The sequence below is a fragment of the Vigna angularis genome, chromosome 1 (assembly GCF_016808095.1).
Source record: "Vigna angularis cultivar LongXiaoDou No.4 chromosome 1, ASM1680809v1, whole genome shotgun sequence".
Taxonomy (NCBI): domain Eukaryota; kingdom Viridiplantae; phylum Streptophyta; class Magnoliopsida; order Fabales; family Fabaceae; genus Vigna; species Vigna angularis.
The window spans coordinates 56,411,834-56,473,260 of record NC_068970.1 but is presented as its reverse complement, the minus strand read 5'-3'; the positions used below and the strand labels follow the sequence as shown (position 1 = coordinate 56,473,260).

The 61,427-nt window shown below is 31.5% G+C and overlaps 6 protein-coding genes, 2 non-coding genes and 1 pseudogene across 13 annotated transcripts; 5 read left to right on the top strand and 4 right to left on the bottom strand.

Moving 5' to 3' along the window:
- The first annotated feature begins 700 nt into the window (after positions 1 to 700).
- Positions 701 to 773, top strand: TRNAF-GAA (transfer RNA phenylalanine (anticodon GAA)). Its single transcript has one exon. It is a non-coding gene; the product is annotated as a tRNA-Phe (tRNA).
- Positions 774 to 5,599: 4,826 nt separating this feature from the next.
- On the top strand, positions 5,600 to 9,272 carry LOC108325090 (beta-amyrin 28-monooxygenase). Of its 2 annotated transcripts, XM_052871616.1 has the most exons (4): positions 5,600 to 6,323; positions 7,397 to 7,852; positions 8,057 to 8,244; positions 8,809 to 9,272. In XM_052871616.1, exons 1-4 carry the CDS (start codon positions 5,831 to 5,833, stop codon positions 9,106 to 9,108), a joined length of 1,437 nt encoding a protein of 478 aa, XP_052727576.1. In that variant the 5' UTR covers positions 5,600 to 5,830; the 3' UTR covers positions 9,109 to 9,272. The 2 variants fall into 2 exon arrangements, with proteins under 2 accessions (XP_052727576.1, XP_052727577.1); XM_052871617.1 differs by lacking the exon at positions 5,600 to 6,323 and having other exon boundaries at positions 7,712 to 7,852; positions 8,013 to 8,244.
- Positions 9,273 to 10,191: 919 nt separating this feature from the next.
- LOC108333254 (protein MET1, chloroplastic) lies at positions 10,192 to 12,732 on the bottom strand. The gene is made up of 7 exons (XM_017568649.2): positions 12,156 to 12,732; positions 11,733 to 11,839; positions 11,532 to 11,629; positions 11,302 to 11,378; positions 10,890 to 11,010; positions 10,619 to 10,678; positions 10,192 to 10,546 (listed from the first exon to the last, which is right to left on the bottom strand). The coding sequence occupies exons 1-7, from the start codon at positions 12,575 to 12,577 to the stop codon at positions 10,406 to 10,408; spliced, it is 1,026 nt and encodes a 341-aa protein (XP_017424138.1). The 5' UTR covers positions 12,578 to 12,732; the 3' UTR covers positions 10,192 to 10,405.
- A 1,029-nt stretch (positions 12,733 to 13,761) lies between these two features.
- On the bottom strand, positions 13,762 to 19,111 carry LOC108330913 (probable serine/threonine-protein kinase PBL16). Its single transcript, XM_017565512.2, has 6 exons — positions 18,609 to 19,111; positions 17,468 to 17,766; positions 16,692 to 16,827; positions 15,158 to 15,294; positions 14,478 to 14,601; positions 13,762 to 14,276 (listed from the first exon to the last, which is right to left on the bottom strand). The coding sequence occupies exons 1-6, from the start codon at positions 18,670 to 18,672 to the stop codon at positions 13,891 to 13,893; spliced, it is 1,146 nt and encodes a 381-aa protein (XP_017421001.1). The 5' UTR covers positions 18,673 to 19,111; the 3' UTR covers positions 13,762 to 13,890.
- A 5,475-nt stretch (positions 19,112 to 24,586) lies between these two features.
- On the top strand, positions 24,587 to 24,658 carry TRNAQ-CUG (transfer RNA glutamine (anticodon CUG)). The gene has a single exon. It is a non-coding gene; the product is annotated as a tRNA-Gln (tRNA).
- A 7,539-nt stretch (positions 24,659 to 32,197) lies between these two features.
- Positions 32,198 to 36,669, top strand: LOC108325823 (soyasapogenol B glucuronide galactosyltransferase-like; annotated as a pseudogene).
- Positions 36,670 to 44,140: 7,471 nt separating this feature from the next.
- LOC108343326 (YTH domain-containing protein ECT4) lies at positions 44,141 to 48,332 on the top strand. Of its 2 annotated transcripts, XM_017581546.2 has the most exons (10): positions 44,141 to 44,440; positions 44,833 to 44,909; positions 45,071 to 45,230; positions 45,339 to 45,412; positions 45,507 to 45,816; positions 45,904 to 46,103; positions 46,272 to 46,865; positions 46,949 to 47,161; positions 47,242 to 47,385; positions 47,467 to 48,332. In XM_017581546.2, exons 1-10 carry the CDS (start codon positions 44,413 to 44,415, stop codon positions 47,701 to 47,703), a joined length of 2,037 nt encoding a protein of 678 aa, XP_017437035.1. In that variant the 5' UTR covers positions 44,141 to 44,412; the 3' UTR covers positions 47,704 to 48,332. The 2 variants fall into 2 exon arrangements, with proteins under 2 accessions (XP_017437035.1, XP_017437026.1); XM_017581537.2 differs by having other exon boundaries at positions 45,507 to 46,103.
- On the bottom strand, positions 47,463 to 54,417 carry LOC108343337 (uncharacterized). 4 transcript variants are annotated; one of them, XM_017581558.2, is made up of 3 exons: positions 54,163 to 54,389; positions 53,909 to 54,061; positions 47,463 to 48,945 (listed from the first exon to the last, which is right to left on the bottom strand). In XM_017581558.2, the coding sequence occupies exons 1-3, from the start codon at positions 54,279 to 54,281 to the stop codon at positions 48,840 to 48,842; spliced, it is 378 nt and encodes a 125-aa protein (XP_017437047.1). In that variant the 5' UTR covers positions 54,282 to 54,389; the 3' UTR covers positions 47,463 to 48,839. The 4 variants fall into 4 exon arrangements, with proteins under 4 accessions (XP_017437047.1, XP_017437065.1, XP_017437056.1 ...); XM_017581576.2 differs by lacking the exon at positions 47,463 to 48,945 and adding an exon at positions 48,952 to 49,822 and having other exon boundaries at positions 54,163 to 54,412; XM_017581567.2 differs by lacking the exon at positions 47,463 to 48,945 and adding an exon at positions 49,829 to 51,722 and having other exon boundaries at positions 54,163 to 54,414.
- A 660-nt stretch (positions 54,418 to 55,077) lies between these two features.
- LOC108347588 (mitogen-activated protein kinase kinase kinase 1) lies at positions 55,078 to 58,568 on the bottom strand. Its single transcript, XM_017586977.2, has 8 exons — positions 57,822 to 58,568; positions 57,144 to 57,228; positions 56,939 to 57,001; positions 56,511 to 56,668; positions 56,173 to 56,245; positions 56,010 to 56,069; positions 55,755 to 55,865; positions 55,078 to 55,604 (listed from the first exon to the last, which is right to left on the bottom strand). The coding sequence occupies exons 1-8, from the start codon at positions 58,508 to 58,510 to the stop codon at positions 55,392 to 55,394; spliced, it is 1,452 nt and encodes a 483-aa protein (XP_017442466.1). The 5' UTR covers positions 58,511 to 58,568; the 3' UTR covers positions 55,078 to 55,391.
- Positions 58,569 to 61,427: the final 2,859 nt, after the last annotated feature.

The window sequence follows — 61,427 nt, the reverse complement described above, 5'->3', positions numbered from 1 at the left end:
ACATTATCTCTAATATTAACATAACTAAGGTTATTAATTATGATAATTATGGTTGAAAAACTTCTACTCCAAAATTATTAATGTTATTATAGTTGTTATAACTATAATCATACAAGGTTGATATAGTAGTAATAGTTGAAATGAAGGGTGAGAGAGATTATAATTTCAATCTTCTCTTTGAAAAATAAAAAATTGGTTTGAAGGGTTTAAAAGAAATTGTAACAAAGTTTGTAAGTTTAATTCTGCCATTAATAAAATTAAAAACTAAGATTTGCTAATTAAAAGAAAAGAAAAAGAAAAACTATAACCATGTGATATAAATTGTTATTCTCAGCAACTACCGTCACATTATATCATCCTAATACTATCATTATCATAACCAAAATCACCATAATAGTTTTTATTTCTATCACTTTCGCCACCATCAATTATACTGTATTCTCATATTTCTTCCATAATATTATATTCTATTATATATAAAATTACCACACCTACCAAACTTTTACTTCTACCAAAAAGCTAAAAGCAAAGAAAAAGTCAATGTTTTGTAATGAGATAAATAGAAGTATGAATAACTCAATTCATTTGTGGTGACGGCGGGGAACGAACGTTTCCCTTTTACGTTTCTATTTGATTATTTATTCATGGAATAACTTCATAGTTGCAAGAAGTAAAAGAAAACGCGTGTAGTTTTCAAGTCGCGGGGATAGCTCAGTTGGGAGAGCGTCAGACTGAAGATCTGAAGGTCACGTGTTCGATCCACGTTCACCGCAGTCTAAATTTTAATTTAATTTTTTTTATTTTACCTGATTCATGATACGATATTATTAGAAAGTGGAGTTTGATTTTTGCACACTGTGGAAAAAGAGGGTCAAAGAATGGATTGCGACCAGAGATATAGAAGGGAAGAGGGTTTGAATTTGTTAGGCAGCGAAGAAGAAAGAGAATGTTTTACAAAATGGTGATATTGGTATTGTTGATGAGATTGGTGGTGATGGATGCAGAAACATGTTCTGAAGGTGGCGGCAAAAACGTTGATAAGGAAAGGGTATCGCCCTCTACGTGTTTGGAAAAATGCATGCCGATATGCATGAAGATTAGAGCTGCAACCTTTTCACAATGCAACCCAGGTTGCCGATTGGGATGCAAACAATTGCAAGGCCAAGGTTCCATATTCTTCAGACCCATGACTTAATATATCATGCTTTCTTTTTCTTCTTCTTTCCATCTTTTACAAATTCCTCTTTCCAATCCTCAAACAATGTTGTTTTTCTTCAAGCTGCTTCACCTTTTCTGTACTTACTCTGCTATATTTCATCTCCGTTTATCATGCAAGTTTTCAATTTATATATTTTATGCTTATTTAATTTCTTCCTCGCACAAAATCTAGTCATGACTATGCATTACTACAATTCTTTGTGTCTACGTATTTTATAATTCTTTATCTATAAAACAAATCATAGATAGTATACAAACAAAATTTTTAAGAATTTTGAAGATTAATGATGTTTGTAGTCTTCAAATTTTAACTTGTAGTCTTCAAATTTTAACGAAAGAAATTAGAATCGTTTCTGTGTCAAATTTTTGACATATTTTAATTTTCAAAATTTTTAAAAATAATATAATAATCTTAATTTAATTATTTTAAATTTATAGTTTTTTTTAAATATTAGAAATGTAGATGTAAAGTAACATTTTGTCATTTTTAAAATTATAAGTGTCACTTTACATTTACATTTTTAATAAAAAAATTATAAGTTTAAAATATAGATTTTTTAGGTATAAAAATTAATTTGAGTATTTAGGTAAAATGATTTTATGTATATATTCTAAAATAATATTTTAAGATGTATATATAAGTTATAATTAAGTTTAATTACTAATTTAATCTCAAATTGAAGAGGGACTAAATTGTTATATTTTAAAAAAGATTGAGACTAAATTGAGTTAAAATATTAGATATAAAGATTAAATTATAAATAAGTATTCCATGACACTGTGACTGTTATGTAGCATTATTATTAACATGTAACATAATAATGACTTGATAATAATATTTTTTATAAGTTAATTTTTTAAAAGAAGAAAAATCATTGACACACAACACTAACATCAATCTAATTGAATTAAAATTTAAAATAACCAAATTAAATCAATTTTAAGAAATTAAAAACTTAATTAAACAATTTTTTTTAAAAAAATAAAATTAAATCAACTTAACCAATACGAGAAACAAATTAAAATTAAACTTTAATTATATTATTTTACTTTATTTTGTTTATAAAATAGTATAGTCTTTTACGAAAATTCCATCACTTTTTCATATTATTCATTAATAAAATATAACTTACTTAGAAAGATAAATTATTGATTTATATATAATAACATCATTTTAAAAAGTCACAATTTTTTTTAAATATATTTTTGTGAGAGATTTATCAATTTCAATAATAACCAATTTTCATCAAACTAACTGGCATATTTAACTAAATATTCTCCTAATTATGTTTACTAAAATAAAAAGCTTTGAATATGGGTTATTTTAGACAATTAAACTCAGATATGATGAACTTTCTTCAAAAATTAGATGTAGAATTTTTTTCTTCTTCTTAAGTTAAAATTTGTTTATCCATAAATTATGTTTTTTTAAAATGTATATAATGTTTGAAGTTTTTAATTTTAATAAAAGTTTTTTTTTTCATATTTAAAATTTAAAATTTTGTTTTTGAAAATCTCTTCTGAACAATAACCAGACACGTATTAGAATTATTCCTTACAGATTGAGAAAAATTAGAACCATACAAATATTATCATGTTGCTAAGCCTTTGTTTGCCACATGTACTTCCATTAGCACTTTTGAAAACATTATCTGATTTTATCTTTTATTTTTCCTCTTCATCACGAAAAATATCACCTTACTTTTTTTTATATTTTTAAAATCTGTAAAAAAATAATAAATATATAATTCTGTTTTACAAACATTATTCTAAAAAATACCCAAAGTCAATGAATAAAATCACAGAGAAAAACATTAATAACTTATAATACACTATGTTCTTAATTTCTTATCCATTAGTCTCGATATAATAATTAAAAACACCTTTGAAGATAGAAGTTGTTAACCATTGTACATGACATAACTTTATTCTCAATGGTAGAGAGCAAAACTCCATCATCACGTGTCTTCGCCAAACCATAAAATTATCTCAAAAAAATAAACCAACAAACCCTACTAAAGTAATTCAAAACCCGCGAGCTAACCTGACTCACCACGGGTTTAAGCCGGGTTGGGATAGAAAAACTTGTATTTTTTTTATACGGGTTAGATTTCAACCCGGCTCGTTTAAACCTGGCTCATGCGGGTTGAACCCGTGGTGGGCCGGGTTGGTCCACCAACCCACCTACCTAATTTTAATTTATTAAAATTTAATTTTAATTTTATAAAAAAATATTTATTATTTTGTTTTTGCTTGAAAAAATTATTTAATTTTTTTTATTTTAAAAAATTGTAATTAAGTGAGCCAATGAACTAACCCGTAGTGAGTCGAGTCGGGTTCGAATTTTTCTGGCTCACTAATAAATGAACCGGGTTAGGTTGGCTCACTAAGTGACCAACCCGTGGTGGGCCGGATCAAGTGGGCCGGGTGACCCGTTTTGAGAGCTCTATTTATAACACCACAAGTCTAGTTTATCACATAACTTTTGTATCATCAAAAATCATAAATATTAATTATCTTAAATAAACAACTAAAATTAATTAATTTACTTAAAAACTAAACCTTCATTCCTTTATCTTTCCTTAAATTAATTAATTTACTTAAAAACTAAATCTTCATTCCTTTATATTTTCTTCCTCTTCCACATTCTTAAACAATATTCCTTTATATTTTCTTCTTCTTTCACATTCTTAAACAATACGAGATTATTGAATATATTAAAATAAAAGTTTTCAAGTCAAGGACAAAAGAACATTTTCATTCCTATAAATGTTTTAATAGTAAATATGATAGCATTGTTAAATCAATCACTACATTCCTAAAATATTATCTCCTTCGAAACATGAAATTTGATTACGATTTTGTTTTTGAAAATTTAAAAACAAATACTAGTGAAATATAAATTCTAAAACAAATAATACCTCACATAAAAATGTAAGATGATTAACCATAACGATATCAATTGACAAACTTGAAATCAACGTATTTCTAAATTCGAGGGTGAAATCAATGAAAAAAAGTTTATTTTTTGAAATAGTCAACAATTTTATGTTTTCAAATTTTAAGTATAAGTTTTAGTATAATGTTTCTCTTTACTCTTAAGTAAAAGTGCTTATATAATCCATTTAAAAAAAATTAAGCACTCTAATACTATATTAAGAATGATTTAGTAAAAGTATTAGCAATTCAATTTTTTTTCAAATATATGCCCGAAGAAAAGAGATGATGGTCTTTGAATCCCACTAAGCCTTTGCACTGTTCTATCCTTAACCCGCATTTTCCTTAGTGCTTTCTTTGCTTTGATTTGTCGGTTTTCCACATGTATACAATTTCTGTAATACAATGTTTACTTATGTTTTATTCTTCATCATTCATTTCCACATCAACAAAATATTAATTAAATATTATATTTGCTCCTTTACACGTATGTTTAACATTAATTTATGGAACACATACTAATCATAGTAATAAAGATTTTATACAACATTTTTTTCTCCTTCTCATAATGACATGTGTCATAATCTCTAGATACCATATTAGGAAAAGTAAACGACTAATTAAATTCATCAATACATGTGAAATCTTACTTATTGATGAATACATTTAAATAGTAAATCATAATACTTTAAAATTAATTCTTCCATTTTACATTTTATTTTTTGTTCTATTCTTGTTATAACTTTTTAATTGTGTTTTAACGTTTTAAAGCTTTTTATTTGATTTACTTTTTCTTTTAAAAATTTTAATAATTCAAATTTAAGTATGATTTCAAGTCTTATATTAGTAAAAATAGAAAAACGTAAACATCATATAATATAAAAAATTTATAAAATCATTATCTTGATGTTTTATGTTAGAAGTGGTCTAATCTCTTATATAAATTGAATTTAAGTAATATGTATCACTGTCTTATAAATTTTAAAAAAAATATATAATTGTTATTTATATTACATGTCATTGTTATAAACTTATTATTAATTTTGCAGGAAAATTTATATTGACTTATTTTTTAAAAAGTGAAACCAAATGCGGAATCTTTGAAAAAGATTGAAAAAATTATTATAATAAGAAAAACCATTAAACCTATATTTATTTTTATTTTTGCAAAAGAATAAGTTAAAATCTTATATAAAAGAATTCTAAATATCTGGTAAACCTAGTTGACCATTCAAAAGAAAAGAAAACTGTTAGCAACAATTATTATATAAATAGCATTTTTTTTAATTTTTTTTTATTTGTAAACCTTAATGGTCGTTATAGTTATGGCATGAAGGACTACTTTTATAATATAATATAGAAATGTCACTTTCGTGTTCTGTAATTGGAGGACCAACGCTTTCTTTCAAGATAATTCAGGATGAACATTAACTGAAATTACAGTTCACAACCTTAAGAAATAATTACAAAGCTTGAAAGTGTAAAAATTTCATGTTATGATTGAATCACATGAGGTAAGTTTTGAAACTTTTTCTTTTATATATGGCTTCTCTGGTTCAGTTCTATTCCAAAGAGCAAGCAAGCTCTCTTTCTCTTTAATCCATCTCACACCTCAGTTTTTCTGCTTCTTCTTTCATACTCTCTTGTGCCCTTCAGTTTAAGGACAGTGACCTTTATGGAGGTGACAAAGCTTGTAGTATTGCCAGCAGTTTTGGCATTCTTTGTCCTTTGCCTACATTTCATGACAAGAATGGCCAGACTGAGAAACCTGAATCTTCCTCCTGGAAGATTAGGGTGGCCTGTTGTTGGAGAAACCTTGGAGTTCATGCATGCAATGGTTGAGGGAAACGTGTTAAGGTTCCTGCAAGAGAGAGTGGAGAAATATGACTCAAGGGTGTTCAAGACATCAATGTTTGGAAATCCTGTTGCTGTGTTTTGCGGACCAGCTGGGAACAAGTTCCTGTTTAGCAATGAGAACAAGAATGTTCAAGTGTGGTGGCCTAGTTCGGTGAGGAAGCTCTTAAGGTTGTCCCTTGTTACCAAGGTTGGTGATGAGGCAAAGATGGTGAGAAAGTTGCTCATGAACTTTCTTAATGCAGAAACACTCAAAAATTACTTGCCAAAAATGGATAGAATTGCTCAGCACCATATAGACACTTATTGGAAAGGTAAGACATGTAACATAATACCTCAATTATTTGTTTGTTTGGTCATACATACGAGAATTGTGCTACCAAAGATTTACCATCAGATAGTTAAATAATACTTTGGTGGTTAAATATTTGTATCAATGATCAAGCAAAAGATTTTGGTGTTGGTGTGATCCTTTTTCAGTTTTGGTGGGGAATACCACGTTCTTGAACCTTATTGGAAACTATCATATCCTCTCTTACCATGCTTATACAGTTACTAGTGAGTGTGTACAAGTACCACAAACAATTTGTAGTGGTACAGCTCAACTTGCCAACTGACAGATGAGAAGTGTCAAATTTATGAACAAAACAAATCTATCCAGCAGGACTTTTCTCCATCAAACGCTTATTTTCATTCTTGTCACCTGGTACAATCATCCTTAAAAATCTTTTCTAGTTTCATTTTACAACAAATCTATGATACATAGATGAGATGTCAAAGTACATACTCATGTCTAGCATGAACTCTATAGAAAAAGAAAAAGCTCTAATAGGAATCTTACATATTTTTAAAATATATCCTATACCTTTTGTATATCTCTCACTTGTATATAAAAAAGTTGAGTAACATATATCAAATAAAACCCATAAACCTATTGTATATGCGAGTTTGACTCAGGTTTCATTAGTGCTGTGTTGATTCTTCCTGCAAATGGAAATATAAAAGTAATCACAATCTTAACCTTTAACTTTTTTTATTAATGTTTACTATTGCAGTTGATCTTTTGAAAGACACTCTTCCAACTTTAAAAAAGCCAAATCCTATAGCAAACTATGGATAACAATCTTCAATGAAATTTGGGTGAAATCCAACACTTGCAATTGCATACGATTAAGCATTATACATAAGGTTATATTCTCATGAATCAGAGCTAGTCTTAAGAGGGTAACCTATTTTAAAGCTTTTCTAATGATTAAAAAGTGTTGATTGAATATATATATTTGTTTCATCAAGAAAAACTGGTTATGCATTAGAAACGAAAGAGAAAATTTATAGTGTGAATCTGTGATCAAAGGTCTGATACTTTTGTTACTCTGAAATTTTGTAGGAAAGGAGCAGGTTTTTGTCCATCCAATTGTAAAGCTATACACGTTTGAATTGGCTTGTTGCTTATTTTTAAGCATTGAAGACTCTGCACAAATATCAAAGTTTTCATTAAAATTTGATGCGTTTCTGAAAGGGATCGTTGGCTTCTCCCTCAACATTCCTGGAACAAGGTTTTATCGTGCAATGAAAGCTGCAGATGAAATAAGGAAAGAGATTAAAATGATTCTGGAGAAAAGGAAAGTGGATTTGGAGGAGAAGAGAGCATCACCTACTCAAGACCTTCTATCACACATGCTTCTTACATCTGACCCAAGTGGAAAGTTTATGACCGAAATGGAGATTCTTGATAACATACTTCTGCTACTTTTTGCAGGCCATGATACTTCTAGATCAGTTTTATCATTGGTCATGAAATATCTTGGACAGTTGCCTCAAGTTTATGAACATGTCTTGAAAGGTTGGTAATAAAATCCTTAACCATGTTTGTTTCCTATAAAGACTTTATTTGGATACTCATGGATCATGGAGAAGTTCATCTTATTTTTTCTTATTTTTCTTGTTCAAACACACCCAAAGAAGATTGTTATAGCAAACTGTTGCTGACAACTATTTTTCAGCCATAACATGATCAGGATAAATGTTGAAGTTATTTTTATGACAGAACAACTTGAAATTATTCGAGGGAAAGAGGTAGGGCAGTTGTTGCAGTGGGAAGATATTCAGAAAATGAAATACTCTTGGAATGTTGTATGTGAAGTCATGAGGTTGTCTCCACCAGTCAGTGGTGCTTATAGAGAAGCTATAAAGGATTTCACCTATGCTGATTATAACATCCCTAAAGGCTGGAAGGTATTTTTCCTTTCTTTTGTAGAACTTTCTTTTCTATTATCATGCTTTCTTCACTCCACAGTCATTGGAATCACTACTAGTTCTCGAGACATGTTCAATTTAACCTTTGTTAAAAATCTCATATTGACTAGTGATAAAACTAGTTTACAGTATATAAATAAGTGCAAATCTCACCTTTAATTGTTTGTAAGATTGAGTTAAACTTAAAGTTTACTTCTTACCATAGTATCATAATAACAGTTTAGAGTCTATCCTAACGAGATCTGTTGTTTGTTCAGCTTATCATGTGTAGGTGGTGCAAACCTCACCTTCCAATATATATATATATATATATATATATATATATATATATATATTATTTTTTTTTTCTTTCTTTTTTTTCTGCTTGTTTCCATGAACTACTTGAGCTGTTTGATGTTAAATTAGACCAAAAGCTTCCTTCATTTTCTGAGACTCAGCAATACTAAGTGTTACCTTTTCAAGACCATTAAAAGAAGTTATTGTATGCTGAAGGGGAGAACCTTGTCTCATGTTGATCATGTTATCTATGATGTTTTATGACAGTTGCATTGGAACACTAATTCATCACACAAGGATCCAACAATCTTCTCGGATCCAGAAACTTTTGATGCTTCAAGGTTTGAAGGAGCAGGGCCTACACCTTTTGCACATGTTCCATTTGGAGGTGGCCCCAGAATGTGTTTGGGCCAAGAATTTGCTAGACTAGAGATACTTGTGTTCATGCATAATATCGTGAAACGGTTCAAGTGGGAATTGGTGATTCCTGATGAAAAGTTGAAGTATGATCCCATGCTAGAACCAGTAAAGGGACTTGAAATTCGACTTCATCCTTCTAGTTCATAGTCAAATAACTTAGCTATAACATAATGCACGGTTTAGAAGCTTTCTAAGTAGTCAGCTTATCGTGCTATATTTGAAGAAAACTTTTTTTCTACTTCGATTAGAAGTTTTTTGTATCTGCTTCCATGATTTCTATGAAGTTTCTATCTATTTTGATTATTCTGTTATTATTCAGTACACATAAGTTCATGTCTAACTTTTGCGATACGAGCGTTTTGAAATTGTTTCTGTATACGAGAAAATGAAGAGATGACACATTGAAGTTCATGTCCAAAACAGTATAAGAAAATTAGATACAGTCTTAAGAACGAGACAAGACTTTCCTCTGTAAACAAGTTGCACCAATAAATTTAGATGTTTTTCTATGTTATTTTTTTCCCTCTTCATGACTATTTAAATTATTATATTATGTAAATACCATTTTTCTCCTGTAAATCAATAAAATATAGTTTAGTTCATGAATGTGTAAAATACAAAATTTCCGCCCTGCTGTTAAGTTTTATAGAATAAATGTCATGTAGTTAACTAATTTCATATTAAAATTATTAAAGTTCAGAGATCAATTTGATGGAAAATTATAAAGTTTAAACATGAATTTAACTTAAGTTGTTCAAAATTGTTATACAATTTTACATAAAGATGAATTTGATGGAAAAGGGAATGAGTGTGGTTTTCTTCTTTGTCATGTTCTTGTTTTTTAAAACAGCCCCTGTCTGAAATAATCCAGTTGCTAAAACCTATAACTTCTCCATGCTAGTTTTTCCTTTGGTATTGCTCTCATTATTTCCAAAAACATTTATAATCTAAATATTTAATAATTTGATTTTTTTGCTCAAATAGAACAGAAATTGCAATATTTATAAAACATGTAAAGTTTTGGAAGCAGATGGAGTTTTGTACAATGAATTAAAAGTTGAAATCAGTAAAAAAATTGACAATCTTAAAGAAAGGTAACTGTTGATGGTTGAAAAACAGCTATGTGAAACATCATAACAAATAGCAACATCATCAAAAAGTAGGGGAAAATCAATGCAACTTCATCAAGTTAGCAGTTAATGAAGGAACAGGCAACAAAGTAGAAGAAGGTAATAGAAATGCACAATTTTATTGATCATAAATAAACTTCTTATAACTTTGCTTGATTATACTAGTAGTACATAAAGCAAGATCCCAGTGCAGGGACAAAAAATGAGGGATCCGTGTAGTTAAACTATAAAGTTATACACACATGGGAAATAATTACCATATTGCTCAACCAACCACTTAGTCAGCCAAACTGTGCCTGTGTTTACAAAACAAGTTATTTCTTACCAAATCCAAATAGAGATTTAATGGCATTGATGGCATTCTCATTGATAAAAGATTCATCAAATCTTTTCAATAAAGAGTCAAATTCCTCTGAAGTCCTGACGTTAGCTAGGTCAGGATCAGTTCTCAGTCTCTGTTAAAATAACAACAATGTTAGATGGCTTAGCCAATATGATAATGGAATAGCTTCAAGTAGGTTCATCACCTTGAAGTCTTCAAAACCTGAATTCAGGGCTTCTTCCAGTGAAGAAAGTGCAGCTTGAATCTGTTAGAAATTTATTACTCTCCATTAGTATACATATATAGAGAAAGAGAGAGATAAATCATAGAACTGTTTGTTGGCAAGACTAATGAATTCACTTAACTACAAAGTATGTTGTTCTTGTTGGTGTCTATTCAGCTATGATAATAAGGAACTAATCCAAGATCAGGTCAAGTTGCATGTTCCAAGAGAGAAAATGGTAGGAAACATATACCTGGTTTAGCTTAGAGTAACAACAAGCAACATTGTAACTTGCAACTGCTGCTTCCTCAGGTTCTGGCTTTGATCCCAAAATAGACTCAAATTTCTCTAGTGCTTCATTATAGCTTCCATTCCTTCAGCATTTAATCCAGGAACAGAGTGCACAATAACATTATCAGTGAGATAGCATCATTTGTTAGACTTTTAACCAAGATATGAAAGACAATATATCAGTTATCAATGGAGACAAGTGTCAGATACTATAATCAGAATGTTTGTCAGTTCTTCCAAAGATGTTGCATTTCATCCCTTTCGAACAATAGACTAACATTCTGAAATGTTAAGGGCTAGAACAAAGAATAGAAAGGAATACTGAATACATCATAAATGTAAAAAAAGAATGATTTTGGATTGCTAATTCTTACTTATATAGTTGCAATCCTTCTCTCAAATCATTTTGTCTGCGTTCTTTCTGTTCTTTTTTCCTCAAAGCATTTAGCATCTGAAATTTTGCAAGTTTGAGAATTGGCAATGAATATTTGTACCCGCATGTAGCAGTGACATGTCTATGTAGAAGTCAAAACATCTCATACAAAATGGTTTGTGAATGTAAGGACTACAAATTTTACAGTTTAATCACAACCATGAAACTTACTTGAATTTCTCTCACTCTGTTGCTGATTACCCCAGAGTTTCTCTCAGCCCTGATAATCTCCTTTTCAGTTAACTCACCACCACTATCAATACTCTTTCCTGTCAAAGTGATAAACCATGGCTGAGATCACAAGAAATATTCACAAGTGATTACTGAATATAGTAGCACTCGAACATAGCAAAATGAACACATTGAACTAACCATATCTCTTCTGCATTTTCATGAGCAATGGGCCAATTCTTTGGCGAATTGTGTACATTGTCCTTCCATATTCCGCAGCTGGCCAAATCTCAGTCCCAAAAACTGCACTGCAGATATTGAACATATTGGTCATATCAGACTCAAACATCATGAGACAAACACAAACACAAACACAAAGAGCACAAGTTTACTACTTCTCAACAGGACTTCGAAGCACATAATATACATATAAACTTTACATCAACAGTGCCTATAAATCAAACTCATCAATTCCACATCCATAAACCAACCAAGAATAAATATAAGACCTCCAATAAAGTCTCTTAAACATGATACTTTAAAACCAACACCTAAATTTTCTACATAGTTCTCCAAATAAAGAAACTTACAGAAGGAGGAAAAACAAAAACATGAAGAGCACACCTGGTGGCAAGTACTTTATCCCCAACATTGAAGACTCCAGCTTTATCAGCTGATCCTCCTGGTGCAATAGCATCAATGTAAGTTCCCCCATCCCTACCCTTTGCAAATTTGAGTCCAAAAGGCTGCTCAATTTCAACCTCGTACTCCTCGTACGGTTCCTCCTCCTGTTCTTCACTCTTGTCACTCTCCTGTTTGGATGCTTCTGACCCAACCCCGGATGAAGCCTTGACAGCAAAAAGCAACGGTCTTGACAAAAGGGTGTTGGAGAAACAAAAGGACACACCCAAGTACGAGGTGCTTCTGCAAGAAAAGAACTTGGGGGAGGAAGAAAACAGGGTTGGGTGAATTTGGGAGGTTCTTGGCAAAGTTAGTGCAGAGTAAAGAGATGAGTGACCACTAGTGGTGGTTGGTAATGATGACATGGTTTATGGTTATGCACAAAACTTTGAAAGTGCCACAGCTAATTTCTATGTTGAGTTTCTTCTACGAGTGGAACATCCTTTGGTGCTTGAAGCTGTGCTTTTTCATAGTTAACAAATGGAGGTTGTGTTGTTGGGGCCACAAAGACAGAGATGAGAGGTTCTGAATGAAGATTGCTGAAGTGGTTATGAAGGCACATCCATTCAGTTCACTACAAGGATGCCACGTGTACCTTTAGATTTTCCAATGTTTGAGACGTGGTTCTGCTACCTCTACTCCTCCAGAAATTTTACTAGAGATGAAAAATTAAAAAATAAAACTAAAAAATCAAGAACCTTCATCGGAATATTAAAATTCTTCTCGAATATATATATATATATATATAAAGTAATATTTGGAGGGAATAAAATACTTAAAATTATAAGTATGAATAAGGCTAATATGATTTTTTGGTGGTGTCATTTTATAGACAACTTTAACATTTAATAATACTATTCAAATATTAATCATTTTATGATACAAAGATATTTTCAACATTATTAATACTTTTTTGGGTATTTTGTAAATTTTTATATTGGCGCCTGCTGCTGCATAAAAGTAGAAAAAATAACTACAACTTTTCTTTAGTTAAAATTATAAAAAATGTTCAGTTTTTTTATGCAACACAAAATATGTTTGAAAATAAAGCTACAAAATTTAAATTATACGAACATATCAATGGAATTGAGAAAATAATAATTTTTTATAAAATTATGGTTGCAAGGAATAACAGAATTATTAAAAAAAATACAGAAAAATAGACAAGAAAAAGTTCAGAAGTTCATTTCATACTGCATAAGTTTTTCCAAAGTAGAAGGAGAATATAAAAATCATTGAAAAATGAAAAAGATAAATGGTTTATATTATGAAAAAACAAACTAATTAAGCAAATGCATACAAAGTGCATTACATTTGTCATAACAACTGATTTCACAAAAAAAAAAAAAAAACTTGAAATACAATATTAACATAATACTGTCAATAAAAATAATAATAGAGAACGTCTTCAATTGATATGGTTCCAACGAGGTTTTAGATTCTGCTAATAATATAATTTTTGCTGCTATGAGTTGTGTTGTTTCTGTTGAAATTAATATCAGTTCATACAGTAATCCAGTTGCACTGATATGAAGACCATGTTGAAAAGCAAAGAAAGGGATAGAACAAAATGAAATTGCCTATATGTCATGTTTATAAACACAAGTTATGGCAAAAACTATCTCCAAAAGAACATGAGAAATGAAACTGAGAACCTACAACAACACCCTCTTTAAAGTCATTTTGCATCTTTCATTTTCAAACCAGATTCAGGAACCTCACTGATTATGGTCACTGTTTTTCCAACAGGAACCTCTGTGTATGCCTGCAATGGCTCCAATGAGTCCACAATATCTCTCATCAGAGGCCTTGCTTTTGGATTGCGGTTCAAGCAATGATATGCAAGCATTGCAGCCTTGTGAACTGCTTTAATCGGATAATCACCATCCAACCTTGGATCTATTATGTTTAGAAATTTCTTCTTTTCCTTCAGCAAAGGAACAGCCCATTCTGTGAGATTCTGCTCTCTAGCAGGTCTTAACTTGTCTAAAGATTTTCTTCCTGTCAGAAGTTCAAGCAGAACAACCCCATAACTGTAAACATCACTTCTAGGAGTCAGATGACCTGCACAACAACATATGATTATGTTGTCAGTTTGTATTATACCAACAAGACTTTAATTTCAACACACTGATAGTATAATATGTGACTGATGAGTTTGTTGAATTCTAGGACAATTATCTTAAAGCTCTTGGTTTATTAGTAGTAAAAATGTGAACTTGGTTTCACTTGAATACAGAATTCTGGGTTCAGAATATACTTTACCTGTCATTATGTATTCAGGTGCTGCATAACCATATGTTCCCATTACTCTAGTAGAAACATGTGATTTGTCTCCAACTGGTCCATCCTTGGCAAGGCCAAAATCAGAAAGTTTTGCATTGTAGTCCTGTTTTTGTAACATAAAAAACCAAGATGGTTAATTCAAACCAATGTTTAAGTTTGTAGCAACTCCAATCTGTGACTAAAGCTTCTTTTCTATAGTTTGCTTGCTAAAGTATTCTGTCTTGGCATAACAGTTTTGTGTTTTGCTACGATAAATGTGTTGGGTTGATTGAGGAGGAGGTTCACTAATATGAATTCAATTACATAAAGGATTAACATTATTTTTTATCCAAAACCTTAAGACAATAGGTTAATGGGACTTTACTTCACTGTGAAACTTGGACACACATGGATTCTTGACAAAATGTATTCTATCTTATGATGGTAGTTTGTAGTCCAACTCATTAGGATGAATAACTATACATCTGAAGTGTTATCTCTTTTGAAGACTGGAGTTTCGTCACCTTTTGTCTTTAAAAAGCGTTTTAGAGGCGAAAGAAAGAATTTAAATTGTGTTTCACCTCAATTCGTAAATGATGTGAAACTATTAATTGTGAGAGAAATAATATGTTTTTTATCTTTTTTTTTTATTTTGAGCTGATATATTTAAAGTTGCTGACCTGGTCCAATAAAATATTTGATGTCTTGAAATCACGATAGATGACAGGTTTCTCTGCTTCATGGAGAAATGCAAGTCCCTTAGCTGCACCAAATGCAATCTTCATTCTTATGGACCATGGCATGGGAAGCAAGATTTCTGGGACAGTTAAGTGAACAAGCATTAGATATACAAACAAAAACACCATAATAAGCATTAAATTGTCTTTTTTTGTTGAATAAAAAACTCAAATAATTTTATTTTTGAACACTAGTGGTGGACTTTATGATTATATAGTTCGTGGTGATAATATGTTTTTGAGAATATTTAGTAAGATCAATAAGTTAGCTATTTGATTAGTTTATAAGTTTATTTAGTCAGTACAAAAGTGTTTTATAAGTATATTAAAGTAGTTTATTTTAAGAGTTTATAAGTTGTAAGTTAAAGTTATAAACTACTTTAACTGGCTTTTAGTTTACATTACTATTCTTTGTATCTGAATATATATTTTTACTATCCTTAATTTAATTCTACCTATTATTACTTATTTTAATTTTACTGAAACAAATAATATTGCATTTCTTTTTTATATTTAGTATAATAATATGTCAAAATTATACATTAAAATTTGTAAAAGCATAAATTTAATGTAGCAGTATTTTAAATAAATGTCCAAATTTAAAATCATATACAAATTTTAAAAAACAAATAGAAGTACTAAAATTTTTACTAAGAAATTAATTATTTAAAAAAAAAAACTAAAATTATAACTACGTAATAATGTATTTTTGTCTCAAAAATGCAAAATTTATTTGTATAATCAAATTTATATAGTTATACTTTTTCCACGTCATCTTACAACTATTTATAAATTTATGTATGGATGTATGTATAAACTAATAATTGAATTATTTAAAAGAAATTGTGATAAACGGTGACGTTTACGAAGTCTTTCGGCTTAAAACTAATATAGTTTGTCACGCACTTGTCTCCTCAAAAGATGTCGTATTTGGAATATTATCACTTAATGGGCTTATTCAAATATAAGTGGGCATTTCTTTCTCACCCCCATAATTTCAGCATACACTCCCATAAATTTGAATATTTCAAATTTATCCTATGGGATGTGAGCAAGGAAATGCCCATACAAGTGATTTCAGCCGACAAGAAAACCCTTGTCTATAGGGCAACCTCAGGAACCCTTTAACTAAAAACAACACTTTATTTCCTTACGTTAATGTCAAACTTATGTCTTTATCAAATCGAACCACATGTCTTAGTGAAGTGACAAAGAACCAACGCCCAAAACTTCCATCACTAGCTGTTTTTCGACGAAGCTACCAAATGGAACCAAAATCACTTCATCTTTAAATTCCTCCCTTTAAATGTCAACATTGTCGGAGAAAACACAAAAGGAAAAGCTAGTAAAAAGTAATGATAAATGATTCTACACAACCAAAGTAACATTTTTTTAGTATACTTATATATTATGATTTGGGGACAGAGAATCTACAACAAATTTTAATATTCAAAGAAAGGTGACATGATATACTTACTTGAGAACAAGTTGTGTTCCACACTTCCCCGAGACATGTACTCATATATCAGTACTCTATGTTCATCCTCGCAGCAGTATCCAACTAATTTCACTAGATTTGAATGTGAAAGCTGTCCCAAAAATATCACTTCTGCCTACAAACCAACCAAAATCTTAATTTAGTTAACCTTACAACAATAACTTTGTCTTGTTACATTAGCAACTAACCTTAATTAGTAATTTGATCCTTACATTTGTTTTTTAATCAATGAAGTCTCTATTTTTGTAAAATTACTAATGTGATCCCTTCTATTAAATTGGTTAAATTAGTGTTAATATCATTTAAAAGTGTTATGTGTTACAATTTGAGTCATTTTCTATCATGAAACTCGTATGATTTTAACACATGGTATTTATTTTTTATGAGTCATCTTCTATCATGAAACTCGTATGATTTTAACACATGGTATTTTCCAAATAAAAGATGATTAAGATTTTAACACATGACACTTTTCAGATGACGGTTAACGGTTAATAGAAAGAGTCACAACATATGAAGTCTTCTTTGTAAAAATAAGAACTCAATTTAATGTTTTTTAAGGAAATAGTAACTTAATTGAGTAAAAGAAAATATAAAGATAAAAATCAATCAAATTAAATTACTAATTAAGTGTTATCAACTTATATTATACTAGTATGTGCTCATAGGAGCATAAACATAGCATGTGAAGCATGATGATTTTGCAGATAGATCATTTGATAGAAAATAATATGCAGAAAGAGAAAAAAGTATACCAGCCATTCTCTGTGGCCTTGATGACTGTTGTCACCATCATGAACCTTAACAGCTACAGCAAGAGTAGGAAGACCCTGCCTTAACTCCTCAGAAATGAACCCTTTGTACACACTTCCAAATCCTCCTCCCCCCAACACACGATCTGGCCTAAAATTTGCAGTGATTATCTTCAACTCATCGTAAGTGAATACAATCAATGGATTTGCAGCTGAGTCACGCCGTAGGTCTTCTACTTCCTCAGGGTTTGATGGCAACTTGCTATCATGATCATTCCTTTGCTTCGTTACCTGGTTTTGTTCTTTTCGTGAATCAACAATAAGAGAAATGAGAACAAACCATGATATGCACTTTTAAACCATGAAAACAGATTACTTTAAGCAGTCACTCTCAGAAAAACCAACCAGATGTTACATTAAGCAGTCAACACAGATCATGCAGAAAGAGAAAAATGAATACTGAAACGTTTTTTGTATCATGCAGAAAGATTAGGAAGTCTGCATAAACTTCTTTTCTTTTATTGGATGAAGAGAAGAAAATTAGTATACTGTTTCAAAAGCAATGGATGCTGGGAATATATTATAATTGTGAAGGAGAGCACTATATTCTGAAAACCCTCATCCAATTTCTTAGAAATTTAGTTAAGATAAGACTGAACACGTAAGAATTACATTTACATGTAGACCCACTTTTTGACACATAAAGAAAAAGTGATTAGGGGTTATGTTAACAGATTCTACAATACAGAAACTTTAGAAAAGTTAAAAAGATTTTGTAAAGACAACATGTAACTCATATATGCAGATTTTTGTTATTTTTTGTTCTCTTTGTCTTCCAATGATTTGCAAAACATCAACTTGCCTACAAGGATGAGATATATGAAACTGAGACAAGATTCAAATGATTTAATAACAGTAACACAGAAAAATTTCAGTGAAAAAGAACCTGATGAAAGGGTGATCAAGGCTCCAAAACATGAAATCCTTGAGAACAACACTTAACAAAAGACAAAATATTGAAAAATAAAGAAAGATTTTTGTCAAGAACTCGGAGAAAACATACTCTAAAAGCATTTATAAACAGCAAAATCATAGAAAATATCCAAAACAGAGAAAGGCAAGGTTTTTTTGTTGGTAAACCAACCTGACTTTACATTGGATGAGACTCTATAATCTGATGACTCCCATCTACACCAGCAGTTACCCATTATACCAAATCCAAACACACCCTTTGTAGCAGCAGCAGCTCCTTTACCAACCCCTCATCACAAAAACCAAACTTTTGTTACCTTTTTCTCTTTTTTGTGTGTTGATATCTCACTCCTGAAGAAACAAGGGTGAGATTTAGGAGGAAACAGAGAGAGAAATGAGAAAAGGAAGGAAGTATAGAGGAGAAAAACAAGATGGTTAAGTGTTGTGATGAAATGTGAAAGGGGACATATCTTTTGGTGACAGAAAGGTAAGAGTGGGGGATAATTCAGAGATGGCAATGATGTTGATGAGGTGGGTGTTGGCTTGGCTATGGGGGAAGATGGAAGGGCCCACATCGACTGGGTTGTAGTGATTCAAAATGTGGGTTTGTGCACTTTGATGGTAGTGCGCACATAGAAGGTGCATGTTTTTGATAATGCAAACCCACCAATCTTTTTCCATCACTCTCTTCCTCTTTCTCTTTGTCTTTCTTCACGCTTCTCTCCAATTACACCTTATTCTCTTCCACACACAAACTTGCAACCACCACACCTAACCATTTTTTTTTATTCTTCTTCCAAAACTCCCACATCGATCATTCAGATAAACTAAAATTACAATGCATAAATGGTAGTAAAATATCATTTTACTGATTGGTTTTAGTTTATAAATGATTTTGTGTGATTAAATTGAAATTAACATAATTTCAAAATCATAATTAAAGTTTATTAAAATTCACTTGATAAATTTTATCTTTTTTTCTTTCTTTTTCTTTTCAATCAAAAGTGTTTCGAGTATAGGATTAAAATCTTTTACTTGTTAAAGACACTTCAATGTTCAAAGTTAGTAATATAACTGAATGATTGACAACAACTTATGCATATATTGTGTATAATTCTCTAAAGTCATACCTGATACATTTCTTTATACTGGTTGTGATGAACCTTTACCTTTCGTGTTTAATGACGATCCAATCACACTAATCTGCATTAAGAACTTAATGAGTCATCACAATTAGACATGACCTGGGTGGACGACCTAGAAGGACGGTTTGGTTGGAGGAACTTAAAAGGACAACCTGAGTGAATAACTTGAAAAAACAGCCTGAATGGACAATTTGAAAGAATATCTTAAAAAAATAATAAACCACCTGAGAAAACAACTATGAACAACTAAAAAATGATAGTAGAGTATCTATTAATATAACTTTCATTAAATCCTTCAAAAGCATATGTCTACAAACGTGTGTTTATATTGTATTTTTTTTTCTTTCCTTTCATTCTTATTAAAATGTTTCTCTTACAAGATGCATGCACTTTCATGGCACATTTAATTATCTTTATGACAAATGTAGGCCAAAAAGAAATATGCCTACTAATTATCATGCTGATATTTGTCTTATTTGTTTATTCAAATGAACATACACTTTAATAGTCCTTCTTAACCAATGATATTTAATAATACATATATATATATATATATATATATATATATATATATATATATATAAATAAATGCACTAAGTAATCAGTCCAAGAAAACCATGTACTATATAATATTAATCTGTACTCTGCTTTATCTACTTGTTTATACTAATGTTTCAACTGGTGTCCGGACGGTGATGTTTGATATGTAAAATAAAAATATTATCTTTCAAATAAATGTAATTATTTAAAAAAAATAACATTTTTACATTAATAGGACAAGCCACATATTAAAGAAATAGGATATACGACTGCAGTGTTTTTAAAGTAAATACTTTAAAAAAAAATTGAGTGTGCTTTTAGTTTTAGGAAGCAACTGTGAGGATAATTTGAATTTGAAGAGTGTATTAGATTAATTGGTTTCATTGAAAAGTGATTCAATTTGTTATGACAGAATTATTTTTGTTTCTCCAAACTAAATTGATGACCCCATTGTTATTAAAACTTGAATAGTTTTATAAAGATATAAAATAATAATAATAAAATCACATATATTTACATTCATTTAATATATATTATAATAGCAAAATGATAATAAAAATATGAATTTTTATATATATTTAAAAAATAATAAAATAAAAAATAAAAAAGTAATATCAAATAAATATAAAAAATTATGTCAAATAAAATTATTTATGTATATATTTTCAGCCCCACAATCAAACAATGTTCATATACATCATCATTTACCAACTTTTGCCTAACAATTTTGTTTTGCCCTAATTGTCACTTTATTACTCAATATATATATATAATACGGTCGAATTTTATAATTAGTAGACAGAGACATTTCATAATATGTTAAATGTACTGTTTATGTGGATTCTAGAATTAACCTTCATATGGATAAGGTGAAAAAAATTCAATTTTTTTTAATATTTTTTAGGACAATTTTTCATAATTGTCATACAAAGATCTTGAAATTCACTTTATTTTCTATTTTCGTTGAGGTTAATAAAAAGATGATGACATTATGTCCTATGAAATTTGGTATTGAAATTTTGAATACATTGATGAAACACGAATTTTTTTAATTCTATAGGAACTTAACCAGAGAAAAGTTGAACTTTGACATTGTTTGGGTTATGAATAAATATATAGTTGATAATATATATATATATATATATATATATATATATATATATATATATATATTTCCTTTCTAACATTTTCTGATTTCGATTCTAGTCGTTAAAAAATAATATACTGTTTTTTTTTCTTTTTAATTTGGAAATACAATTCTAATTAAAAAAAATCACTATTTAAAAAATAACAACAAAGTTAGCTAGCTAACTGTTTGTATGATTTTTTTAGATTTACAATAAGGTTTGGTGATGATTTTAAAATAAAGTTAATGAAATTAAAATTATTATATTAAGGTTATAACTTTTTTCTTATTATACTAAAAATATCAATACTTATTATACCATGGTTATTATTTATTTTAGTTTTAGATTAATTTTTTTTAATTAATTTACCTATTTTATTTATTTATTTCCCGGTAAGTATGATCCTTGTATGCTCGTCGGCAGGTTATTAAAATTTGAAATTGAAAATATATAAATAAAATATATAAAATCATTAAATTCAGTCAGGACAAAAAGGGAGTATTCAAAGAAATAAAGTTATTGGTATAAATAAATAAATAAATATTTCCACTTCTTCAAACCTTTATTTGTCTTTATTTATTTGAATTGCACCAAACTTGCCATGCACATATGAAATTATATGTAATTTTGTTTTGAGTTGGAAGTATAGTCTTTTTCACTCACATTCTCCACCTTTTGCATTTCCATGATTTTTTATTCATAATAAAGTGTATATTTAATTTTGAAACTAGTGTAACCCATCACATTAATCTTTTTATTTATTTCACTCATATTTTATATCTTATCAACTAAATATCTTCAACTTTCCTTTTACTTATAGCTTATATATTTTTTATTTAGTGATGTTTCTTTATCCTTTTTAACCTAGTACATTTTCTAAAATTGAAAAAGGATTTATGATGCGAGAAAAACAAAAATGGAAAATAGTGTATGTAGTAATCTTCTAAAATTATTCTATTAACCCTAATATTTTATACCAAAATTATATTATATTAACAACTTTTTTAAAAGGTCTTGTGAAAAGTCAATGCACCACAGAACACGACATAACCCATGGTTTTGTGAAGTAGTGCAGCACATAAGACTAGTTACACAAATCCAACAACGTTACATGTTTGGCTCAACTTTTGTAACATTGATTTTGAATAAAATTATCTGCATTTTTAAACATATAATTTATATAATTTATGTTGGCTTTTATATTTTTAATAGTTTAGTAGTGAAACTTGTTATAACAATTTAATAAGCATGCATCTTATTTTAAATATATATTATTTTAAAAATTAACTTTTGAAAGTTAAACTTTAAAATGAAAAAAAAAAGTTAGTTCAATTTAACAATTATTAATGTATCTCATCTTTAATATACAAGAAAAACTCATCATTTTAGTGAAACAATTTTTAAATTTTATTAACGGTTGAAATAATTAAACACGTGTTTAATATTTAGTAACCGTAAGATATTGTTATAGAAAAAAATATATATTATTTTTCTTATTTAATAAATACATGTGATAATGATTATGTTAACTACTAGCAAAATTTACAAAATTAAATTGATTGCATTAAGAATCTTTTTTTTTTCTTATTACTCTGAAAAATAAATATACCAATACTTATTATATTGAAAAAATTATTTATTAAAAAAATTAGGTTGAATGAATATTTTGATATCTGTATTTAGAGAGTTTATTTAACGTGATTTCTTAAAATTTTCTTATAATTAATTTAATTATAGTTTTATTTAAAATTATTCAAGGTGATTTAAAATGATTTAAGTTTATTTGTTTCATTAAATCAGTATTAACAATACTCAAAAAATTGATTACGTTGTCTAAACTTTTTTATCTCTTCGTCTATTTTGACAACACAAACTCAACATTCATTCTCATTGTCTAAACTCTTTTATATCTTCATCTTTTTTTGCAACACAGTCTCAACATCCATCTCGATGACATCCATCACCAACACCACTTCAATGACATCCTATCTTTCCTGAACTCTTCAAACTCTACTCACCCACTTTATGTTAAGATCGTGATAAATACTTATTTCTCTCATTGTGGTTTGTCCTTAGCTTTTGGAAGAATAACAACAACAAATTTGTATTGTCATAATGTGATCGTGAAAAAAAAACATTTAAGAAGTATGAAAGGAGATTTTTATTGACTATACCCAACAAACCATCTTTTCAACGTCAATGAAATATGTATAGTATGGTGTCTGATCCAATCGATTAACAAGGTAATAAGCGAGTACCTATGAGAAACGTATATATTAGTATTGTTGGGCCAACATCAATGTAAGGTCCACAAAATATCTGTATTATTGGGCTAACATCAATTTAAGGTCCAAAAGATACCTATAAATATAAGGGTAAGCTACAAAGGTAAAATTAGCTTAATTAAGTTCTTATACTTAATTATGAATTAGGTTTATTCATTAAAATCTGACTTGAGCGTCAGAGTGTCTTTAGTAGGTACCTACCGCTCGATTCGGACTTGAAGAAATTGGGGCAAGTGATTCAACAACAAGAAGGAAGAGAATGTGATAATAGAAAGGTGTGTTTCTTGACCCTACTCATTTATATACTGAAACAAAATACAAATATAAATAATAAATCTTAAAATAGCACACTTGAGGAAGATAGGTTGAAAAAAGAAACAATTAATATAAGGAAAAAGATAAAGATAAAAGACATGAAAATAAAAAAGTTATAGGATTCGAAGTGTGACAAAAGAAATGAATGAGTTCGAAGTTATCACCATGATCACATTATCGAACTATTGGGAGCAAAGTTTAGATAGTTATACAAAATTGTCATAAGTGGTGGTGATGGTGATAGTTATTGGTCGTATGGATGGTGGAATTGTATAACCAAAAAAGATGTTGAAGAAGAAGATAGTTTGGACTAATACGAATTCTCTTTCAAATAATATCAATTTAACAAATGAAATCACATTAAATCATTTTAAATAAAATTAAAACTCAATAAAAAAATTTAAAGAATTCTATTAAATTAATTAGTTAAATATAGAAACTAAAATATTAATTAAATAAAAATTTACAATTATATTAACTAGTATTCTAACTTCAAACTATATAAAATAAATTGATATATTCATAAAATGAACATAGAAACATTAAAAAATGAATTAAATATATAAAACTCAATGTTATTTCCAACCTGTAATAATTTTGTGGTGGAACTTAACTCAAATCACACTAGTAATTATGTGTTTGGAAGAAAATAATATAGATCCACAATTCTCTTATCCATGCTTTATACTCAAAATACCTACGGGTTATGTATATTTTTTCTAAGGACCTAAACAACACGGTCCTATGGTCTAGTGGTCAGGACATTGGACTCTGAATCCAGTAACCCGAGTTCAAATCTCGGTAGGACCTTTTTCAATTGAAAAAATTGTATATATGTTCTATAGCTATATTTTTTGGTAATATATTTATAATAATATATATTAAACAAAATCTTATAGAGTAAAGTTTTATGTGGTGTCACCACAAATTAAGTTATCACTCCTCTTAAATATAATGTTAATATTTCCAAAATTATTTTTATTATTTTTTCAAATTAAAACAAATTGTAAATATTTCTTAAAAGATGTACCACGACGATTAAATAGTACGCTTTATGAATGCATATTACCATGTGAACTAACTTAAATTATAAACTAGTATTCTAATGCGTATATGTTTAAGATTACAAGTTTATCATATCAAATTAGTGAAAAGGAGACATTTTGTCTATCTAAATTTAAAAAAGAAGAAGATAATAGTAGTTATATAATTGATTATTTGTAGTGAGGTTATTGTGAGAGGACGTAAATGATTCATAAAATATACATAAGACCATGAAAGAAAAATAAGCAGAAAATGTGTAGAAGAATACAACTTATTTTATTTATAAGTAATTTCATATTGCATGTGAAAAGTACATACAATTTTGTTTCCATGATAATAAAATTTAAAAGTTATTTAATTATTTTTTAGTTTATACAAAGTATTTTTTGCTCATTATGAAAAACATATTTTTAATATGTCTAGTTATATTTTGGTGATCTGTGTGAGATAATTTTGAGGCAATAAATGACTCTTACTTGTATAGATCTACATAGTAAACTTCATATTGAAACTCATTATTAAATCTAATATAATTGAACAAATTTATAATATACATTATTTCTTTTACTGGAAGAGTGCATGAACTCCAAATAATGGTTAAGTCACACCAAATTTAAAGCCTAATATTAGGAACAAAAATTGAGCCAAATTTTTTTAGCTAAGAACTACATTAGTAGAGATGAGATGAGAGAATAAAATTTTATAACCAACCTAGGATAAAGTTCTAAAGAGAATTAATGAAGTTTTCACATTATAAATAAACTTTTTATAATATATATATAGGTTTAATCCTTCAGCAGGTCTCATTTTTGGGAATCTCAAATTGGTCATGTTCTTTTTTGGCATCTTAATTGAGTCTTTATTTTGTAAAAATTGGAACAATTGGGCTCATGCCGTTAAATTAGACCCAACAATGTTAATCTGTGGTTGACGTGGCAAGGTAGACTATCTTTTTAATTGACGTGGCTGACATTAGTAGGGACACCTAGCTCGAAAGTGGATATATTTTTTTTAAAACAAAGAAATGGTAAGTAGGAATGAAATATTGGGATTGGGATTGAATTTTATCGAATCAGGGATTGAAACTGGGAGAAGTTGGTTTTGACATTGTAAGGTTCATGCAAAGTTCAATCAATTTCACAAATTGGGATATCAATTTGGGGATTTAGGGTTTTATTAATCGTTGACGTTGACAGTGAGCCTCCATCATGTGGTCGTTGGAGTTGTGAGACCTTTTTCCCTTGGAATCTCGAGTCACAGGTCAGTAAATGTTTGGTTAGGGGTCATATATTGTCTTGTTTCACATGGTGTTCTCCTTGGAAGATGATGTGTTGTGTTGTTGTGATTTTCTCTGCCGTCGTCGCTCTACCCCGTTTGGTTCCATTCGCCTTCAGGACCCCGCACTAACGGCGAAGATTCTACCACCTCGCCTTGTTCCATGGTCTTCATAAACCCTCAGAACGATGGCCACCACGGCCCCGCTCTCAAGCAGAGACTCCAACAACTTATGAGTGAGGAACAGAGGAAATTGTGAAATTAATCGGATCTTGTTAATCGAATCCAGCAACTGTTTTTTTTTTATTTGATGCGTGAGGTTTTGGTGCTTTCTATAATGAGTGAGGTTTGGGTGGGTTGGAGATGAATCAGGGAATGTTCTTTGTCTGGTATAAGAATTGAAGGTGTGAAGATGAAAGATGAATGACAAATTGGAGGAGAGGGAGAAGTCTCTGGTGGAACTTTAAGGGAGAAGCCTAATCTATGAAAGAAGAAGCTGACGTGGAAAATCAATTTTAGCTTTTAAATTAAATAATTTGTTATGTGTTTAAAATGAAATCCTGACCAAAAAATATTATCATGTTAAAAAATAATTTCATGAATTTCCAAAGTATAAAGATATAATTAGAACAAACTTTTCTCACAGTTTTAGAAAGAACCCAAATCCAAATCTTTGAGTCACGTCAATTAAAAAGATAGTTCACCGTGCCACGTCAACCACATATTAACGCCGTTAAGCCTAATTTAACGACAGAGGTCCAATTGTTACAATTTTCACAAAATAAAAACCTAATAAAGACGCCAAAAAAAAAAACAAGACTATTTTGAGATTATAACCTAAAATGGGACCTGCTGAATAATTAAATCATATATTAACGAATACTTTGATTATTTAAGAAGTATAAACAAATTTTAAAGAAGACATGATTTAAAAGATAGTGTAGAGAACTCAAATAGAAAATACAAAATTACATACATAGAAAAATGAGGAAAAAGAGATTTTTATATACTAGAGAAATAATTTTTAACAGGAGTTACTTTTGATATTTTTGATGATTTTAACCTCCACTAAAAATGTTAATGGTAGTTTTTTTTTTTTCCAAAAAAATAAACAACATCATTAACTAATTACTAACTGTTTTGACTAATTTCTGGTAAAGTAATACATGCTATTTCATAACCATTCTTATTTACTTGAATGGGATTTTTCAAACCTGTCAACTATTTTATATCTTTATATAGTATGAGATGGTATTGAGTTTTTTTAGTGTTTTTTGTCCATGTAATGCAATTTATTATTTATTAATGTTTTTACCTAGTGTTTCAAATTTCTTAAATTTTATTTATGGCACTTTCTAAATATAATTCCTAAAACATGTGAAATAAAAAGCAACAATTCTAAAATTTTGACATTTGTTTATAACTAGATATAAGGTTCATAAAAACAATAAACATGGTCTATAAGATCAAAGTAAATAATAAAGTTTAAACATCAAATTAGTGAGATATTATAACATCTCTCTTCTTATACTTATAAAGTCAAACTAAATAAAAGTCTAATATCATTATTCAATTATCAATCTTGATCGAAATCATTTGTTTTTTCATTGAGAACACTCTCTTGATCAGATATCTCACCTAAAAAATAATCATAATTAGGTAACATTCATTACAATCTAATATATATATCACCGATGATGGATGAAACATAAGAAAGAGGCAATTCTCCTTAATAGTTTTGTACAAAAGAAATTCAGCATTGTCTTCACTTCATTGACTTGTGATGTCAATGAGTAAACCTATTTTATAACAATCAAATTAATCAAACTGTCAGCATTTGACAACATGAAAAAATAATAATACAAACTTAAATCAAACTCAAAATCGTCAAACTCAATGATTTTGCAACCAGATCAAACTGAACAACTTTGATCTAGTATGATACTTCAAAAGAATCCAAAAGAGATAAATAATCATTATCTTTTTTTAATTTGTGGCAAACATCCATAAGAGATGGATCGTCATTTATGATATAGACAACATCACATTAATGATAAAAGGTCAAGATAATATTTAAAACAAATTTTAAAATATGTTTCAACCCATACACACACACACCCCCCCAACACACACACACAACACACGTGTGCACACACACACGCACACACACACACACACATATACACATGCACACATACAAACACAGACACAAACACAAACATAGACACGTAGACACAAACACACAAATACACACACACATACTTGATTCATAATAAAGTTAATCCGTCAAAATAATCAAACTTAACGTTCTGGTCAATAGTGTTGATAACTAGTTGAAACTGAAATGTACAACTTAAGAGTCTCGTGTGAACTAATAATTGACTATAAGTCTTAGTTTTATATTAAAAAAATGAAATTATTAACTTGGTTTCGTAATTGTGTATAAGAAGTAAAACTTGAAGATATCCCACAATACAAATGAGCATTGAAGCCAAACACTTTAGATGAACAAGGTTCCAAACCTAAACCCTTAACACATTTACAATGTTCTTGAAATAAAATTATATAAATGGAGAATTATATTACTTTATATATGTGTAAATTTTAACATTGAATTAACTTTTATATCGATTTTATACGTATGGTTAATAAGAGATTTAATTTATCACACGTGGTAATTTATAGTTAAAGAATATATTTTATTATACGACTCTAGCTAACCATTATCTTTTGTGATTGTTGTGGTTTTATCTATATGTGATGATCATATGTTATACGTGAATAAAAGGTTAATGCTAATGAAAAACGTTGACATTAAGATAGTAATAGGGGTCTAGATAGCATAAACTACTTATGATATATTGTTTTACATTGTCTCCTTTTCAATTGTTTTAGTATTTTGTTTTAAAAAATGTAAAATATTGAACAATAATGTAATACATGAAGCATACCTATCTAATAAATATTTATGTTTAATATGAGTTATGATAATGCTTTAATTATTAGAGTAATTCTATTGATATTGAGTGACTCTTTTGTATATATGGGATGCTTCGTGCTTATTCAACTAAATTTATTATGTTATACTATCATACAATTAATAAAGTATATTTAGTTTATTAATTATCATGTATTATTAAAAGCTATAATTTAATATTCATTATTACTTAAAAAGATTCCCATTAATAGAGTTCAGTATATAATACATGTATTTTTTTATTTTATTTAAAATTAATACATAACTATGATTGATAAAAATATATTGTGAGTGATTTCTAATAAGTGATTTAATCAATTGCCATTAAAATATAATAAATAATCAATTAATAACATACAATAATATTAATCATAACTTTGTATGTATACTAAAGTCACACTCACTAAAATGTAACATAAAACAATGAAATATGCATACAATTATTCAAAGAATAAAATGCTATAAACTTTTTAACTCTTAATTTTAATGTGTACTTATTATTGAATTTAATACATCACCTGCTTAAATAAATACAATTTACTGGATTGAATTAATAACTCGAATACATTAAAACTCATTTAATAAGTTGTAGTTGTTTTAAAACGAAGTCAGAGAATTAAACGCATGATAATAATATTATATATATATATATATATATATATATATATATATATATATATATATATATATATATATATATATATATATATAACATTAAATATCATTAAAGTCGAAATTGTGAACGATCAAATTCAGTGTTCAATTTGAAATATAAAAAATATAAAAACCTTCATTTGAGTCATTCTCAAGCTTAGCTCGGATAATTCTAACCGATTGTGAAGCTAGAAAAAAAAACAATGCTTACAAAACATATTTTTATACTTTTTACACACAAACTCAAACTCAAACTGATCGGGACTTTAAAAGGATTCAAACATGATAAAGTATTTAAAGAAAAACAAAAAATAACCAAACTTTGGAAAAAAATATTAATAATATTTAAAAAGAGCATTCTAAAAGTATTTATAGAATATTTTAAATAGTTTATCTAAAAGAAATATTCGTTGTAAAAGTTTGTAGCGTGACGCGTAACAAATTATTAACTATTATTAATTAACTTAATTAATTTGAAAGTTAAAGTAAGTTAATGTTATTGTTTTGATGACAAAAGTTATAACCTCTTGTCTCATCCTTCATCAACATTTTTTTTTCTTTTTCATTTTCATGTTTTCTGAATTTTGCAACACAAATTTATGATTCTATAGTGACATTTGATATATATATATATATATGAAATTAGATATATGTTTTGATGAGATTGATTCTTTTAAAATTTTATTCTCTTAAATGGTGAATCCACAATTTAGTGACATGATTGAGTTCTTTAGTTATTTATTTTTGTTTATGGTTTTTTTTTTCGTGGTGGAAACATTAATTACTTATATTTATAATTTTTCTTTAAATTATTTTGGATAACAAATTTAAAGAGTCTATAATGTCGAAATCTAAATAGTATAACGAATCTAGTACTACTACACTATACCATTTCTAACAGCAGATATTCATCAACAGTTTTAGAAAAATTAAAATAATATATAGAGACTTCATATGTTTATATATATATAAGTGTAAAAAAATAAGTTTAAAAGGAATATAGCTATAATTAAAACATACATATTTAAAAGATTTTTTTTATTTCTTTAAATTGTAATCTTCTCGATTGAATCAACATTAAACGGTTGATATAATTATCAAAGGAGAATTTTATAATAAATATTTGACTATAAAAATGCACATAACATATAATATTTTATTTTATGTTCTTAAAAAGATTTTTTCATATAAAAATATTTTGATGAAATAAAAACATTTGAATTAGTTAGGGTGTAAGATCTTGAAAATAAGACAAGCTATAATTATTCAAATTTTAATATTATAAGTGTTTTCATATACAAATAATCTTTTTGTATAAGAGAGGGAATTGAACAAGTGAGTAAAGAAAATATAAAATTTGTCTTGTTTTTTATATTCATTTAATTAATTATTTATTTGTTTATTACACTTAATTTTATATTTAATAAACTCATGGTGTGTGTTATAAAATAATTTCGAAATCCTTCTAACTTGATTTTCATTATTATATGCATGACGTTACCCACCCTCACAATATTTTTACTTTCGTTTTGTTTGCAAGTTGTTACTCAACAAACTTTCTACATTCAACATATATTATATTTATTTATTTATTCATATTTTATTTTTATATTTATCTGTCTAGTTTATTTATTTATATTTATTTTTAATTGTGCATTTTTCATATTTATTTATTTATATTTATCTCTAGTCACTAATTCTATTTATTTAATTATATTTATCTTATAAATCTCGTGTTAGACATATATTTGTAAATCTTATAATGGAATTTAATTAGGTCTAATCCATTAATTACCAATAAATAACTTTCATTATTCTTATTATTTTCCAATTATTGACTATTATTCTTATTAACTTCCTATTAATAACTATTATTGCTCAGATTAATTATCAATTATTGAATGTTTCGGACCAGTTGGTCATTTCCTCGTTGGATGGTCAACTGTCTGGTTCTTGCTTGATCGTGTGGTCATACAGTATCCTAAGTCCAAGCATGATATAATGTGCGAAAGAGTTTTAGGTAGTCTATTTCCAATGCTTTTTACCTTCGACACTTGTCTTTGTGTGTTGTTGTACGTTGACCAAGATCATGACCTTCATCGACCACTCGTTGTAAGTATGGCCGGAGATAAAAAGCATTCCCTACAAGTTGGTTGAAGGTAAGTCGGTAGTTTGAAAAACGTTCTTTGATCACCCATAGAGAGCTTGATAGGAGATGAAAAACATTCTCTGTTGGCTTATTGAAGGTAAGAGAGGAGTTGAAAAATGTTCTTTGACCACTTGTGAAGGGCTCGACAGGAGTTGAAAAACATTCTCTGACCACCCGTGAAAAGCTCGACAGGAGTTGAAAAAATTCCCTACAAGCTGGTTGAAGGTAGTCAAGAGTTGAAAAACATTCCATGACCACCTATGAAGGTCTTGGCAGGAGTTTGGAAAATATTCTTTGTCGACTGGTTGAAGGTAAGTCAGTAGTTGAAAAATGTTCCCTAACCACCCGTGAAGGGTTCGACAGGAGTTGAAAAACATTTTTTATCGGCTGGTTGGTCAAAGTTGGTCAAGTGGTTTATATGCAAAGTCCTATCATTTGCATAGAAGAAAAGGAACAATTCAAATTTGAACGATCAGAAAAAGTGTAGCCAATCAGGATAACACATTTACGAGGTCAGACAGTGAATATCAAGCTAGCTTAGGTTATAAGGCCGGATGGCCAAGCAAGCGAGACCATTTGGTCTTCGATTGAACATTTGAAGACCAAAATAAGGAATCCATATTAGGATGTACACGATCGAGATGTTAATGGTTAATGCCTTGTGACCTACAGGAGAGCTGAGGACAATGATTGGGGTTGTATGGATAGGCACCGCTCGGGATACGCTAAACAAGGGTTGAGGTGCCCAATTGAGGCTCGAACGAGAGCAAGGCCATTGAAGCCTGACAAGGCTAAACATACGAGGTCCAACTGACTGAGCGTGAGAGAGATCAAGATATGCTTAGGCTATATCCTTAAACTTATCAGGTTCATTGCAGAAACCACCCTGGAATGACCATGTCCCCCAATATGCGAACATTCTCTCTTCAAGGTTGTTATAATACAAACAAATGAGTAAATTAAACTTAAGATTTATCATACTCCTCTTTCTCCCACCCCTCGACTTCTTCTATCTAGTCTTAAAGACCAACTTCCCTAACAACTATGCTTGAAAAGGAACGAAGTGTGACTAGTTAACAAACAAAAACATCACAATCACACAAAAACTTGGAATCCCTTTTGGTCTTTTGCCACAAAATTATGCAATCTTGGTCAGGCCTATGGTTTTAATGTGCCAAAACTCCTAATAGAGATAGTAAACTATGTTGCACAACACAATGCCTAACATCTGAAAATTACCACACAATATAATTTTGAGGCATACCTAATTCTTTTTCTTCCTTTGATCTTTTCCTGCCATTCTTTGACATCTCTTGTGCTTGACACCTGTGTCAATGATCCTCCCTTGAAACTTCCAAAATCGTTGCTTTTACCAACCCTAAAAACCTTGCATCTCTCTAATGTTAGATTCGATGCCATTGATGGACAATGCATCAAACCCTTTTCAGCTTGTAGCATGTTGAATACTTTGAGCATCCACGATTACTCCTTCTGCAATAATGCAGACACTCTTTGCATAACTAATTCTAACATTTCCAATTTTAAGATTAGTAATTTGTTTGTGTACAACATTTACCCATGCAACACTATAGTGTCGTGAACAAAACTAAACCAGTGCGGTGGTGATCGAAACAGAACGCAATGGATGAACGATGTGGTGCAAGCAATGATCTCCTTCAATGATAAGGTGCAAAGTTGGTGAGCGTTCGTTGGTGAAAATAGAAATGGCGGTGTGGCAGCGAACTGGAGTGGTGGCGCAAACAGTGTCGTGGGGAGTGTTAGGGTTTGAGAGAGGAATTTTGATGGTGGAAAGGGCGTCCCACTGACAACAGTCTATGATGACAACGCGTCTAGCGGTGTAGGCAATGCTAGGGGAGATGGCAGGGTTTGGAAACTGGTGGTGGCAGGTGGTGTGGCGCTGACATAATGACGAGGTGTTTTGAGGGGGCGGAGATGAAGGTTTTCGAGGAGAGGTTGTTGTATAGAGTGAGGAAGGGGAGTGATTGGGTTTATTGCTTCACTTTTAGAAACTTTGATTTGTTGGGAACCGAAGCATACATGATTGAGCATCATCATCAGTAGAACGTGTGAATGGAGTTTGATTTGGTCAACTCTAGAGTGGGGTTCACTCAGACAACGTGTAACCTCGTCAATTAGCGGTTGGGCCTGAGATTGTTCAGTAGGTATCGAACGAAAGAAGAATTCAAATCCTAAGATAACCTTGCTGTGAACGAAGGCACCAAGCCAAATTGTCACCATTGATGAAGGGGTACTAGTTTGAGGCCAAAGATGGCCATTTACGAGGCTTTAAAAATGCCACAAATGTGTAGCCAAATATGTCCACTTACTTAAGACTACGAATAATGCTAAGATGATCAACCTTGGAGTAGGTCGTTCAAGAAAATTGTAGCCATATTAGGCTATGATCAGGCTGAATGTCCAAGATAATTGGTCACGCTTTCAAGGCTTGAACAAAGATACAACGCTCGATCATACAATAAGTTGTTAGGTACGAAGTTGTGCAAGGCCATCAAACTAAGGTTGGACACGTTACACCACAACAATGATGGGGTCAGGCGACTAGGTGATTGTTTTCCATTGTACCGCTCGTTTGGTTCCTTGAGGCTACAAAGGATGCCGCTCAGCCCCACAGTGGGTGCCAAAATACTTCGGGTAAGGCGTTGGGGTCCCTTACTCAAAGCACTTCAAGTTGTCCTGAAGACCGCATAGATTCCCTAATGATCCTCCATCATTCAACATATGTGTTCGCTCTCTCCCCTTCTTGTCATAGCCGTATGGGTGGATACCTGTCAAAAGCACTCTAACACAAGTTAGTGATTTTACTCAATAGTTTTGTGATAAATATGAGTAATCAAAATCAATTACCTAACCTCTGTTGTCAAACATATATTTATAAATCTCATGATGGGCTTACAATTAGGTTTGACCAATTAATTACCAATAAATGACTTTTATTATTTTTATTAACTTTCAACTAATGACTATTATTCTTATTAACTATCCATTAATAATTATTATTGCTCAAATCAATTATCAATTGATGATTGTTCCGAACCGGTAGATTTTTTCCTTGTTAGATAGTCGACTGCCCGATTTTTGCATGACCGGATGATCATATAATACACAAATAATAAACAAAGTACTACTTTACTATTTAAGTTCAATACATGTCCAACTTTTCTTCTTAATGTTTTATCACATTTTAAGTCTATTTGGTGGGTTAAGATATAATAGAATGAATGTAAGAAATAATGCAAAATACAATAACTATTAATTATAATTAATGCTTAATATAGGATAATTATTAATTATAATTAATGCTTAATCTTAAATAAATTAATGCTTAATATAGGATACCTATTAATATAAGTAAGTAAAAGTAAGTTGATTTATATGTTAAGTTTATTTTACTTGACCTATCAAGTCACTCGTTGAAACTAAATTCATTAACTCAAAATTGTTAAATAACATTTTAAAATTTAAAATATAAATACAACTTAAATGATTAATGATTAATGCTTGCCGTTATGGACAAAATTAAGAAAAGAAAAATAATTTTAGCAATGTGAACCACAATTTTTATTTATTTTTATCAAGTGAGTTATTTTACCTTTTTCTTAGGGTTAAATATGTTTTTAGTTCCTAAACTATTGGCCGTTTCTGGTTTTAGTCCCTCTTTTAAAATAAGATACAATTTGGTCCTCATTCTTTTCGAAACTTTGATTTTAGTCCTCTAAAACTAACACCGTTAAAATTTAGCTGACGTGGCTAACGGTAGACTGACACACTATTTTTTTTTCAGTGTTTCTCACCATTTCTCCCTCTCTCTCGCTTCCTTCCATCACTTCATAAAAAGGAGTGGAAACCATCAACGCTACCACTTCCAAAGACACAGGTAGAAAACTCTACGAAGTACTCAACAAGACCATCCAAACTTAATTCCAACAACTTTTGCATCAATACAAACCTGATTTCTTAGTCTCCGACATGTTCTACACTTGGAGTGTCAATGCTGCTGCTGAGTTTGGAATTCCGAGGCTCATATACGTCGGTGGAACTTACTTTGCTCACTGTTCCATGGACCATCTCGAACGGTTTGAGCCTCACAAAAAGGTAGAGTCGGATGATGAGAGCTTTTTGATTCCTGGGTTGCCCTACAACATGGAGATGACGCGTTCACAGATACCCGCACGGTTCAAGAAACAAAATGACCCATTCTCCCACTTAATGAAGATGGTTAAGGAATCAGAGAAGAGGAGTTACATATCACTGTTCAAAAGCTTTTATGCTTTTGAAGGAGCTTACGAGGAACTCTACCGGAAAATAATGGGGACAAAGAGTTGGAACGTGGGACCCATTTCGTCATGGGTGAACCAAGATGCTTCCGACAAAGGGTTCAAGGGTACACGACAAAGAGGTGGAAGAAGGAAGAGAGAAAGTAGGTTGGCTTACTTGGCTTAATTCAAAGCAAAAGGGCTCTGTTGTGTATGTGTGTTTTGAGAGCATGAACAACTTCTCTGCCACACAGATTACGGAAATAGCCTACGGGCTTGAAGATTGTGGGCATGATTTCATCTGGGTGGTGAGAAAAATTGATGAGGATGAAAGTAGGCTCTTGTGGATGAGTTTGAGAAGAGGGTGGAAGCAAGCAAGAAGGGTTATCTGATATGGGGTTGGGCCCCACAACTTCTGATATGGTAGCGTTGATGGTTTCCACTCCTTCTTATGAAGTGATGGAAGGAAGAGAGAGAGAGAGGGAGAAATGGTGAGAAACACTGGAAAAAAAATAGTGTGTCAGTCTACCGTTAGCCACGTCAGCTAAATTTTAACGGTGTCAGTTTTAGAGGACTAAAACCAAAGTTTCGAAAAGAATGAGGACCAAATTGTACCTTATTTTGAAAGAGGGACTAAAACCAGAAACGACCAATAGTTTAGGGACTAAAAACATATTTAACCCTTTTTTTATGAGTCAAACTCACTCGTTTTATCATTCTTAGTTTAATATATAACATGATATTAATAATAAAACATTAAGTAGTGGAAGAATATCACTAATAATAATAACACTACTATTGACAATGTTATAATTATGATTATAAATTAATTGTATTCAATTTATTAATTAGTTGTTCAATCTAGTTAGTTAAGTTAGATAACTAAACTTAAACCTCAAATAACTTCGATTATTTAAATGAGTTGAGATTAACGTTAAAAAAACACAACTTAAAATATTGATAATATATGTTTCCAATATAAGGTGTAAAAGGTTATAGGTTATGTTTTACTAAAAGGTTAATACAATTGTTTTAAAGTTAATTTTTTTTTAGAAAAAAATATAATATCAATGGACATTTTTATTAGTATTTTGATACTAAAATATGTTTTAGTGTTTAATTGATAAAAGTAAAAAAAAAAAAAACTTGAGAAATTTTTCATGAACTCCATTTAAATTATAAACGAGTTACACAAATAATGCTAAAGCTTAATATTTAAAATCAAAACAAGTTTAACATTTAAAAACTTGACTTAACCTTACTTGTTTGTACCCTATTTAAAAGTGATTATGTGTTATTGGTGATAACGATAATAATGATTAATATGAAAAATGACAACCATGATACTAAAACTAACAATTGAAAATTTGACGGTGATAAGAAGAGAAAAACAATAGACTGATTATCAACTTCTAATGTAGTTTTTCTTTTTAAAAGTGTACATTAAATTATTAAAATATAAGAATAAATAAAATAAATAAAACATAACTTATTAGAATATCAAATAATTTGTTAAAATATATTTGACTAGTTATATTATACTTATGACCTATTAGCTGGTTTTGCACTAATTTATGTAGAATGTGTCATAAGTGGTATTGCACTCAATTTTAGGTGGAAAATTAAAATAATATTTTGTAATTCTTAAAAGTATTTACTATAAACAACTATAGTATATTAGAAGTAATAAAATTATGATCAGTTTTATCTATCCAAAATAATATATGTTATTCTTAATTTTCTTAAATTAAAAAAAAGTAAATACATTAAATTAACACCACATCGCACATCATTCTCCAATATGAAAATATATAATCAAAAGACAACAAATTTTTGTACCTTTTTTTTCTCTTCAATACAAACTCTTTTTTTTATTTGTATACAAATCAATATATACATGAAATAATATTTCTTTTCTCTCAAGCTTCTTTCTTTGTTCTTCTATTCTTGCTCTGTAAGTCTGCCTTTCATGTGTTGATGCTCACAATACATATGAACACATGCATACATGACTCATTGCATAGTCATATTGCACAAACAACTTCCACCGTAACTCTTTCATGATGGTATTAGAACTCTTCAATTGAAGAGCTCTGTTGCACCACTCTGACTCGTCTCTTTCCCTTCTTTTCTTTTATTGGTTTTCTTTTTTATTTCTTTGTTCATTCTTTCACTGGTTTCTTGCACAATAACGGGGGAACATAATCAATCCTTTTGCTTCTTGTACCTTCATCCTAACGAAGGAATTATTGTCCCCCTTGTTTCCCTTCTTCTTGAATCCAACAACTACCATGCTTAGAGCAAATCCATGTCCACTGCCCTAAGTGTTAAGAACAAGGTTTTGTTTGTTGATGTGACCGTTATGCAACCGCAAAGGAAGATGATATTTATAATGCTTGAAAAAGATGTAATAATACGATGGTCTTTCGGTTGATACATTTTGTTTCCCTAAACATTCGTCGTAGCATTTTTTGGATGGATTACGCCGAAGCCATTTAGGATGATTTGAAATCAAGGTTCTTTCAAGGGTATCTCCTACTCATCTTTGAATTACAAAATCAAGCAGCTTCTTTAAAACAAAGAGACAACACCATGACTGAGTTCTTCACCAAGCTTCGCATAATATGGGATGAGCTTGAAAGCTTTCGTCCTGAACCAGCCTACTCCTGTGAGGTTAAATGCTCTTGCAAACTGGTTTCCACCATTGCTCAAAGAAAGCATGAGGATCAGGTTTTATAGTTTCTCCACGGTTTAAATTAACTTTATGGTAATATCCAGTCTCATGTTCTATTAATGGATCTTATGCCTCATATTTTGAAATTTTTTTCCTATGCAGTGCAGCAGGAAAGACATGTCATGAACAATAATTTTCTCAATGGATTAGAAATATAAAAAAAATGTTGTTGTTGCTAGTATTACTACTTATTCGTATTGTGGCAAGAATGACCATACATATTCTATTTGCTTCAAGTAACATGGCTTCCCCACTAACAAGAATTTCACTGGTAAAAAGTCTTAGTCTAGCAAATCAACCATTACATTGTCCATTTAGGTAACTCACAAATATCCTAGAAATCTAAAAAGCAATCAACAACCTCATGCAGTTCATTTAAAGAAGAGTATCACGCCCTTGCCTAATCTATATGTGAAATCCAATGGTTTAGCAATCTTATGAAGGACCTACGCCTCCCGCTCTCCCAACCTACCACCATCTATTTTTGTAACGTGTCTGCCACTAAAATTGCAACAACCAAGTTTATCACGAATGAACGAAGCATATAAAAATTTATTGCCATCTCATCCGTGAAAAGGTCAAACAAGCCATTCTCAAGCTCCTTCTCATATACACTACTTTACAACTTGTCGATATATTAACCATGTCTCTTCCTCCTTCCACCTTTCACAACATCAATTCCAAGTTTGGCACCATCAGCATCTATGCCGCTTGAGGGAGGTTGTCAGAATACAATAAATTCTCAAAATACAACAAACTATTATTCCTAATTGTTTTCTATTTATGTACCTTTTTCTTTCCCTCATATATATCAACTTTCTTTTCCTAACTGTACATAGATCAATGTATACATGAAATATTAATCCTTCTCTCTCACGCTTCTTTCTCTGTTTTTTCCTATTCTTGCTTTGTAAGTCTGCTTCCCATGTGTTGGACTGACACAATGCATACATACACACACATACATGACTCCTTGCATAACCACATTGCATAAACAACTTCCACCACAACTCTTTCATGAAAAGTTCTACCTTATTATTCGAGTTTTATAAACCTACATAGATTTGCACGATGTGACCAAACACACAAAACCATACAACCTTTCACCTTTTTTTACTTGCCACCATTGTTCTACGATATTAGTGGGCTTATAGATTTTTAGGACACGATTTGTCCAAAATTTAGATATCAGATTGAAGTTTTTAACAAATAAAATGAGAAAGATGCAAAAAAATATAGATCTTCCATAATAACACCTAATAATGTTGTTAAGAATACAAGTGTAAATTTGAGTCCTACATAGAGTAGATATAAGAATGTTGAACAACGTGCAAGGGAAAAAAAATCCACAAATTCATTACCTTAAGGTTTTGGAATGGAGATGTTGTCAATCCCTTATACGAGTTTGACTCATATGTTATTGTTGTTGAATCTTTTTAAAAATTATCCCTTAAAAGATCCAACAATGATATTAGAATTGATGATCCATTTTAATAATCGACTTGGACAAGTACAATACAGTTGGTCTTTTGTATCAAAATTCTTTTTTACAAATATTTTAAGTGTGTTTTGTTACGAGGAATTATAATACAACCAAGGATCATTAGCCAAGAGGTACTCATTGTTAATTTTTTTTTCACTTGATAATAAATGTATCAATGTGGAATAAATTCACACTTAAGATACTATTGTTATAAAAACATGCATGCATTGTTATTTAAAAGACACTCATCTTGAGTGTCAATACGAAAGAGACTAAAATTTGAGATCAGATTGTTATGAAAAAAAATACTAGTAAATTATTTATGTGAAAACCATCACTTTTATTACCATGTAATTTAATAAAATTAATATAATATTATTATAATTTTTATTTTATCCCAAGGAAATTAAATACATAGAATGTTTTTCCATGAAAAAATTGACCAAAATCATGCTAACAAAGCAATATTTCCTAAAATGTTATTTTTAAAAAGTAAGTTATACATAAAAATGTATTTTCGTGGTTATATTAATTAATTGATTTACAGATAATAATACAAATAATTTAATATTTTATTTGTATGTGTCTTTTTAAAATTTTTAGTAACATGTATACTTTATCCATGTTTCCTAGAATAAAATTTTTATCATGAATTTGATATGATCTTTATACTTTTAATTATTTTATATTTTCTTTTTAATAATTTTCACGTGATCATAAATTATTGATGAATTTTTAAGTGTTATCATAATTAAAATGTTAAATTTTGTAATAATGTTTAACATAATCTTATTTATTTAGAAGGTTTATCTCAAATTAATAATGTGAAAAATGTTATTAAACCAGGATGACTAATTTGTTTTTATTAATATTTTTTAAACTTAACTACTATCTTAAATTAAAATAACTATATATAATAAAAAATTACTGATATCATAAATAAAAATTATATACAATAATTTTATAAAAAATATTGATATTTATTTTTGTAATTTTAATTAAATTATTTTTATTATCATAAAAGAAATAACACAATTACATAATACATTATTTTCACTAATATTTATAATTTTCATAACACTAGTACACTCAAAGGATTTGGCATCGATTATTTTTTATCATAGGCACGTGCATATCTTGACGAGCTAAAAGGTCTTTTCGTTATGTCTTGGTTGTGAACCGAGTTAGTATCTCGTCCTATACTGTCTCTGTTGGGACTTGAACTGAGTCACGTTAATTTAACGTCGAATTTTTGAACATATATGACGTTAATCAATTTTTTTATATTTTTTAATTAATTGTAATCCTTTTTAACAACTCTATGAAACCTGAAAAGCAGAACTATGAACGGTAATATAGGATCAACAACAAATAACAATAACAAACAACAAACAAGTTCAATCAAACAAAAAATAAGTTCAATCAAACAAAAAACAACAAACAAGTTCAACCAAACAACAACAAACAAATTCAACAAAAAAACACAACAAACAAGTTTAACAAATAAGTTCTTCAAAACGAAAACGAAAAATAACCTTTAAAAGGTGGGTTCATCGGAATAAAGTGTTGCCACAAGTGAGAGAGAAAACAAAATACGCCTAGGAAGGACAAGAACACGAAAATAATTGGTGAAAACAAACGAAAATCATACCTAAAGTAGTTAATTAACATGCATTTGTATCAAATTAAAGAAAGATTACATGTGATGGTCGTCAAACTTCGTTCGAGAAAAGTTTGAGTAGAGAAGAGGGTCTCGCGCGCTAAGATAAAGTGAATGAATTTTCAATCTCCCGCTCAAATTTTTATTGAATTCACTGTCCTTTTGACGTCTAACGCTGAATCATTCGACGTTTTATATCGTCTTACGTTGAATTATAATTCTAAACGACGTTTAATAATTGCATTTATTTAGTGGTTAGACGTTAAACGCGTGACTTGATACGCTGTTTTTTCACTAGTTGAATGTTGTTTTGCTCACACAATAGAAGTAAACCAGAGTGGCCATGTTCCTTCCAGCCTCTCAAATTGGTCCAAGCTTGGCTCAGTCAATATAATCCTTGGCAATCCATCTCTGTCATGAAATATATTCAACGACATCGTTGGCTTACTGCAACCAAAACCAGAAACAGACTTCAGTTTCTCTACAAACCATTTTGCAAACTAAAATGCAAAAAAGACTTATTACACAAAAGATTGATCTATGCAAACCATTTTGCAACACAAAAAGACCCTTCAAAAAAATGGATGAGATTTCCCCATACCTGTTTCCTGCGACCCGAGAAAGCTCTACCACGCCACCGTCTCCTACGCTGACGCCGCCCCCATAGAGTGGAACCTCGCCACCGATTAAGGGTGTGTGTTCAACTGGCCCAAATTCTTCTCGCCACTGCCAATCCACCCAAACTCAAAACGAAATTCCCCTAACTTAAAACCCTAACTTTCTCAATCCCAACAAAACTCCAAAACGCATTTCAATCCTTGCGTCATCGCCGTGTCACCCCGCGCCTCCACCTCACTTTCGTCGTGCTCCCGTCGCCTCCGCCACTGAGACGCCTACTGGCCGCGATTTCGCGTCCTCCTTCCTGCAACCAAAATAGAACCAGAAAGAGAAGAGAGAAGAAGAAGAACGACCAATCGCGTCACCACGAGCCACCACGAGCACCGCTGCGAGCCACCACGAGCGCCGCTGCGAGCCACCACAAATGCCGCCTGTCACGCCATCTCCACACCGTCGCCGTGAGGTTGTTGCCACCGCGCTTTTATACACTTCGGTTTCAGTAAAATCGAGACATATATAGCGCGTTAAAAAAACTTTTTTTTATTAGTGTAACCATTGTAATCAATAGTCATAATTTTCGAATCAGCAGTAAATATAACCAGGTCAACCATGTAAGTTTCCTATCTAGATTTTTTTGTATAAATAAAATAGCATTACAACGACTACATAAAAAAAGATAAATTTATGCTATCTTATTATCTTACCAAATGATATTAAATTAAACTATAATCCAATATCTTTTTTTTCTTCTTCATTTTGACCAGTAACTAGTCTGGAAAACGCAGTATCTTAATATCGAAGCTACCTATAATGTAAATTCTTAATAATTTAATAGTAATAGTTGTTTTATTTTGTATATTGTTAAAATTTAAATCCATTAATCTAATAAAGGGAAAAATTTGGCAGCATTCTTAAAACTGAAAAAAAAGGAAGAGCATTGTATTAATTGAAACGCAGGATATGGTTATTTAAGAATTATTAATTATTATTTGTTTTTATTTATTTTTTTGATAAACTCGAAATGAATTTGAACACGATATGTGGTGGAGCACATGACAGAAGGAGGCAAAGAAAAAACCGAAGAAGGGTTACCACAAGTCCAGCTGGACGAGGACATTTCTGTCATTTTCTAATTAGGGTTTCCATCTTTTGCCCAAACCCCGCATCTACAAGATTCAATAGGGGAATTTCTAAATTCACACGTGGCCAATACCCACCGAGCGCGACAGACCAATGATAACGCGAGAGTGAAAATAATTTAGAAAAGGAAAATCGAATGGGGGAGCGCCACGTGTGGAGAGTGGCCAATGAGAGAGAGTGAATGAGATCACGGTGTGACCCGCGGGTGAGAGTAGAGAGTGCGAAAAGAGAGCGTGGTGGTGCTATTTGAATCACTGCTTTTGGAGGACCAAAACCCTCTCTCCCCAAAAACCCAAACCCTTGGCGGCTGCGAGACCCGTTGTGTGTTGTGTTGTGTTTAGTTCTCTCTCTTTTCTTCTCTTTCCCTCTCTTCTCTCTCTTTTTCTATATCCTTTTCTCTCTCTGTTTCGCTCTCTTTAGGGTTTTCTCGACTCTTCGATTTTGGGGCTTAAACCCTCGATTTCGATTTCGATTTAGGGCTTCCGATTCGCGCTTCTGTGTCCCAAGGAGTACCAGATCTCGTGATTGATTTGACATGGCTACCGTTGCTAATCCCGCGGATCGTATCCTTTTATTTTTTGTGCAATTTACCTTTCGTGTTTGCTTTCTTGATCTGTTTTGTTGAATCGCTGATTGGATCTGTTACGTTTTCGTTCGTAAACCTAATTTTTGGTCTCTGCTAAGGGTGATCTTTTAGGGTTTGGTGTTCTGCTTGCTGATTTGTGATGGTTGCGTTTTGGGGTTTTTGTGCGGTCGAGTGTTTTAGGTAAAATCTGCTTGAATTTTTTTCGTTGTTGACTTTGTGGTTTAAATTGACTCGTCTGAGTGGCTGGGTATCGGGGGTTTGAGGTCTTTTGAAATCTTGTTGTTTGTGTGATGAGTTTTAGGTTTTATCAATATTGAAAACTTTTATTTCTCGAGAGGTTTTTGGTATTCCTTCACTGATTTGCTACAGAAGCAACTGATTTGCTCCAGAAGCTATCGCTAGAAACTCAGCCTAAGCCCTTGGAGATGCCTGAACCTACCAAGAAGGTAAAACATGTGTTTTTTTAAGTTTGCTATATAAAATTCACGATTTGACTCACTTGTATCAATCTTGTAACTTTTGACGTGTTAAATGAGATGTTTGTTACTGTTTTATGTGTTTTTCTAGTGAATTGTGTTTTATTGAGTTGATTTGTACAATTCTGTAGGCCACTGGGAATCAGTATGGATCGGTTGATTCAGGAAATGCTGCAAATGGCCAGATCCCGTCGTACGATCGGTCTGTGACCCCGGTGCTACAAGATTTTATTGATCCTACCGTGTGTTACCTCCCAAATGGTTATCCGTCTACTGCATATTATTATGGTGGTAAGTTTATGGGTAAATACCGCAAATGAAGATGGATTCCTTGTAACTGAGTTCTGTTAATGCATTGCATAAATCTCGTGCAAGCTAAATTATTTTGTTTCATCGCAGGTTATGATGGAACTGGTAACGAGTGGGATGATTATTCTAGATATGTGAATTCGGAAGGAGTTGAGATGACTTCGGTGAGATATTTTACTTTACCGTTTTCCACATTCTGCAGCCCCTTTGACCCAATTGCTAATGCTATTATCTGCACTACTTTTTGATTGTTGTCAGGGAGTCTATGGGGATAACGGGTCTCTAGTTTATCACCATGGGTATGGATATGCTCCCTATGGCCCCTATTCGCCAGCAGGGTCTCCAGTTCCAACCATGGGTAATGATGGTCAGTTGTACGGGCCTCAACATTATCAGTATCCTCCCTATTTTCAACCGTTAACACCAACAAGTGCGCCATTCACACCTACTCCTGCTGTCCTTCCTCAGGGTGAGGTTTCGACCTCAGTTGCTGCTGATCAAAAGACTCTCCCTGTCGAAGCAGCCAATGGAAATTCTAATGGTGTAGCAAACGGTGGCAATGCTAAAGGTAATAATTCTGTTGCTCCTGTTAAACAGGCCAATCAGAATTCATCTTATAGTTCCAAAGCTTCAAATGAAAGGGTTGCTATGCCAGGTCGTGGTCCAACTTCAGGTTATCAGGATCCAAGATTTGGTTTTGATGGAGTACGATCACCAATCCCATGGCTAGACGCCCCACTATTTTCAGATGGGCAGCCAAGGCCTGTGAGTAGCACAGCTATCACTCCCTCAATATCAGGTGGCAACAACACTGCTTCAAGGAACCAGACTTTTCGTCCTAATTCTCAATTTATGGTATGCACAATAATTTGAAGTTTTTATTAGTTTGTCATATGCGATGGATTGTTGAGCCTAATGACTTTTTTTGTGTAGTCCATTGGTTTAACTTGAATTTATTGTGATGAATTGTTGTCTACCTATACTGCTATTATGGTTATTTATACCCAAGTTGTGTTTTGACAGGGCTTGCACCATCCGAGACCAATGCCTGCCATGGGAGCCACCCATAACTTCATAAATAGGATGTATCCAAACAAGTTGTATGGTCAATACGGGAGCACTGTCAGATCTGGAATGGGTTATGGAACACACGGGTATGATACCCGCACTAATGGAAGGGCTTGGTTAGCTGTTGACAGTAAGTACAAAACCAGGGGAAGAAGTGGTGGTTACTTTGGCTATGGCAATGAGAACGTAGATGGTTTGAATGAACTAAACAGAGGACCTAGGGCTAAAGGTGGTAAGAACCAGAAGGGTTTTGCACCAGCTGTTCTTGCAGTGAAAGGACAGAATTTACCAGCAACTCTAAGTACAGACGAGGAGAAAGACAAGACTAGTACTGTTCCTGACAGAGATCAATACAACAAAGCTGATTTCCCAGAGGAATATGCCGATGCCAAAATTTTTGTCATTAAGTCATACAGCGAGGATGATATTCACAAGAGCATAAAATACAACGTGTGGGCCAGTACACAAAATGGCAATAAGAAGCTTGATGCTGCATACCAGGAGGCACAGCAGAAACCTGGTGGCTGCCCTGTATTCCTATTCTTCTCAGTAAGCATCTCTGCATATGGTGTTGATCTCTTCTATTTTCTTATACGGTAATTTTAATCTAATTTGTTGTGTTTATTATTCAGGTTAATACCAGTGGCCAATTCGTGGGGCTTGCTGAAATGATTGGTCCTGTTGATTTTAACAAGAGTGTTGAGTATTGGCAGCAAGACAAGTGGAATGGTTGTTTTCCTCTGAAGTGGCACATTGTTAAGGATGTACCTAACAATTTGTTGAGGCACATCACGCTGGACAACAACGAGAACAAACCTGTCACAAATAGTCGGGATACCCAAGAGGTAATTAGGTCCTGCTCATTTGTTGGTTTCTTGTAGTAGTGTCTCTTACTTTAATCTGAACCACTATGTTTATGTTGCAGGTAATGTTGGAGCCTGGTCTGAAATTAATCAAAATCTTCAAGGAATATACTAGTAAGACATGCATTCTGGATGATTTTGGGTTTTATGAGGCCCGTCAGAAGACTATTTTGGAGAAGAAAGCAAAGCAACAATACCCAAAGCAGGCAAGTGATATTTCATCTATTATAGTTATGTGAACATTATTAGATTGTGTGCTGATGTTTTAGTTGTGTCTTTTTATGCAGGTGTGGGAAGGGAAACCTACTGATGAGAAGGTTGAGATAAACGGTGAAGCCAATATTCAGAAGTCTGAATCAGAATTGCTGAAGGAGTCTAACCTTACTGAAAAGGATGGCGATGACCCGAAAGTTGCCGAGAATGGATCTGTTTCAAAAACTGGAGATGCCCCAAAGGGTGCTAAACCAGTTATTTCTGAGGGTAAGGTTGTGTTAGGCAGCAATGGGATTGCTAATGGTTGCTGAAGCTCTAGTGTTGAAGGCGGTCCAATGCAAATATTGGTTCTTAGGAACATATGTCTCAGCTACGGGGTTCCGCCTGATCTGTCTTGCCTTCTCTTGCAGTCTGAATATAGTGATTGGTTGCCTAGTGAAGATAAAGATCTGTATATTGAGATTGGCTGGGCGGAGTTAGTTCATAGAATTCTAGCACCAATCCCATCTCATTGGGTTTTGTTTACAGTGGTTAACTCCTAACAGGCTTTACTCCTAGGGTTTTTGGGTTTTTAGGGTTTCTGCTTAAGATGCTTATATCTTTTTTTGGTTTTTGTTCGGGCTTTTTATCCTTCTCTCTGCCTTTTTCTCCTTTCTTTCTTTTACTTGGTTGGTGGTTTCCTGTCTTGTAAATTTAGATCTACTTTGTTGCAGAGCAGCTTTCTTTGTTTCTTTCAACAGGGGTAGAAAGCAAGGTGGGAAATACTGAAATATAGTTGGTTTTTATGCTTTTTTTTTAAGTTTTTCGTCTTAATTTAGTCTGTTTATTTTCTATCCGATGATTGACATGGGCATACTGGAGGAAGAATTATATTTGTGGACAATCTGTTATGTAATAGGGTGTTTTCTGGCTTATGAAGATCACCATATTGTTTAGTTCATTTAGCTTTCCTGTTCTTGTTAGATTTTCATACCCACAATCTTCCTTCCGTAGTTTACTTGAATTAAAACTAATTCTGAAACGTCTTTGCTGGTGAGGAGGTAATTACGTTATTTCACCTAGAATCGAGAAAAGTTGTAGTAGAGCTGACTATTTACAATAAAGTTGTGGTGCTCCTTCTGTGGTTGAAATCGGCTTTAATGAGACAGTTTCCCGTTTGTTAAAATGACGGGGAATTAAGTTTTTCGGCTTGAAAATGTATTTTACTAACGAGCAGATATATTATTACATTAGTTTCCATTCATAGTATTTTTTTAAAAAACAATTGTCCCTATTTACTTTTGATTAATTATTTAAATGTGTGGTTTAAATTTATTAACAGCAAGAAATTAAAGAAAAGATATTCGTCAATTTTTTTTAATAGAACTAAAAGCATATTTAAATAATTGAAATTATAGTGTCCCACAGTTTCATGTATATTGTGCCGATGGCGTTCTGATAACATTAGTTACTTGGGCATGTCAAGGTCTGGTCTCCTATCATCAATCACTTCGCCCATTGAGTCTTGAGGAAATGCATCAGGATACGTTGCCATTATTTTTGATTTCATACTTCTGCGAACCAAACAGGAAAGTAAGTCATAAAAAAGATAAATTGAAGATGTGTGGGTGGTGGTAGCAAAAGCACAAATAGAAGGTTCTTCGTTACATTTTTATACGTTAATCACATCTAATCCGTTTCTTATACTCTTGCCTAACATTATCATCTGTTACGTTTTATTTGTTAATCCTAAAATTCGGAAAGATAAAAATGTAGATACTACCAGTCAAGATTAGGATTACTCAACACAAATCTCGAAATGGTGTATCTAAACACGTTTCATCTCTTCATTTATTAGGAAGCCACCATGAGCTTTCGTTGCCGAAGAATTTACTTGTGCCTTTCTGGCTTTCGTTGTTTAGTTGGTTCTCTTTGACAAGATTTCCTGTCGTTTACCAATGTCATCAACACTAAAGACCTTTTATCTTCAACATTCTCAATCAACGCCCATCCTAGGTATTTTTCTTTCATCATTCAGCACTCGTGTTATTACACAACGAAGAAGGTTGATGATAACCATTATAGGGAGGGAGGGAACACGAAAAAAATACCTAGTCCTTGTGTACATATAATGTCAATAAACACAATAATAGGAATTCAATTATATCGTATGTGTGTTTACATATGCACTGGTCTGCTTTGTCCATGCCTGATATATATAATTGAGTATTCTCTCTCTCTCCCTATATATATGTATACACACACATATCTCGACATGCACAGTTGCAGACACATTTTATATAGTACAGTAGAGTATTTCTCTCTACACCTGAGTAAAGTCTGCCAATTTTGTCTAAAATCGGAACTGTTGACTGGTTTCTGAACCTACTCACCAGCTAGCTAATCATCAAGCCACATCAAGTCCACAAATTGAAAGCCAAAAATACGTTACTGTATGACAAAATAATGAGGAGCCAATAGCAAAGTGGTGTGAAACCTTTAATGTGATCACAACAATTTTATAACAATTCAACTAAATCTATTTATTTGTGATATCATTGAAATTCAAAACACTAGACTTAACGGTGAGACAGAAATAGATGATAAACACGGTTTGCTTGAGACAAAAAGATAAAGGCCTTAGATGGAATATCTGTGTAAAGATTTTGATACAGAGGAAAAGTGTACCACATGCACATATAAAAGAAATTTCCCAAAGGCTTAAGTTGTTTGGTAGAACACAACACACAAAGGACTTCATATCTGACACGCTCCTTCACAATAAATACCTTTTGAACTTGGCATACATGAATCACTAGTTCAAAATATAAAACAAAATCATCCACCTGCCTCTTTCTCCCTCTTCTCAACTATCATCTTCAAATTAGGACATCTTTACATGTAGATAGTCAAAATATTTGGAGAAAAAAAAATTTAAGCTATATTCATACACTAATATGGCAATAAAATCTTCAACAATGGAGAATAACAAGGAAGCCAATATCTTATTCCTAGAAGATAGGGATTATCTAAATCACTAGCTTATTTAAAGATTAGTTCAGCATAAAAATAATTCAAATTTTAACAATTTAATATTCTCCCTCAGACTGAATAGCAATTTATTCAGTTGTCAATTGGGCCAACACATAGTCCTAATGAACCTCAAAGCATTATAAGGAAATTGTTCGTGAACTAACTGACAAACCTTGTTAAAGGGCATCTATGTATGGCCATGAAAAACAGGATTCTTTGAGATCTAAGAATCACTGTCACAGAAAATTGTTGTGCCACACCACCTTGATGCACTTGAATTGACAGGTGCAAGAAACTGCAGCAACAAATTCAACTGCAATGGAATACAGAGTGGCTGACAGCCTCTTTGTACAGAAAAAGTAACAAACGTCTCATACTAGAAAACTGCTCTGAAATTCATCCCCTTGATTCCTTAATAGACATATCACATAATTGAACCTAGGCATCATAGATCTCTATTTTCTCAATGACTACGACATTGTCTGTCTTTGCTTATTGAGTGGCAGCTTGTCAACAATGGCAAGTGCGTGTTAAAATATTATTGACAAACTTCCCTTTCAGCATCTCTAACTCCTCCTTAAGAGTCAGGCATTAGACTTGCTAAATATAGAAGAAAAACCTTGCGGACAACGAAAATTGATGAGAGGATAGGATCATGCAAAAATTTCATTGTTGATAGAAATAGCCAAAGACACGTAATTTATCAAGGTTAGACACTACTTGCTTACATCAACAAAAACATCTCAAAATCTAGGCACCATTTGAAGACTATGACTTTTTTGGACGAACTTGAAAATGTTCTCCCCAAAAAGTTTATTACCCTACAAACTCGAGCCCTCCACTTAAGAGTTAAAAAGGAATTATATCACTCTCACTCAAAAGAGATTTTCTCATATCTCTACTATTTAGGATTTTCTTCCCTTGACATGACCCCCTTCAAGGAGCATTAGATGCTTTTAGATACATCTTTGTTCAAAATGGTCATCTACCAGGAAGAGATAATCTTTTGCCTTCTCAATGGCTTTCTCTTCTGCTTAACTATTTTGCACTCCTTTTCCCTTCATATCTTTGAGTCTTGGAATCACTGGTGGCTCAAATACACTCTTAGTCACCGTATTCTCTCCAAGCGTCCATATAATCAGGTCCGTTTGTTGAGTGGGCTCTGATACTAGTAGCTACCTACTCAAAATAGTAAAAACCTGAACTATACAATAAACTAATATGACCATATATATAGCGCCCTATAATAACAAGAGAGAAGTTGTAGTCTATGTTTCAAATACTAACGTGGAGATTATACATAGCCAGTCTCTGATTCCTGTAAGATAAGGATACCGAAATCACTAACACATTATAAACTAGTATATTGATTGAAAGGGAAGAAAAAGTGAAATTCTACAAGGTTTACTTGAATTCTTAAAAATAAAATAGAATAAATAAAAAACTAGACGAATTGCATTCCATTCCGTGAATCCCATATCTTTATTTTCTTTTCCTCTAATTTGAAGCCTTATGATGAAAATAAGAGAAGAATATTATGCCCAAAGATAACGAGAAGAACAAGCGCAGGATGAGGATTGTCAACATTATTTCCCTGTCATTTCTCCAACCAATACCCCACTATATAAAGCACCCAGAAACCAACATCCAATTCCACTCTTCACTACAGTTCCTAATTAACACCTACTTTCCCAGGTAGCCTAGACACCTGTACAATCACGAAAAATCCTTCAAATAAATCAGCCCAGCAGTGTCTTGTTTGGATTTTTTGTTGGCTTGCTTAATATCCTTGGTATGACCAATGACATTGCTCCTATTAAGTGTCATATTAAACTATAGGAAAGAGAGAAACATTGAGCAAAAACCGTGTGTTTTTGAGAAAACGCAGTTGCTTTATTTATATTGAAAACAAAAGAATCAATACAATAAATAGAGGAGTTTTGACAATTGTTAATAAGAAATACATGATACGAAAATAAAATAAAAATGTTCCTAAACATACGTTTATTATAGATATGCTTGATTATATAAGATCAATTCCCCAGTTCTATAATTATTACCTTCTCCTTCAGCCTAGAGCATGTAAATTGTATGTGTCTAGATTGTGACAAATATAATCGATCTTAGGTTCTTAAAGACTGTAAATATGTCAGCTAATTGTTCACTAGAGTTGACAAATATAGTGGTGATGCCTTCATACTCTATTTTTCCTCTAATTAAATGACAACCCAACTCAATATGTTTGGTTCTATCATGAAAGATAAGATAAGATGCAACGTGTAGTGTTGACTGATTGTCACATCCAAGGTGCATTTAGGATGTTTTATCAAATTTGAGCACTTTAAGTAGTTGTTGTAGTGATATAAGCTGACAAGTGACTAATGTCATTACCGTATAATTTGCTTTTGAACTTGATCTTGCCTACTTTTTTATGATATTAAATCACACCTTCCACAAGAACACAATATCCAACTTCTCATGATCTGGTTGCAACTTTACATACCCAATGACCAAGAACAACGTTGACAGGAAATCTCCTTTTGTTTGTAAGCATTATTCTTCATAATTTCTTGAGCTTTTTGAGTCTGTTTTTGCTAAAGAAAGCCAGGACTTCCTCTCCATAAGACAAGAAGGAATCCACAACTTCAATTGCAAAGTTGACCTATATATAATTCTAGAGGGAAGGAGGAGTTCTTCCGTTACTATAAAGAGAGACATAAATGTAGCAAAATGCATTGAGCATGTTCAGCCAAGGCAAAAACTGACCCTATGAAGAGGGCTTAAGGTGAACCGTGGCCTTTAAATACTATTGCAACATCATTAAAACCTCAGTTCGTCCACCAACTAAGTATGGTAGGCAGAATTCATAAGAAACAGTTCACGCCAGAAATGGCTGATAAAAGCTGGATCAAAGTCGAACACAATACTCTTAAGCTCAGTCACTTGTGAGGCAGTGAAATTTGACAACATATTCAAATGAGCAACAAGTGATCCACCTTGGGATGACTATTTGTCCTTGGAAGCGGGATAAGCCAGTCCTAAAACCCATCGACAAATCCTGTCAGGGATTGGTAGTGGCTGTAAAAGGCGTCCACGTTTCTAGTATAAGAGGGCGTTTCATGGATAGAGCCGCCCTCATATTTGGCACTCATGCGCTTAACATCCTAACAATTGATACTTTCATGAGAGCTGGCTTCTGAAAGAAGGCCTCGCATTTGGAGTCTGTTAGGACATGTGCACAAGAGGAGATTCCAACCCAAAAAATTAGTCATTAAGTAGAAGAATCTCACAACCAACACTAAGTATTTAATTCTACTTAACGTGGTACAAAACCACTGCGTTCTGCTGGCCCTCGAATATCCAAACAACAAGTAGGAGATGCGAAAACAGTGGATGAATGATGAAGCAGTAAATACCAAACAATTTTGAAAGGCGAGGCAGTAATAGCAACAGAAAAAAAAACAAAAAAAAAAAACACAACGACGAACAAAATAAAAAGAATACCTGAGTTTCTGAAAGATATAATCAAGATCAGACTTGACAGACTTCAATATGCGCGTGTTTCTAGCAATGTCACCGGAAATCTCAGCAAAGCAGTGTTGAGAGAAGTCGTTGAAATGCGACAACACCGCATTGCTGTCCTGCAACCTTCCCAATCTGAAACACACTTCAATCAATCAATCAATCAATCAAATTAACGAACACACGCACACCAACTCAATTATTGCATAACAGCGAAACTGGATTTCTATACGCACATGGTGTGTTGCATGTGGTTAAGGGAGTGAAGATCACCGGAATTAACTAGGGTTTTGAATTCGCGCGAAATCTCTTCCGAACTCGATTTCCGAGACTCCGATTCCTTCTCTGACGACATTTTCTACTAACAGAACTGCATTTGCTCTCTAACTTCTTTCATTTCTTTCTTATCAATGCAAAAACCGCATCGTTTTGACTAGCCCAATTAGTATATCACCAAACTGGGCCCACAGGTCCAATATCTTAAGCTTCTGGATCTGGATCAGTCTTCCAAACCCAATCACTTCTGATTTTTATTTCCTACACCCCATGATTTCTTATTAAATCTTCAAAATGATTTTTTTATTTTATTTGTAAAAGTGACTTTCGAATTATATGTTTAAGAAAAATTCTGGAACAGTTTTTTGAATAAAACGTTTCAGAACAGATAACGGGTAGTTGGTGTTTGTTTAATGCCTGTTTGAATTGGACAAAATTTTAAGCTGACCATGATTCTTCCCAATTTAATAATTATTATGAAACAGGACCTGTTTTTCTAAAAACGTCACAATCAGAAACAGCAACTATGTGGCATAATTGGTGAGTTCAGAGATTCTCAAAACTTATAATTGCTTATTCCCTCTCATTTATTGCCTTTGACCCTTTTTCTTATTCTTATAAATATTTTTATGACCATATAATTTTAATTTTCTTTTTTTTCTTCAAGTAATTACAAAAATTCTTAAATGAATCTAACGAAATATTATTTCTTTAAATGAACATGTTCATTGTGTAGTTCATAATTCGGTTATTAGAGTCAAATTCTCATTATACTTTTATTCAATCCCTATTTAAAAGAGAAGTGATGAAATTTTATGCAAGAATTTAAACATATTGTGTCATTAAGAGAAACAAACAATAGTTTTATATTAGGATTGACATAAAGAATGTTTAAGGTAATTGCATTGTGATGAAGTGGAAAACCTTGATTAAGCTATGTACAAAAGCCCTGTGTTGTTCTAATTGAAGAGAAAGTCGACAGACTGATTACAATAAAAACTACCAGTTCCTTTGTTAGGTAGCTACTTCCCTTTCTTAGCTTCCTATTCACAGATGTAAAGGGTGGCTACAAACACTAATAACCATTGCTCTAATACTTACAACTTGACAAAAAGGGAAAAGAACCGTGACCAGAAGAAGAAGCTAGGGTCATGTCTGCAAAACAATCTCAGAGGATGTTGAGAATCTCTTAGGACAGTAAAAGGTTGATACTTGGAGAAACAGGACTTATGGGAGACAGAAGTGGTCTCTTTACAAATGGATGGTCTAATAGCCCAGCAGCAGTTGGCCGTTTGTTTGGGTTAACTTGTAAGCATTTAAGAATAAAATCTCGTGCATCTGTTGACAAAGATGTCGGAACAGGTGGGGGTTGACCACTGCCAATTCGAAATATCGCTTGCATCTGTCGTAACAAATGGAAACAAAAAGGTATTTAGCATCATTTAAGGAAGTGGACAAGAAATGGTTACATGGAAAATTCAGTCTCAGTAATAAATGAATCTAGGAAAATATAGAAACGAGGGTAAAGAAAACTGTAAAATGTTAGACATACTCCTTCCAAATGAGAATAAGGAGGTTGGCGTGTCAACATCTCTAATACTGTACATCCTAAGCTCCATATATCAGCTGCTAACCCATATCCACGGTTCCTCAAGTTAACAACCTATGATCCAACAATTCAAACTCATTCTAAGCACATCATGAAAATACAAATACTGAAAATGGTGATTCTGCAGTCCGATATAGAAAAATTCAGTGGAAGCAAGAGAAATTGTGATGAATTCTCACTACATGGAGAGAGACAAACCTCAGGGGCCATCCAGTACGGAGAGCCTTTACTTGATTTAACATCATTCAGCTTGGTTGCCTGCAAAGGAACAAAAAGAACAATATAATTGCAAGTGGTTGGCATTGGAATTTGCAGTGATAAGTGCTGACTCAAGAAAGTTTATTTTGTGGAAGAAATGTACCTTCGCCAATCCAAAATCTGCAAGCTTGACGGACCCATTTGCATCAACCAATATATTGGCACACTTGATGTCCCTTAAAATTTAAAATTTTGGATGAAGTAAAGTTAGAATGTAGAAGTCCATGTAAATTTGAGATACTTCGGTCATCAATTTCCAACCACTGCACCCAACTTTGACCACTCAGTGATTTCAATAGTCATATAAAGTGGAAATCGGCTCAAAATAGATTCTTCAGGATACCAAAGAAGAAATGAAAATCCAAAATGCCTAAGAAAGATTGTCATTATTATGGTTACAATCATTGTATTGCATCAAGATAGAAATTTCACTCGTGTTACCTGTGAACCACATTGCGATCATGAAGATACTTCAAGCCACTCAAAATCTGTCTTGTGTATGCAGAAACTTGAGAGTCCCCTAATCGATACTTTTGATAGAGACTTGCCAACGATCCTTTTGTTACAAGTTCGAGGAAGATATACAGCTTGTCATTGTCCTGAGAAACAGTAAGACGTAAATACAGATAGCGAAAATAATTCAAGGAGTATCACCAAAACTGGGATACACGGCTAATTATAGAAACTGGATCAGAAAACATAAGGAAGATGAAATTTTCAGAGATAAGAGAGACAGATAAAGTATATTTGTTTCAATATATGGTCTTACAGAAACTTTAAATGTGGTTCCTTGTCAGTGCCAACAATTACAGAAACAAGCCAGACCACACACAAATTCTAATAAAATTACCAACAAGAAAGCAGCATACCTTGTCAGTGCCAATATATCGAACTATGTTGTCGTGTCGGAACTGACTCAAAAGAGATATTTCCTGGAAGACCAAACATACTTATATTATCAAACGCTTATGTATAAGATGGAACAAACAAACGAAGAATGTGTGCATGGTTTGACAGAAAACTAGACTATGCCGTGATGTTTGTTTGATGAGAAGGGAAGCCCAACTCTCTCACCTGCTGAAGCTGGAAAATGCTCTGTTTGCCCTGGCTGTCGTTATCCAATAAAGACACCTCCTTTACGGCAAAAAAGTTCCCATCGCTGCAAGTAAAAGAAGATGTATGTGTTACATCCGCGACAAGCACAGTATAAAAATTGTGAAATTTTACATTAACAAGATAAGCACCAATATCAGAATATTTAGGGAATTATTTACATATTGACTTTATAAAGTTGAATTACATCAGATTACTGCATTTATGATAGAATAAAAAACTTATCCTAAATAAGTTGTTGCGCCACTCATACTAGTATGGAGATTAGTATTATCAAACAACTAGTTATAATTGGTTAATGTTCTCTTTTTTTCAAAACAAGTGTCTGACCCTGAAAACATGTTAAATAGTTGGTGTACGAATTTGCAAACCTTATTTTGATAGCATTTGTAAGAAAAACTTCTGAACCAAATAATCTTAGACAAGATAACTGCATTCATTTCTCACTTGGTTTTTTCCTTCCAGATGAAAAAATTGGTGTAAATTTCAATAAAGCCACCCAGACGGTCTTTCTAATTGTAGATAAAATGGGAACAACTAAGATATAGCAATAAAATCAAGTAAGTAATCTCTATGCATGGGAAGCTCAAGAAAGGAAGAAGAAAGAGAATGAAGAACAGTGTAGTGTAGAGTACTGACTCCGTGAAGCCTTCATATACAGTTCCAAAAGAGCCCTTTCCCAAGATCTCGCCTTTTTGCCACGACCCGAAATATCCGGTTGCATTCGGCGACAGGTTTTGAATATCAAAGGTCTCATTCCCGACCAAAGCAGAAACCTTTTCAATTTCAGCTTTAACACCAACATCACTGTCTTCATCACGTGACACGGAATCAGAAACCGTTGGTTGTTGGGAGGTCCAAGTGGAGGTAACCTGCGTCGGTTCCAAAATGGGAGGCCTAACGCCCTTTATTCCCCCCTCTCTCTGCTTTTTATTTTGTGGCGGTTCGTGTTGAAGGTTCACTGTGCTGCGGGCCTTCTGGGCCTGGGCTTCTTTCCAAGCCGCCGCCGGGATGGCAAAGTCCTCGGGCCCGGACAGGCCCAAGCTCCGAAATATACGGTCGAATTCGCCGTCAATTCCTTCCACTCGGAAACTCCTTTCATCCAAACTACCTATGTCTATGTCCGTTTCGGTGTCTGTGTCTTCATCCTCCTTTAACCGGTAATCGATGTTCTTCATGGCGTTCCGGCGCTCAAGGCGCGGCTTCAACGGCTTCCGGCCACCTTCCATAATGTTCTGAAGCACACGCGCACAACGCACTGACTCTTTCTCTCCGATCCAAAACATATTAGCCTGAGACGGCACTGCACACAACGCAATACAACACATTTATATTCTTTATTCCTTATTTTAATACTGTTTGCCCAATCATTGTACTTTTGTAACATAAGGAAAACCTCTTATGCCACGTGGCAGTTGGTGGAATGTCTTTGTTTTTTCTAACCTCCAAATGCATAAAACATGTTTATGTTTATTATCTAAAATTTAAATCAAAATTATTAAGTTAAATTAGTGTCGAGTTAATTAAGTAAAAATGTATTTAAACCCATTCAAATTAAGCAACATAACTTTAGATTTAGTTTGAATCCAATTATTTAAATATAAATTGAATTTAAATTAGATTTCTAAAAATTTAATATGTATTAACCTCTATTTATATAACATATGATTATTTACTTAACGAGGTAAGAGGTAATAAATGAGTTAATAGGATAAACCAACCTGATTAAAAGAGAAAGCAAAGAGGAAATTGGATTTATTATGGTTATAGATAAAGTAAAAATGTTAGAAATTGAAACTAATGTATTTGATGATAAATTTCAATAAAAATAATTTTTGGAAATTATCTTTCTCTTTTTCTCATAACAAGTTCATGTAAATAATTATTTTATTGTTCTTGCAATACTTTTGTAAAAACAAGTTTATGGAAAGTGAACAGTGGAAGATCTTAATAGGTGCGGATAAAGTTCCTAATCTTATTGTTGGATTTATTACTTTTAATGTGTTTTATTAGTGTTATTAATGATTAAGAAAAAAATAAAGTTCTTTTGTATCCTTGATTTATGTTCAAAATAAAGGTGATGCAATACATTTATGAGAATAATAAAGTGCGTCTATACTATATGATATACATATGAATTTGATTCTAATGACTTTGGATAAAGATTAAATTTAATTATATTATTTTCATCATTACGTTTATAGTAAACAATTTTAAATGTATAAAAATTAGATTCTAATAAATACATATGTTTGCGTATATAGATTTCAAGTATAAATAATAACTAGTCCATGGTACACATTAAAAAAATTAGGGGTGATTTAGTCGTAACCGTCGGAAATTTTTTTGGATTTTCCTAACCGCCAGAAAAATAATCTTTCTTAAAATATATTATTTTTGTAGTGACAGTATTTTTTAAATTATATTTAATGTTTAATAATAAAAGTAAATAGTTTTTTAACCTTTTTTATTGCATAAAATTTCCAGATCATATTTTTTACTCAAGTAATTTAATTATTAGGACAAACTTGAGATAAGATGCAAAACTAAATATATTTTGAGGAACTTTTCAAAAAGAAATACTTAACTTCGTAAGTTTTGAAAATGGGAAATTATGTTTTTCAGGAAAAGTATAATGTTTTTAATCAGAAAGCTTAATGTCAAATATGATCTCAAATAGTTCAATAAATATAACTCGTAAAAATATATGTACCAAACGAAATACTAAAAAAACGAGGAAGAAAACTGAGAAATTGAAAACTTTAGATACGAGGAAAATTAGTAAAAAATTAATTGCTTTTAACATTTTGGGAATAAATTTAAGTGTATACATGGATATATATATATATATATATATATATATATATATATATATATATATATATATATATATATATATATATATATATATATATATATATATATATATATATATATATATATATATATATATAAAGATTAAAATCACAACGAATATTGTAAAATAATAAATAACGTTGTTAACTCTTCTTTTAATTTACACTTAAATATGGAAATGCATAAATTGTAAACTAAAATGGGAAATTTATTTTTAAGTAGTTGAATTACAATATATAATAATTTAAATTGTTTGAAGTGAAATATTATACTATAACTTAAGTAAAGTAAATTAAATTTTAAACTATTTAAACTATAATTAAAAGATATTTTATTTTAAAATTAGTTTTAAATCTCACCAGTTAAACCAATATATTCATTAGATTATTTAAAAAAAAACTAGTTTAGTATAATAATTTGTTATAGTTTTTATTTAAAAGTCAACCTGTAAATTTGATTGTATATAATTTAAGTAAAGATTAGTGATGATGTGAAGTCCTTTTACTTTTATATGATATAATAAATGACTCGTGATGTGAACTCCTTTTACTTAAATGACAAAATAAAAATATTACACAGACACCCACCTAATAATATCTTCTAAAACCAAAATTATTTGACCATTGTTTTCGTGGCGGCCAACATAAAATCTAAACAATAGTTTCAATGTTATCAATTTCATCACCAACTTCTCTAATGTCAACTTTTATTTCTCGTACCCAATGTCAAAATGTTATTTAAATAAATAGTATTCACTACTTTTCCACGTCCTATTATTTCATATTTTCAACCCCAATTAAAAAAAATGAGATACAGCTAAATGGTAATAATAATAATAAGGCCTGGTGATCATGAAAACGTAGGTTGAATTGAATGGTTCTTATGCATCATAACACACCCAAATTTTGAATGTTATACCACTTATTATTTTAAACACCAAGAGTTTTGCAACATTACAAGTTAAAAAATATGTGTTGTATTCAAAATCAAATTTTCTCACCCTCATTCCAAGAAGGATCAGAATACAAAATAGAGTTTATAACATTCAATAAAAGGTTATTATATGTTTCCGTAGTCAAATGTTCCTCTAGGGTTTAGCAAAAGTTTAGCCATAGCAGTGTTTATTTGAAGTACGAGAATGTTCATTTTGCAAATGAAATATGTTTGATGAAACTTCCAGAAATTGTTATTCTATCAAAGCACTCTTTTGGCTATCATGTTGAAGGATTAGTATGTTGTAAGATGGAGAAAGTTAGAGAATAAATGTGGCCTAACTTAGACTATAGAGGTAAAGTGAAGTAAAAGAGTAAGAAGTTTTGTGTATAAGATATGAAACCATATATAATTAGGAGAAGTAATGGTACATTCTAAATCATTTTTAGAGTAGTG

Coding starts and splice junctions, on each gene's coding strand:
- LOC108325090 (XM_052871616.1), top strand. CDS start 5,831: ATGGAGGTGACAAAGCTTGTAGTATTGCCAGCAGTTTTGGCATTCTTT. Junction 6,324..7,396: donor TATAGACACTTATTGGAAAG/GTAAGACATGTA, acceptor GAAATTTTGTAG/GAAAGGAGCAGGTTTTTGTC. Junction 7,853..8,056: donor TTATGAACATGTCTTGAAAG/GTTGGTAATAAA, acceptor TTTTTATGACAG/AACAACTTGAAATTATTCGA.
- LOC108343337 (XM_017581558.2), bottom strand. CDS start 54,281: ATGTCGTCAGAGAAGGAATCGGAGTCTCGGAAATCGAGTTCGGAAGAG. Junction 54,062..54,162: donor AACCACATGCAACACACCAT/GTGCGTATAGAA, acceptor AGTGTGTTTCAG/ATTGGGAAGGTTGCAGGACA. Junction 48,946..53,908: donor TATATCTTTCAGAAACTCAG/GTATTCTTTTTA, acceptor TTTGGTTCGCAG/AAGTATGAAATCAAAAATAA.
- LOC108330913 (XM_017565512.2), bottom strand. CDS start 18,672: ATGGGTAACTGCTGGTGTAGATGGGAGTCATCAGATTATAGAGTCTCA. Junction 16,828..17,467: donor AAGGCCACAGAGAATGGCTG/GTATACTTTTTT, acceptor GTTGGTTTGTAG/GCAGAAGTGATATTTTTGGG. Junction 14,277..14,477: donor ACCTGAATACATAATGACAG/GTAAAGTATATT, acceptor GTTGTTGTGCAG/GTCATCTGACTCCTAGAAGT.
- LOC108343326 (XM_017581537.2), top strand. CDS start 44,413: ATGGCTACCGTTGCTAATCCCGCGGATC. Junction 44,910..45,070: donor TGCCTGAACCTACCAAGAAG/GTAAAACATGTG, acceptor ACAATTCTGTAG/GCCACTGGGAATCAGTATGG. Junction 46,866..46,948: donor CTGTATTCCTATTCTTCTCA/GTAAGCATCTCT, acceptor TTTATTATTCAG/GTTAATACCAGTGGCCAATT.
- LOC108347588 (XM_017586977.2), bottom strand. CDS start 58,510: ATGTGTTGTATTGCGTTGTGTGCAGTGCCGTCTCAGGCTAATATGTTT. Junction 56,070..56,172: donor CAGATTTTGGATTGGCGAAG/GTACATTTCTTC, acceptor GTTCCTTTGCAG/GCAACCAAGCTGAATGATGT. Junction 55,605..55,754: donor CTTATTCTCATTTGGAAGGA/GTATGTCTAACA, acceptor TTGTTACGACAG/ATGCAAGCGATATTTCGAAT.
- LOC108333254 (XM_017568649.2), bottom strand. CDS start 12,577: ATGTCATCATTACCAACCACCACTAGTGGTCACTCATCTCTTTACTCT. Junction 11,630..11,732: donor GAAAATGCAGAAGAGATATG/GTTAGTTCAATG, acceptor TCACTTTGACAG/GAAAGAGTATTGATAGTGGT. Junction 11,011..11,301: donor GAAGGATTGCAACTATATAA/GTAAGAATTAGC, acceptor TAAATGCTGAAG/GAATGGAAGCTATAATGAAG.